Below are 72,089 nucleotides of genomic sequence, written 5' to 3'. Positions count from 1 at the left end.
AACCAGTAGTCAAAGCTTACCAGAGTAACCTTACCCTATGATTTCTCTCTGATCAATGATTGTAAAATGGCAGTTTGTGAGCAAGTCAATGATTTATTATTTCTTTAGATATACCTGTTGATGTATTGTTTGCCTTAGATAATGAACCCTTAAAACATCGAGCTTAAATCAGTTTAATTCACTTTATAGAGAACTTAACATAGCAATCAAGCACTTGCTACGTTAAGAAAACGGTCCTCAAATGAATTACAGAACCAGGATTTTAGATCTTAACAACAGGTGAGTATTTAGAAGCACTCTTCCCTCTAACTCAGTGTTAATGCTTTTTCATTGTCTTCTGCCTCTGAAATTTAAGAAAGATAATTTCTTTTTTCTCTTGTTTCTCCTATTTCTAACTCAAAAGAAAACTGAACCTGTTTCAGACATATTGAGCTGTAGAGCTAACCTGTAATAGCAAATTTAAATAGAATATATTACTCACTTTTTCATGTGATGAAATAGTCCTTAAGCTAGACAAATATTTCAATCAACAAAGATTAATTAGAAACTACATGCAAGACACTATACTTATTTATTGAGAAGCATGAGAAAGAAAAAACAACAAAAAAACCAACACAACATGACTAGATTCTTTAACATGCTCACTGAAAAGATGAAATGCCATTAATCTGCCATCATTATCATAAACTTTAGCTACTATTTAGATAGTGAGTTTTCATGCAGTGCTCTCGTAAGCATGGAACAGTTTGTTACTGGTATATGATACGTACAGAAATTGAGACTAAACATTCAGAAACTTTTATAGTGCCCTGGCTGGGTAGCTCAGTTGGTTAGAGTGGTGTCCTGATACACCAAGGTTGCGGGTTTGATCTCTGGTCAGGGCACATGCAAGAATCAGCCAATGAATGCAGAAATAAGGAGAACAACAAGTTGATGTTTCTCTCTCTCTCTCTTTCTTCTCTCTCTCTCTTTCTTCTTTCTCTCTCTTTCTCTTTCTCTCTCTCCCTTCCTCTCTCTCTCTCATATCAATAAATTTAAAAAATGTTTTAAAGAAACTTCTACAGCAATTTGACTTCTATAGCAACTTTTCACTTTGTTGAATCTAATAATTAAATTTTAAGCTTCAATTTTATATATGCTTAAATTTAATTTTTCCAGGAATTCATTTTTATTGTATTTTACAAAAGTATAACTCTCCTCTGGATTGGGAATAAGGAAACTCGTCATTACCAGAGATAGTTCTGGAAGCTCCATTTTAGTATAAGCATTATAAAGCCATCTATTATTACTCTTAAGTGGCTACAAGCACTATAATAGTTTGGTAGGATTATAGGTTGTTTCCTAAATATTCTAGATTTATTGACTGTCATGTGTATATTCAGAACCCAAGTATTTGAGGTGCCAGATGAAGCTAACCATTGACCCTTTACCCATGATCCCTTCTTGGAAATATTATGGGATCCTGTTCACCTCTTCCCCCCTCCCCCAGCCTCAGCTTGCCCTACCACAGTGGACTAATATTAGTTAGCCTAATAATATGTGAGTCTAATATTATGTCACCCAAAAATCTGGATTGGGACACTGAGAGGCTGAGTGGTGAAGTCACAGTGGGCACACAAACTGAAATGCCAACAGTTGTTACAACATCCAACCAAAGGCCACAGGTAAGCTGTTGTGATGAAGGGAACACAGAAGCCATGACTATGCAGAAGTTTTGAGAGAGAATAAGAGGAATGGAGCAGCTGACAAGCACACAACAAGCAGAGAAGAGAAGGAACTTGTTAAAGTTTAAATCAGGACACCTTACTCTTTGGCGCAAAATCCTCCCTTTTCAGTAAAAGTCAAAGTCTTTACAAGTGCCTACTAGGCCCTATAAAACCTTTCCTCTTTCTCTCTGACTTCATCTCCCTCAGCTCTCCCCCTTACTCCAGTTTAGCTGCACAAACCTTGGTCTTCCTTGAAGCCAGGCACATGATGGCCCCAGGGCCTTTGCACTTGCTATTCTGCTTGGCACCTCTTCCCTGATTACCTGTATGTCTTGCTCTCTTACCTCCTTCAGACCTTTGTTCAAATGTCATCTCTGCAAGGCCTTTCCTGATCATTCTATGTAAAATTGTGCACCCACATGCACACTCCTTATCTTTCCTGATTTATTTTTCTTCATAGCACTATCATCATATGGCATACTATACACTTTACTTATGTGTTTATCTCGTCTGTCAGCCATCACTAAAATGTAAGCTCTGTGAGATGAAGTCTTTTTTTCTCTGTTTGGTTTTTTGCTATATGCCCAATGCCGAGAATGGTTCCTGTACACAGTAAATGCTCCAAAAATATGTTGAAAAAAATAAATGAGTGAAACACTAAAGGAAATGGAGGACACTGCTTTGGTTTCTTACTTTGTAGTTCTAGTCCTCAAGTGTCCTGGCCATACTCTATTACTTATCATCAGATGTCATAATGCTGCCTTTCAATAGCTCCCTATTTTTTCTTTTTGTTTTTTAATCATGTAAATACTTACAGGGTTCCAAAGTCAAAACCATGTCACCAGATAAACTCAAGATAAGTTCTATTCCTATGCCCTTCACTCTGTTTCTTCCTTCCCCATTTGGTTACCATTTTTATTGAGTTTTGGTTTCTTCTTTCGTTGTTTCTTTTTGCAAATATAAGCACATATGTATAATTTTATATACCTCTCTGCTTCTTACATGCAGCACCATTCCAAACCAGTTACCCTGGAGACATATGGAGATAGCCCTCTTTCCTTTTTATAGACCCATAGTCCTCCACTGTGTGGAGGTATCAAACTTTTCTCAACTAGTCCTATACTGATAGCATTTTGGTTGCTCTCAGTCCTTTGCTATTACAAATAATGGCATAATAAATAACAAATAGCCTTGGGCATAGGTTTGTTTATGTTTTTGCCAGTTTACTTTTGGATTAGATTCTTAGAAGTGAGATAAGTAACTCGTCTTTTAATTGAGATGATTTAAACTGTTTTCTATTCATTACAACCAACACATAAAGATTAGGGAAGGCCCATATTAAATCACATTTCTTCTAGGAAAATATTATCCCAGGCAGAAGGAATCTATTTCTATTCCACTAATACTTTCCCTCTCTCTCTCAAAAATAATAAAATAAAATAAAATAGAGAGAAAACACGCACACACACAAAACCTTGCATTCTCTCTTGTCCATATCACTCACATGGCACTTTCACATGCTGCTTTGTATATATAGTTATCTGTGTACACCTCGTGTCCTCAAATGGACAGTTGTAAGCTATTGCAGAACAGGGAGCACATTCCTTATGACCTTTATCATTTCTGGCTCCTAACAGTGTACCTTGAACTAGTAACAATGACCAAATGAATAAATAATGTAGGTTAATCCAGCAAGTGACGGAGCCCCATATAAAAGTACCCATTTAGAGTTCTGCCTCACATAACGTATCAGAATAAATCCCAGGTAAACTAAAGGGTTGAATGTAAAAAATTATAAGAAAGTACTCAAAAAAGAAGTAATATTTATCATTTTTTTAGAGGTCAGTGAAAGGAATGTCTGTACTTTGTGACTTTAATTTGAGCCAATAAAAATGAGCCTGGAGCTCCCCAGCACATCATTTTGGCTCCTCTCTCATAGCTTCTGCCCAAATTCTCTGCTCATGATACTAATCCTGGCTGGTGTCACTGCTGGGCTGGCCCTTCAAGGGATGATAGAAAGTTCTTGCCCAAATCCCAGGCTCCAGAGTCAAGCCCATTGCCACAGCCATGTAAAAATCTGGAAACTATGTTATTGTTTGTGCTCAGGGAGCACATCAGCTTCCGTGTGGAGGTGGTGGCCTTTGCTAGCCTTTTGGCTAAGTGTAGGAGGAGTTTTATTTGCCTGGACTTTAATAGGCTTCGCCCACTCCTGGAGGGGACCTTGTGCAACATTATGATGTAGCTCTGAATGCATCCAACGTGGAGAAATAGAAAAGCACCTCTTTTATCCTGCCTGTTGGAGAGGCTGGAGAAATTCATTGCCTTCCACACAGCCTGCAATCCCATCTTTGAAAGCAATACACATTCCCCTGCTATCCCATAGGATACATACCCTCTCCCTGCCAGAGATGATCACAGTCAACGCCATGATCTGACCTGCTGCCAATGCCCAGCAAAATTTTGGTGGTTTTCTCAAAAGCTGTTTACAAATGATATCACACCATAATTTGGATCTAATATTCAAGGATTCAGACGATGCTTATACAGAGCAGCTGATAGCTGTTTATGATTGAAGGTTGCCTAAATACATGACCACACCTCCTGATCCACTGACCTGGGCTGCAGAAACAGATAATAGTGAAAGCTCAAACAATTTGGGAGAATTGTGATGGTAGAAAAGAGGAGACAAGTCCTCCAATAGTGCTAGTAAGCAACCATGCCAACAGACAGAGCAGCTCTGTTTGAACTGTGAGCCACCACTTCATGTGCAGGTGCCCAGCCTGAAGTAAACCATCCCCACTGATAACAGGAGAAACACCTGTGCCGTGCCCTGCTCTTCATCTCTTCCCTGCACTGCCCGACACCCTGCCTTCATTTCTCTAGACTACAGAGTACAGGTGTGAGATGAGAGCTATCTGGTTTCCAGGAACTTTGGGGAGGTGGAATCTGTTTACAGATCGACACAATGGTGAACTCCTGTGCATCGGGGAACTTTGCAGATTGGGCCCAAGCCCAGCATATCTGGTTACCAATTTGTCCCAAGGCTAGAAACTCACAACCCTGCCAGGCAACAGAATCACTGGCCCTTTAAATGCAACTGGTCCTCCTACACAGCCTGCAACAAAAGGCATAGAAAGGCAACAGCCTGCAACCACTTAGTTTTAGTATTTGCCAAAAATCATTCTCTAATCTACTATTTTTTTTTTAAATATGTTTTTATTGCTTTTTCAGAGAGAGAGGAAGGGAAAGGGGGAGAGAGAGGAACATCAATGAGAGAGACATCAATCAGCTGCCTCCTCCACACCCCCTACTGGGGACTGAGCCCCTGCCCTGGGCACGTGCCCTGACAGGGAATCAAACCTATGACCTCTTGGTGCATGGGACACACTCAGTCCGCTGAGCCACACCCTCCGGGCTTTCCACTGTTGAAGCCACTGCTCCCCTGGCTCTATGTTTTATCTTTTAATATCTGCTTCTAGTCTTCTTTGAGGAATTGTTCAAATTTTTTTTTCCTCTTGTGTAGAGGCTTATAACTTTTGCCACTATATTCTGACTTTTGTCTTTAAATCTTCACGCTTTGTTGATTTTGGTGGCACTACTGCCCTAAGAGACTCACTCTACTTACTCTTCTGCCCATAAACCCCCGACAGGCTGGACTAGCCTACCAGCCTTTCCAATGAGAAGTTCAGATGCTGCAGTTTCTCCTTAACAAAGTGCTCACTGGGGCGGGGGGTGGTGGTGGGGAGGGTGTCCTCAGGCCTCACCCACCCACCTCTCAAGTACCTAGAGTACCATCAAGTAAATGGCTACGAGGAAGTCTTTTAAGAAGGAGATAGAGGAATTGCCTCCCTCTCTAAGGAACATATTGTTTCAATATGTTGGGAACCAGATGTTCTGAAACTTCAAAACTGGAAAACTTGCTCTTAGAGCAAGAGGATTGTTCATTGTGTATCATAAAAGCCATAACCCTTGTCCCCTCAACCCCCATCCCAGATGGTAAGGGGCTGTATCCATAGTCTTTTAAGAAAAACAATGGAGAACTCCTCTTGGTCATGCACTATTGGGGATGAGCACAAATTCTGAAGTCAGACCTCAGATTCAAATCCAGCTCTCCTGCTTCCTGGCTATGGGATCTTGGAAATAATTTAACCTCTCTGTCTCAGTTTCCTCATTCATAGAATGGAGATGATGATACTAATAGAAGCTACCTCAAATGACTATTTTGAGTTTAATGTGAATTATTACATATCATTAAAGTGGTCACTAATTGTTAGCTACTATTATTATTGGGCCAATTCAGAGAGCCCTGGATATTTACAGAATTAAACTTCCAGATTACATATAACTATGTTTACATGAGGATGATGAATAAGAAAGTAACTTTCCAGGCATGTTTGGGCAAATTGAATAGCTGATGATAACTTTCAGTCTGTGTAGTGTTCTGGGAGTATCTCAAAGATCCCAGAATGGAATTCTCTGCAACTTCCTTGGTAGAAGAATGATTATACAAATATCTCAATGACAGCTTAACTTACTTTAGCCTAAAACAAGCCTGTATTATAGTCTACTGTCTGTATAGCATCTCTAATATTCAGATAATATATTTTAAATTGTAAATCAGATTGCTGGGACTTATCAATGTGGACATTTGGATGATTCTTAATAAGTTTTCTCCCATCATTGAATGGTAGTTTCTCTAGAACATCATGAATATTTGGAAGTGGTTCATATTTGGCTTTTTCAACTTCACTGTCCTGCTGATATACTACTTAAAGAAAGGAGGAAATAACATGTTATTAAACAATCTTATCTTCCCACTTGCTACCACAAAAAGTGTGAGAGATAAGGTATAGTTTCATTTGGGGCTGAGATAGCAGCCTCCTGAGTTCAAAAAACTGTTCACCTCTGCCCCAGTCATGGACCACCCCAACCCTGCATCAATATAATACATGCCCTCAACCATGTAATAAGGGGCCACCCTCTGGCCAGAGAACCTCTCTAAGGAGGTGATGCCTGCCATCCTGGGCACTTTTGAGACATGCCATAACTGTAAGATCTGTTCAATGATGACTGCAAAAATTCTAAGTCCAAATCCTTCACTTCTTCCTTACACCTCCCAAGATTTCAATTAAGAACCTCTTCTAGAGGGTGTGGAAAAAGCAGGTTTACAGTTGTGAGTACGAGGAACACAGTTTATTCTTGTATTATTATTTATTAAATGTCGATATAAGAAACTTCCAAACCTGTAAGATTTTTATGAGTTTATTTGAGCCAAACTTGATGACAACTGCCAGGAAGCAAAATCTCAATGGATTGAGAAAATGTTCCAGAGAATGGCAGTTTTGCACCTTATTTTATACGTTACAATCAAAGGAGGAGACATAAGCGTGTACATGAAATCCATTGGTGGTAGATTGGGAAGGCGGGATAAAGCAAAGCAGGGAAATCTCTGAGACTGGATAATAGTAAAATGGGGAGACAAATACTTCCTTTACATTGGCGGGTATAGGATAGTTAACAATTAACATTTACAGCACAGAGAAATGGCATGTGGGGAACAGGGGAACAATGAAGGATTGTGTTCTCTAGTGTTCTGGTGGGTGATTGTGCCCTGAGGGGTCCGGAAAAAAGGAAATTACCCCGGCTTTCCAAAGGTATGTCATCATAGACGCAAAAAGACTACAGAAAGGCTCATTTAAGGTAAAAATTGACCTTTGTCAAAGAAGATACCTGTGTAGGACATGACTACCTGCCGTGACTTGCTTATAGTTAGAAAGTTTTCATTTCAGACCATTCTATGAGGTTACTTTAGGTCTCTGAGTTTGTAAGTCTGCCATGCAGGCCTCCCATGAACTTGTCAGGTTTAGTATGTGCCCCCCTCTTTGTCACATAATCATTGTGAAAAAGTCACTTTTAGCATGACTTTTTTAAAAACATGCTCTAACATTTGAGTCACTAGAGAAGTCAGCATTGTAGTTAAACCTGAAAGAGAAGGATTCTCACAACTGTAAACCTATTTTTGCCCCACTTTGTATACCTAGCATTTAAAGTTCCTAGGATACCTTTTTAAAATTGTACATGCCATGGCAGTGAAGAAGAGGCCCTGTGCTAGACCAGAGGGAGGTACATCGGGGGGAAGGATGCTGGCTAGGAATAGGTGAGAGAGACACAGAGAAAATGACTAGTCAGGAGTGTGCCTGTGAAGATAAAATGGGTATTGGATAGTAGTTTTCTTCAAAGAATTTGATAATTTTTAAAATAAATGCAAATATTTCTGTAAGTGCCTAGCAATTTCTAAACTATTTTGTGTATACACACACACACAATCTTGATTTAACTTTATAAGATTACTATATACCTTTAAGTCATTGAGTAATAATTTTCACTCTAAATACTTTTAGTGGCTTGTAATATTTTCCACTTGCTCGGGAGTTTCAACCAAGAGCTAACACGCAAGTAGGAGCAAGTTATGGAAAGGGCCACACCTACCTACCTAGAAAAGAAGCAACTCCTTCATTCAGCAACAAGGCAAGCTTATCATAAAAGACACCACCTGACCAGCAAGTTGGGCTGTGTGCACACTGTAGACACCTCACCTACCAGCTTTATTCATCATATCTACATCAGAGAGTCACTTTTAGAGTGACTTTTTAAAAAACATGCTCTAACATTTGAGTCACTAGAGAAGACAGCATTGTACTTAAACCTGAAAGAGAAGGATTCTCACAGAGTTTGGGATAGAATGGAAATATTCTTGTCCTCATACTTTAGTGAGAACCCGAGGCTCTCTCTTCCCAGCAATTCGTAAGGGCTGTTGGCATTCAGAAGTGGAGAATGACCTAGTTTTGAGGATGACATATATGATGTGACATGTTGCTCTTCTGGAAAAGGAAAATACATTTTTTTAAAAATACAATCATTCAACATTACTGGGAATTTCCACTGTAATGATTTGAGATACAAAAACACACTCATCTGAAATTCTCTTTTAGTAGGCTTCACATGACCTAAATTCATCCACTCATTCAATATTTATTAAGCACCTGCCACATAGTAGGCACTATTCTAGGCACCAGGGATACGGCAGTAAGCTCTGTTCTCATGCAGTTAACATTCTACGGGGGAGAGATAGGAAATAAACAAAGGAAGAAACATATAATGTATCTGAGGGAAAATGAAACAGGTTAAAAGAATGGGGAATGACAGGGATGCTATTTTATGAAGATAATAATAATGAGAATAATGAATTTAGGTGATACTTGAGCTGAGACCAGAATGAAGAGCGTCAGTAATGGGACAACGTGAAGGATGAATGGACCCTAGACGGAGGGAACAGCAAGTGCAAAGTTCCCAAAGTAGAAACATGCTTGGCAGGTTTGAAAATTGTTAAGATGGCCAGTGTGGCTGAAGTAGAATGAGGAAGAGTCTAGTCCTAAAGGTCAAGGAAAGGACTTTGGATTTTAAGCATGTTGAGAAGTGGAAGATTCCTAGCAGGAAAGTGACCTGATCTGACACACACAAAGGATCACCTGTTTGCTGTGTGCATCACAAATTGTAAGCAGCAAAGTGGAAAAGCTCACTAAGAAATACTACAGTACTCTGCCCGGCTGATGTGGCTCAGCAGTTGAGCATCGACCTATGAACCTGGAGGTCGCAGTTTGATTACCAGTCAGGGCACATGCCTGGGTTTCGGGCTCCATCCCCAGTAGGAGGCGTGCAGGAAGCAGCTGATCGATGACTTTCTCATCGTTGATGTTTCTCTCTCTCCCTCTCCCTTCCTCTCTCTGAAATCAATAAAAACATTTTTTTAAAAAAAAAAAAAAAAAAGAGAGGGAGAATACCACAGTACTCTAAACAAGAAAAGGCTAATTGAACTAGAGTTGTAGTAGGGGCACTAGAGAGTATTCAGACATATTTTGAATATAGAGCCAGCATGACCTGCTTAAGGACCAGAGATTAGGTCAAGCACCATGTTTGTGGTACAGCTAGAATCTGCCACTCTGGTTCTCAATTCATCGCTCCATATCACACCAAACCCTCCTTACTCCATGGAATATCAGTGTTTAACTTCATAACGTCCTGTGAACTATTCCTTTCAAGGAATTATGTTTGAAGTGTTCTCAATACAAAAACAGCCTTCTTGGACTCTATTTCGCAAACCATGAAATGCAAATCATGTATGTGAAACAGTCATAATATTTAACACTCTGGCAACTAGTTCAGATGTGTCAGAGACAGCAATGATACCTGGATGTGCATTATACAGATGACACATTTTAATTCACAATTATTGTGTTAGCAGACAAAGACATCCTTTGACTTGGTTACACAGCTGGGAAATACTCTACTTATTTATGGTTAGGAAACTTTCAAAATACTAAATGTTTTGGGGTTTTTTTTTGCTACAAATAAACATCAATCTGGTCCTTGATCTGTCAGAATTTATATTCTACCTAACTTTCAATAACCTAGGGATTGAATATCCACTGTGTCAGACAATTCACTACGCATGGGAAGCAAAAATGAATGGTCCATTTCCATCAAGAACAGATCAAAGCAAATGAAAAAGATTTCTTTAAAAAAAAAAAAAGCAAATTTTTAAAAACTGCAGATATCTGTTGAAAACTAATGATCAGATAATGCTAACGTAAACAGAGCAACTAGATCTGGAATTGTCATGGAAAGGTTCCCTGGATGGATGGGCATGGGTTTTAAGGAATCAGATTTGGCAGCTAGAATATTCCAGGCAAGGAAAATATAACACAGAAAGGCTGAAGAGTAGAAGCAAGTAAGCAAGCCACGGCCTAGGAGCCCACACCCAGGTGTAATAGGACCCGGTTATTATTAGCAAAGGGTGGAGGAGGCAATTAAGAGGAAATCTGCAAACACAAGCCAAGTAGTACACAATTGACACATTAAGGAGAATAAGTGATTAAAACAAAGCATGTTAAGTGTTTTTTGTAGTTCTGCTGCATAGGCCACTGAAGGCAGGTTTTTCCGTTCATACATCTCTCAACATTCATCCGTATATGTCAACATGTTTATTAAATACTTTTAATATACAACTTTTTTAAAAAGTCAAGACACTATGTAAAAGCTTTTCCAGCTCCCAAGGGGTGGTTCAGTTGGTTGGAGTTCTCCATACCTAAGAAATGTTGCAGGTTCGATTCCAGGTCGGGGGAGGGTAGGGAAAGGCAACCGATAGATGTTTCTCTCTCTCTCTCTCCCCCTTCCTCTCTCTCTAAAATCAATAAACATCTCCTCGAGTGAGGATTTTTTTTTTTTTTAAAGAAAGTTTTTCCGGAGAAAACTGATCCAAATAAATTATGCATCTCACGGACAAAGGCAACGAGAGAGGAGCTGTTTTCCGTGCCCCGCTTTTAAGTCTGGAAAACTGTTTTAATCTACGAGATAATGCCTTTAGAGCGCTTAGGACAGTGTCTGGCCTGTCAACAATTTATGGTTATTGTTTTGACCTTAGATCTCTCTGAATCATTCGGGATTCTCTCTTCCCATTTGCAGAGATGGGTCACAGCTGGTCCCTGAGGCTCCTGCGAGCCCCGCCACCTCCTGTTTCAAGTAGGCCTGGAGTATATACTTGCCGAGCAAAGTGAACTGTCTCCTGGCGGCCCGGCCGAGCGCCCACCGAGTACCAGCCGGGAGGGAACACAGGGCCCGCCCACTGGCCCATCACCCGGTGTTTGGAGGCAGAGAACTCTACACGCTCCTCACCCGAGACCAGCAGCGAGGATGAGCCAGTCCGGGCTCGCGAGCTCAGCCCACGGGGCCAAGTGCACACTCCCCTCCGCGGAAGAGTCGATCCCCAAGGCTCGAGCCCCGCCTGCGGCGGGAACGCCTCTACCGAGCCAGCCCGCGGCGACCCACCCCCGCCCACGGCGCGGACACGCCCCTTCCGGCGTAGGGCCCGCCCACAGCCCCGCCCCGCCGCGAGCTCGGCGCCCGGCCCTCCTTGCGCCCGCCCCGGCCGAGTCCACCCTCGACGCTCTGAGGTCGGCGACGGGGCCGGGCCGCGGGGGGCGGAGGGACGGAGGGAAGATGGCGGCCGCAGCCGGATATTGGCGCCGCCTCCCCCAATCCTGGAGCCGGCGCAGATGAGGCGGGTCGGCTGGGGCGAGCGGCGCTTGGGAACCCGAGCTGGGGGGACGCTGGCGGTGGGGCCTGGCCCTGCTCTATGCCGGCGCCTCGGCTAGAGTGAGCGGCGAAGGCGGCGACGCCTCTCTGCTCAGGCTCTTTGCCTGTGGCTGCGAGTCCGAGCGGGTGGCGGGTGGCAGAGGCGGCGGGGCCGGGATGGAGGACGTTAACTCCAACGTGAACGCGGACCAGGAGGTGCGGAAGCTGCAGGAGCTGGTGAAGAAGCTGGAGAAGCAGAACGAACAGCTCAGGAGTCGCTCGGGGGCCGTGCAGGGCGCCGGCTCCCTCGGGCCCGGGAGCCCGGTTCGGGCCGGCGCGTCCACTCCCTCGTCCGGCTCGGCGTCCCCTCGGGGCTTCCCCTTGGGCCTCAACGTCAAGTCGAGCGGCGGGGCCGGGTCGGGCCCGAGGCGGACGAGTAGCGAGGAGCTGCGGGACGCCACCTCCTTGCTGGCGGCTGGCGAGGGCGGCTTGCTGGACGAGGTGGAGCCGCTGCGGCCGGAGGAGCTGGAGCGCCTGTCAGGCTGGGAGGAGGAGGAGGAGAGCTGGTGAGCGCCGGGCACCCGGCCGGGGCTGGGCGGGGACGCCCCGGGGGCGGGGAGCGTCTTCCGAGGGTCCCCCTGGTAGGGACACCTCGCTTTGTGTAGCTGGGTCCACTCCCTGGCGGGGACTCGGGGTGTTCTCGCTCTGGCTCGGGAAAGGTCAGCTGGAGTTGGGGATTCGAGGCGTGCGAGCGGAGAGGGCTGAGAAGCTAGTTCTCCTCTGGGTTGTGGACCCTCTGGGGTTCGGATCCCTTTGGGGTCCGTGGGTTGGCACAGCCAGTGGGAGGAGTCGGAGGTGGGAAACTGCTTTGTGTGAAATGAAATACTGCCTTTGGGATGGTAGCCTGGGCATTTTGTATGTTGGGGAGTGGTGTGCTTGATGAGAGATCACTGGGAGCGGGGAGCAGACAATAGTTGCCTCAGCCTGTGCAGTGGTCGGTGTTCTGGACGAGTGGGCGATGGGGTACCTTTCTCGTGGCGAGGGGGAGACCGTGTGAATCAGCACTCCCCTTTGAGTAGTGGGGTAAAGCTTGCTTTGTGTGGAGAGAGTAGAGGATGGTACTGCTTTGTGTGGAGAGTCAAGGGTGGAACTAGAGCCCTGGCTCTTATTTTTTATACAAGAATTGGGTCTGGCATTTTTTTGGAGCTGGACAGTTGTCACATCTATCTTTTCTTTCCATTTTTAAATAGGGCTCTTGGAAAGCCAAAGCTGTATTTTCACAAGCCAACTTCTTGATAAAATTGTGAGACCCACACCGTAATATCACTTCCATAAATAGAAAGGACGTGGGAGACGGTTTCCCTCATATGTTATTGCAACCGCATAAAGTTGTCTATGGGAAATTCTTTCTCTTAATTTACCAGGTTTTAATTTTTAGCTAAAATGTTTCTACTCTTTGTTGAAATGGAAACTTCTAAGTTAGTGAAATCGAAATCCTTCATGGACTCTGTTATTGCCTGGCTGCAACTTGACAGTGTACGGAGGTGGTTACTGGATTCAGGCCCTGGCTCTGCCACTTACTAGTTGTATGACCTTGGGCAAGTTACTCTGAGCCTTACTTTCTTTATTTGATGGAGAAAATAATAGTTCTTAACTCTACAGAGTTGTGAAGATTAAAATAATCCATGTTTGCTTTTAGCACTGTGTCAGACATGTAGTAAACTCTCCAGGACTAGCTGCTGTTACTCTTAAGCCTAGTTATTTAAATCAAGAAATATTTACAAGATCTTACAAGATCTTGGGGAGATTCTAAAGATTCTTAAAAGTCTATCACTGTTCATTAAAGCAGTTACAGGCTTGTTGGGAGCCAAGTTTTATGTAGTTAAATAACCTGGATATATGTATACAGTGAATTGCCAGAAAGAGTGATATGAACAAAAAGTACTAAGAGTGTTCAGAAATTGGGGGGAAAATAATAGTCCAAAGTAGCTGAGGCCAACTTGAAGGATGAGAGGTAGCTTTGGAGGGAGGGAGAGTGGGAAGGGAATTTTATGCTCTGACAACTGCTAGAGCAGAGATATTTGTAACTCCCAATTAGGAAGGTTTGAATTACAGAGGTACTCTTGAATATATATCAAGGCTTTATTTTATTAAGTGATAACAGATATTATTAGAACTATGATATTGACTGTTTCATATTAGTGTGAAATCACATCCTCCCAAAGGAATCTTGGGTATGTATACACTTTAAAAGAACCCAGAATCATCTGAATGTCATCACGTGCCTTTTCCAAGTGATGATAATAATGAGGATTAGGTGCACTCATCAGCCCATTTTAGATTATGTATTATTAGAACACATTGATTCCACTTTGAGAAGCTGATTAAATCTTGCAGCTTTGGTTTCTGAGTCCAGGGTTTGTTGAGGTAAAGCAAGTCTTAAATGCTATGCTAGAAGTTGCTTTTGACTATTGTAGATGTCTTAAACTTTTTATGAAAAAAATTGTGTGAATTGAAAGTTTGATAAATATCTTTAAAGTGCTTTGGGACATGTGTTTGGAGTATAAGTTGGAAGTGGTGGGTGTTAGTGGCGTGGGGAGGAAGATTCAAAGAGTCAAGAGTTTTTTCTTTCTTATTGAGCTAATAATCTACTTTCTGCAACTTATACCCATTATGCCTTCTTTTTCATCTAAAGGAATGTTTTTTCCCCCAAGTGTATACCATATAATGCCAGTCCAGAATGTGTTAGTAGATACTGTTTGACTAAGTAGTGGTGGGTTTGAGGTCAAATACATATGGGAAAATCGAGGTTCAACAAAAATAAACAGACTTTTTAAATGTTGGACTTTTTGATATGCTAATGTGTACTGAATATAGTAAATGTCTAAGTGTTATGGTTTCCTAAACTTGTTTCAGCTCCTAAGGAACTAGTATCTATAGAACATACTTGGAAAACAGTGCTCTAGAGCAGTGGCTTTCACAACTTCTTTTTTTTGTCTAGCTTCATGATAAATACATTTTACATCATAGATTAGTACACACATGTATATGAATAATTGAAACAAAAATTTCATACAACTCTAGTTACTTTTAATACATGTGGTACCCTCTGACATTTTCTTTTCTGTTTCTTTAGAAAAAATGCTGGTTACAACCAACTAAGCTGATTTTGTGACCCAGTAATGGATTGTAACTCTCAGTTTGAAAAACACTATTCCAGAACAACTAGGAAAAGTCTAAAGAAAGTAACTAGCATCATTGTGTATCACAGTGTGTCAGGCTATGCCAGGCAGCTTATAAACATTTTTGCACTTAACTGCATTTAATTTTTATCCATTTATGACGTAGGTATCATTATCTAGGTAAGGAAACATAATCTCTCAAGCTTCAAATGACACACAGTAAGTGATGGAGTTCAGATTTGAAACCAGGTCCTTATGATACCAAAGCCTCTGCTGTTCCCATTATTTTTTTGCTTTTTCCAAGTATATCTTTTCCACGTGATTGACTCCTTAAAGTATTTGAAGACTTGTTGGATTGTGATCCTCCAACACCTTCTCCCCAGAACTGTACTCAGCATTTTAGATGACACTTGATCAGACAATGTATATTGGATATAATTGCTTGAGTTAAATGCTATTATTTTGAAACCAGATATTTAAGTAACAGTTTTAAATTCTGTTACTTATGCTTAATATGAGCCTGGAGGGTCAGATACACTCTGTATCTTGTCATGATACTCCAGATTGACATATTTCAGATTGACAGTATTTTCGTTCTTTTCCATTATTTGGAGGGGTAGAGCTAAACCTTTTTCAGGCTTACTATCACATTGCCTCAACTCAACTTCAGTTTCCTTTGAAGAATGTTTATTCAGCCTGTCCATTTGAACAAACTATTGGCAGAAAAACAGGAGCTAAAGAAGAATATTTCTGCCTACTCTTTGGTATCTAGTATCATTGCATATTTTGCTACAGTATTTTTGTACTAACCCTCTCAACGCAATTTTTTAAAATATATTTATTGATTTTTAGAGAGAGAGGAAAGGAGAGGGAGAGAGAAACATCAACGTGAGAGTGAAACATCAGTGGGCTGCTTCCTTGCAAGCCCCCTTCTGGGGATCGAGCCCACAACCCGGGCATGTGCCCTGACCAGGATTTGAACCGGCATCCTTTCTGTGCCCTGGATGATGCCCAACCAACTGAGCCACACTGGCGAGGGCTCAATGTAATTTTTTTTCTCCTTAAGTATTTATTTGTTGAGATAAAATTCATACACAATAAAATTTAGATGTTTAAAGTATATAATTCACTGGTTTTTAGTATATTCACGAAGTTTGAAACTGTTTCCACTGTCCAATTCAGAACATTTTCATCATTCCCACAAAACATTCCAACTTGTTATCAGTCACTTCCCATTTCCCCCATACCCCAACTCCACTTATTTACTTTCTGTGTTCTATGGAAGCACAAATATTATATGATTCCACTTATATGAGTTACCTAAGGTAGTCAGATATGAGACAAAAAGTGGAATGGTAGTTGTCACAGGCTGTGAAAGGGGGATATTGTTTAATGGTTTGGAGTTGCAGTTTGAAAAGATAAAAAAGTTCTGGAGATGGATGGCTGTACAACAATGTGAATGTACTTAATGCCACTGAACTTATACACTTAAAAATAGTGAATGTGGTAAATTTGATATTATGTATATTTTGGCATGATAAATGGATCAAAGACCTAAATGTAAATGGATCAAAGACCTAAATGTAAGAGGTAAAGTTATAAACCTCTTAGAAGAAAACAGAGGAGTAAATCTCATGATCTTGGATTAGGCAGTGGTTTCTTAGATATGACACAAAGCACAAGCAACAAAAGAAAGAATAGATAAATTGGACTTCATAATATTAAAAACTTTATGCTTCAGAGGGCTCCATCAAGAAATTCGGAAAAAACACACATAGTAGGAGAAAATGTTTGTAAATCATCTCTCTCGCAAGGGATTAGTATCCAGAATATATAAAGAACTCTTACAACTTAACAAAATAAAGTCAGGTAAGCCAGGTAGAAAATGGGTAAATGGTTTCAACAGACATTTCTCCAGAGAAGACATACAAATGGCCAATAAATACATGAAAATATGCTGGACATCATTAGTCATTAGGCAAATGCAAATCAGAATCACAATAACAAAAAAGACAGACAATAACAAGTGTTGGTGAGGGTATGCAAAAACTGGAACCCTCATATGTTGCTGATGGGAATGTAAAATGGTATAGCCACTGTGGAAAACAGTTTGGCAGTTTCTCAGAAAGTTAAAAATGGAATTACCATTTTATCTAGTAATTCCACTTCTAGGTATATACCCAAGAAAAATGAAAACATATCCATATAAAATCTTATAAATATTCACAGCAGCATTTTTCATAATAGTCAAAAGGTGGAAACAACCCAAATCCTCATCAACTGATGAATGGATAGACAAAATGGGGTAATATTATTCAGACATAACAATATTTGTGCTTTTGTGACTAGCTTTTTTCACTTACCACAATGTCTTCAAGATTCATTATGTTGTAGCATGTCTCAGAATTCCCTTCCTTCTGGTTTTTGTTGTTGTTTGTTTTTTCTTAATTTTCAATGGGCAAGAGAAAATAGCACTTAAATCTTTCTGTTCCCAAATCTAAGCTTATATGTTATATATGAAGTTTATATTCAAATGTGGAATGTGTTTTTTTGTGGCAAAAATAACCTCCATAAATTCAGCCTTCCAAATATATAGTTTGGTGTTGTCAACCACATACACATTGTTGTACAACAGATCCCCAAAACCCTCCTGTCCTGCATGACTGAAATGTTGCACTCACAGAAAACCAACTCCTTACCTCCCCTCCCCACCCACCCCCACCCCCAGCTCCTGGCAACCACTATTCTACTTTGTCTCTAAATTTGAATCCTCTAGGTACCTCATAAGTAGAATCATGTAGTATTTGTATTTCTGTAACTCACTTATTTCACTTAGCATAATGTCCTGAAGGTTCAGCCATGTTGTAGCATATGATGTGGTTTCCCTTTTTAAGACTGAATAATATTCAGTTGTGTGTGTGTGTCTGTATCTATTCCATTTTCTTTATCCAGTCATTCATTGATGGATACTTGAATTGCTTCTGCCTCTTGTGAATAATGCCACAATGAACATGGACATACAAATATCTGTACAAGTCCTTGCTTTTATTTTGTGGTATATACCCAGAAGTGAAATTGCTGGATCAAATGGTAATGATATGTTTAAATTTTTGAGGAAACACCATACTGTTTTATGTAGCAACTACACCATTTTACATTTTGACCAGCATTAACACAAGGGTTCCAATTTTTCCAGATCCTTGCCAACATTTGCTTTGATCCATTTTGATTTTGTAACATAATATGAGGTAGGGGTTCAACTTCTTTCTTTTTGCATGTAGATAGTATCTGGTGGTTCTTTTACCATGTGTTGAAAATACTTTTCTGTCCCCATTAAATTGTCTTGGAATTCTTATAAAAAGTCAGTTGCCTAGGGAGGATCCAAGATGGCAGCAGATTAGGTGGAAGCTATACTCACGGTCTCGCAGGACCAAATTAGAATTACAACTAAAGTGTAGAAAAGTCATCCTTAATAACCAACTGAAGAGTAGCTGGAAAGAAGCCTTATAACTAGGGACTTACAGGGGAGGCCACATCAAAACTGATAGGAAGTGCAGAGGTGCAAGAGGGCTGGCCGTGCTCCCACGGGTGACAACTGAAGTTCTGGAGGGATAATTCGGCTGCACAGAATTCCCCCTGAGAAGTTTAGGGCCTAAACCCCAAGCTAGGCTCCCCATCCAAGAGCACTGGGAAAGGTGTCCACATAACATCTGGCTGTGAAAAGCAGTGGGGCTTCTCTCCATCAGAAGAGATGACTAGAAACACAGGCACCCTCTTAAAGGGCCAACACACACAATTTCATTTGCAGCCACTTACCCTGGGCTCTGGCAGAGGGAGGGCAGAGCAGAATAGAGCTGCATGAGTAGGGTCTGGGGTTGATGGTCCTGGGAAGAAGGTCCAGAGGTCACTGCCAGGGGCCCTGTCCTGAGTCATTCCCCCATATTGCAGAAGCCATCCTTCTTTGGCAGAGCATTCACCTTCATGCAGCATCAGCCTGAGGAGAAGCAATAGCCCACCCATTGGAACCCCTCTTGCCCCACCCTGTGGAGTTTAAGCACAGCTAAGGAGTACAGCCTAAGGCTCTAAGTGACTGAGCCTAACAGTCTGCAGGCAGAGGCAGATCTCTGGGTGCTTTGAGACTTCCGCTGACGTGCCCCTGAGCCTGTCCACTCAGGTCTTTCATTTCTTTCAACTGTGCTTTATAATTTCCAGTGTATATCTTGCATTTTTTTGTTAATTTTATTCCTAGTTATTGCATTCTTTTTTTTTTTTTTTTTTTAAATCCTCACCCGAGGATTAGAGAGAAACATCAATTTAAGAGAGAGGCAACATTTTGATTGCCTCCTACATGCACCCAGACTGGGACCGGGGATTGAACCCGCAACCAAGGTAAGTGCCTTTGACTGGATTCAAACCTGAGATCCTTCAGTCTGCAGGTTGGCGCTCTAACCACTGAGCAAAACCAGCTATGACTATTTTATTCTTTTTGATGCTATTGTAAATTGAACTGTTTTTCTTAATTTTTAAAAATTTTATTTTTTTTAACGTTCATTGCTGCTATATAGAAATGCAGTTGACTTTTGTATATCGATATCATTGTATCCTGCAACCTTGCTGGAGTCATTTTTTAGCTGTAGTAGGTTTTTTGTTTTGTTTTTTTGTTGTTGTTTTTTAAATATATCTTTATTGATTTCAGAGAGAGGAAAGGAGAGGGAGAGACAGAAACATCAATGATGAGAGAGTCATTGATTGAGCCCGCAACCCGGGCATGTGCCCTGACCAGGAATTGAACCCCGATCGCCTGGATCCTAGGTCAATGCTCAACTGCTGAGCCACACCCAGCCGGGCTGTAGTAGGTTTTTTGTGTGTGTGTGGATTCCTTAGGATTTTTTTATATATAAGAACATGTTATCTGGTAATAAAGATAATTTTACTACTGTTTCAATCTGGATGCCTTTTACTTTATCTACTTGCTGAATTGCCCTGGTTAGAACATCCAGTAAAATGTTGGGTACAAGTGGTGAGAGTGGACATCCTTCTATGTGATTTTTATTGCTCTTTTATTTTTAATAGTACCTAATAATTGTGTATTGCATTAACGTATTACAGATACTATGCTAAGCATCTTACATATAGTATTTTCCTAATAACTCAGTATTGTCAAACTTATTAACCCCCATTTTAAAGATAAGGAAATTAAAGCTTAGATTAAATAATTGCTATAGTTACTTAGATATATGGCTAAGCTAAAATGTGTATTTAAAAAATTTCACCCTGACCGGTTTTACTCAGTGGTTAGTGTGTCGGCCCATGGACTGAAGGGTCCCAGGTTCAGTTCTGGTCAAGGGCACGTACCTAATTAGTACATATTTTATCATTATAATGGGATTAGATTGTATGTCTTTATTAATAACTAGTAGATATAGAAAGGATACTTTAATTTAGTAATTTTAGAATGTGATTATCTTTTGAGTAGGCCTGCTAATTTCCCCTCTGAGAGGGAGATAATGGGTCTTGGGATGACTTGTCATAGTGAAATTTTTATTCTTAGCTAGGGCTAATCTGGAGAGGATTAAGAAACAAAATTTTCAAAACCTTATGTATCCTAGAAACCTGAATCTAGAAGTTTGAAACTTAATGAGCAGGCACTGTAGGTCTCGATGGTAGCCTATGAATGAGAAAGGCTAACAACCAACCCTATGTGAGGTATAATAATATAGTTTTGTCTTAATTCATTTTTGAGTCCCTGTCTAGAACCATGCCTGGCTACTGGTAGCTGCTACATAAATATTTGTTTAAATGACTGGAGCTTGATACTAAGCCTTCAAGGTGCTTCAAGTTCTGGTTGGAGACAGAGTGAACACAGTGTTCTCTGAAATCAACAGTGAGAATTCAGAGAAGAAAAGTTTATATGGACTTCAGTGTGAGAGCTGATACTTAAGATTTAGGTGCGGATGGAAGAGTATTTCTTGCTGTTCTGTCAGAATCAAAGAGCATAGGAAAAGCTGCATTTGAGTGGGATAAAGAGAAAGCCAATGAAGATACTTAAGTGAAGTTTGTTGGGGAGCAAGTGAGAAAGTTGAATCATTACATAGGAGACCATATTGTGAATGGCCTGTGAAAGCTCAGAGGAGATTTTTCGAGTGTTCAATATTCTTGAGTGTTCCAGTGTTCTTTTTTATTTTATTTTTTTTAGAGAGAGAGAAACATCAATCGGTTGCCTCCTGTACATGCCCCGAGCAGGAATCAAACCTACAACCTTTAGTGTATGGGACAATGCTCCAACCCAGCTGAGCCACCCAACCAGGGCGAGTGTTTCAGTATTCTTAACAATGGTATTTTGGAAAGGTTAGTGTGGCAATAGTATGTAGGTGGGAACAGAAGGCACAGTTATCTTTATGGGCTAGAAAACTGAGCTCCTGAGTTTTACCAACCTCTTGTGCCCTGAAGCGTGTGGCAAGACTGCAATTCATACCAAAGTATTGAGTTCATAGTGATACTCTTGACATTTCATCCCAACAGCTTATAATTGATTGTTTGAAAACCCTCATATCAAGCTAAATGATTAAGGATAAGATTTGTTTAATTCCTCTTAAAAACATTCACATTTTAAAAATATTATTTTGACTTTATTAACTTTCTTATATGAGGGTATTGACATTTTGGGGTAGATAATTCTGTGTTGTGAGGGCTGTTCTATCCATGGCGGGATGTCTAGCCGCATCCCTGGCCAAACAGAAATGTCTCCATACACTGCTAGATGTTCCCTGGGGCAAAATCATCCCAAGTATTGCCTTAAAGCATAGTAACAGTGTGGTGTCAAACTTTAAAACAGAAATACTTAGTGCTCTATTGCAGGAGTAAGTATTGTTGTATTCTAGTAACTTTGCTCCATATACATTTATAAGTCATAAAATAGTAAGGCCCTGAAAATTAGGAAAAATTAAAGTGGTTGTGTAATTTATTGTACTAACCTGGACACTATTTGAGAGTCAGAGGAGTGCTGGGATGCCAGAACAACAGGCTTAAATTAGGACTCCCTGGGCAAACTAGGGAGGATGGTCATCCTAGGAGTAATCAAACATTTATTAAATACCTGTTCTGAGTAGAGCACTATGTTAAGATGATAAAGAGCAGTCAAAACTGGCATTTGGAAAGCCTGGTGAGAAAGGTCAGTCCTGCATTGGTCTTAAAGTACAATTTGGGATTTTCTGTTTAAAATTCAGGGACTGGATGGAACACCTTGGTCTTGCTAAAGGAAGATCCTGTTACATCCTACAACCCAGCTCATGTGTCCTCTGGGAGGTTTAGAAGTACTTTGAAACCACAACCAAAGGTTCCCTGACTGAAAAATAGTGGTACCTCGGTTTTCGAATGTAATCCGTTCCAGAAGACTGTCCGAGGTCTGAAATGTTCGAAAACCGAGGGATCAACAGCTGACAGACAGCTAGGCCTCAGGATCTTGCCCTCAGCAGAAGCCGCGTGGCATGTTCAACTTCCAAGGCATGTTCAAAAACCGAAACATTTCCTTCCAGGTTTACGACATTCGTAAACCCAAATGTTTGTCAGCAGAGACGTTTGAAAACCAAGGTGCCACTGTAATTTTATGCCAATACCATATGGGCCAGAACCCTCCGACTTTATGTGGGGGTAGTGATGGGGCACTGAAATAAGAGGCTAGAGTGATAGAAGATGGTTGGCATATCCCAGGGATTATTGAATTAGTCTCCCCCTTTTCATCACTCTAGGAATGGAATGGTTGCCACATTAACTTAAGGAGCATTCTCTACTGCTAGTTAGGGGAGTAATTGTAGGGATCGTGGGGCAAAAGGTAGTTTATACATGTAGGGTCAGCAGGACTTATTTTCAGCTTTTTGGTGAGGATAGGAAATAAAAAAGATGGAGGAATGCAAAATTACTCTTAAGTTTTTAGCTTTTTTAACTGAAAGAATTACAGTGCCATTGACAAAAACAGGAAAGCTACAATTCATGGGATATATAGGGGAGATGATGCTATTTTAGTTTAATTGATTTTAATTATTGATGTTTAATTTATTTAGTTTATAATAATTTCTGTATTTTTAAAGATGCTAAAAGCACCTTACAGCTTTTTCGTAAACAGCTTTATCAAGATATAATTTACATACTATAAAATTCACCCATATCTGTGTAATTTATGTACCATAAAAGTCATTGTATAATTCAGTGAATTTGGTGTATTAACAGTCATGACACTTACCACAATTATTACTACCATGTAATTTTTAGAACATTCCTAAGAAGAAACCTCATCCCCATTCCTACCTCCAGCCCTAGGCAACAACTTTCTACTCCATGCCCTTTTCTAGATATTTCTTATAAATGGGTTCATGCAATATATGTTCTTTTGTGTCTGGCTTCTTTCACCGAGCATGTTTTTTGAGGCACACTCATGTTGTACTTTTTAGAATGAGTTTTATAGCTCATAGTAGAGGAACATACTAAGTACATGTGACTCATGTGGGTAAATTGTGTGAATCCAGTAGTGCAGGGAAAAGATACATACTGAAAGAGTGATGATAATATCATAGTGGTTTTATGAATGTGTCTCATTCGTCTGTAGACTCTGCTTGCTGAATAGTTGCTAACATAGAATATCAGTATGTGATAATTACCACAATGAAAGCCAGGATGCTGAGGTAGATATTTAAGACATTTGCAGTATTTAAGTTGGAAATAGAATGAACCCCATTGATTTCATTTTCATTTTGAATTGCTAATAAGTTACTTGATAAATCAGGATTCTATCTCATTATTTTTTTTCCAAGTGAATATGGATTGTGGACTAGAGAAATGATCATTTTCCCTGTTAGTCTTGATGGTCTTGTTTCTAGTTAAATAATTGAGGTGAGTGGCAGACCTAAGTTATAGAGAGTAAAGAAGAGCAAAGGGGTGGAAATGTACACACTGCCATTAGAAAGTATGTTGTCAATCCTGGTACTGTAGAGAGATGTTTATCCCAGAATACACTTCATTTTATTCCCCTGACTTCATTAATGTAAAATGTGAAATTATTAACTCCTTGCCTTATTTGAGACATTCAAAGATATAGATATATCAAAGCATAATTTTGTTTACTTCATAAATCCACTTAAAGTGTTATAATTTAAAAACCACTCTAGTTAAAATTCAAGTAACTTCGCATTTTTTACAAGGAGTCACATTTGAAATAAATATCAATTGACATAATAGGGACTAATCTGAGGAAAAATTATGAAGTAGGAAACTTAAGTACGCCCCACCCCTCTCTTCTGCTCTCCTTTCTTTTTGCAGACCTTACCCAGGGGCATATAAAATACCATCCCTTCTTTCCTTAGATTGGCATAATTTCATAAATTGATTCATACTAAGTTATTAAAGACTTAAAGGGTTGCTTTTCTCTGACATATTGTTAGAGAAAAGGGCTACAGACTGGATACTGCTTAACTAAAAGGAATGAATTACTAATGGTAGATTTCTGTGTGGTTTGTGGTAGGAAGGGAGCTGGGAAGTGGAAGGCAAGGTATTTCCTCCATTCTGCCTCCTAGACAAGACTTAATGATATGGTTATATTAGGGATTTAATTAAATACTAATGAAAACAGAATAAACTATTTTAAAGATAGATGTTTCCTCGTAGTTTTTGTAAAGAGAGTAAAAGAGAAAAATAAGACATTTTTGGACTGGACAGTTAGCCTCATTTGGATTCATTTAATAGTTGAGATTTGGGTTTATATTGATGGTTATAGTGTCGTTTTCTTCCTGCGCACAAAGTAAATGTGGATGATTTTAAACATAGTTCATTATTTTTACTCCCCTCCTCCATTTAAATCTATCCAAAAGGATCCCTGTGGTTTAACCTTGTGCTTAATAATGAATGTTACCCTTTTGTTTTGGTTTTGTTTCTCTTCTAGGCTGTATTCATCACCAAAGAAAAAACTTACACCAATGCAGAAATCAGTTAGCCCATTAGTTTGGTGCAGGCAAGTTTTGGATTACCCAAGTCCTGATGTTGAATGTGCTAAAAAATCTCTTATCCACAAACTTGATCAAACTATGTCAGGTATGTCTATAATTTTACTTGTAAATTCATCTCTTTGCTTTCTTTAATAAAAATAACCAAAAAAACAAAACATGCTCAGATATATGTTGAAGTATGTTCTTGGGAAGACAATTCTTTGTAGTGTTTTTCAAATCTTATTGTGTGTGTACGTCATCATGAGTTTCTGCCATATGCACATAACCTTGCTCTATTATTTATTTCACTTTTTTCAATCTCATTTTTATTTAGCACCATTCTAAAGAATAACATTCAAGAAATATTGGATTTTATATGGTAGGTTTTTTTCCTAATACAAGTTAAAGCAAATCATCATTTTAAAAATGTTTGTCTGGTATCATCTGAAATTACCTTACCACCTTTGCGGAAATTCTGATGGGATAGAAAGATGCAAGTTGAGAACAAAAAAGACCTTGTTTTCACTCTAGCACTTAGTTACTGTGTGACTCTGCATGTTATTTAACAGTTTTCTCATAAGGATAAAGAACCTTGTAAGGTTGTTTTGATGATTTCATGCATTCATATGATATTCAGTATCATCTATATTCAAATTAATCTTATTCCTTCATGCGTATATTCAATTAATATTTATTGAGAGCCTTTTATGTATCAGGCTTTGGGGAAAGGGTGGAGGATACATGATGAGGAAAAACTAACATTCTGTGTACATTCATAGAGCTTATCTAGCAGGGGAAATGTAAATAGAAATAATTATTTTAACTGGTGATCTGTAATAAAGGAGTGGTATATAGTGCTTTGAGAAATAGGAATTTTACCTCAGGAAGTGATATTTAACCTGAATCCTAAAGATTTGGAAAGATTTAAGTGTGCTGGGGGAAAGGGGAAAGAGGGTGTAGGGTGTTCCAGGTAGCGGAGGCCTGTGTGGGTATGTGGGAGGGAGCATGGCATACACGAGGAACTGGAACAAGCCGGGTGGCTGTAGGAAGGAAGCTATGTGAGATAAGGCCAGAAAGATATGTAGGAGCCAGACTCTGCAAGGCCTTATAGACAGACTACGTTAAAGATTTTGGACTTTATTCAGAAACAATGGGAAGGTATCATAGGGTTTTATTTAAGGGTGTGGTGTGTGTGGGTGAGAAAACAAGATTTACATTTTGATAGTCTTGTTTAGCTATACTATGGAGGGTAGACTAGACAAGGCCAAAAGTGAATGTAGGATGTTCTTGAGAGGGATTGATGATGATAGCTGGGTAGTGTGTGTGAAAGAGTGTTAGTGAAAGTGAAAAAATGTGGAAGTAAACAGGAATGAGCCAGATATGAGGAAATAGGGGAAAAGAAAGTATCAGCAGTGATTTTTGGGTTTCCATCCATGTGACAGGAGGAATGTTGTTATTATTTGGAGATAGGGGCCCCAGGAAGAGAATGAGATTTTAGTGGGAAAATTGTGAGTTTGGATTTGGACATACTGGCTCTGGGGCACATTTTCCATACCCACAGGGGAGACTGAATGGGCAGCGTACATGGGACTGAAGCTCAGGAAAACTTAGGACTGGATGTATAAATGATGAGGAGTTTGGGGTATATAATAATAACTAACATCATGAGTATGAACGAGATTTCCCAGGGGAAAGAACATGGTATAGAGTGAGAAGATAAGTGGGCTGAGGACATGAAATGCTGGTGATTAAATAAATAGTGAAGCAAAAGAAAATGAGCTTCAAAGGAGATTGAGGAGTAAAGAGATAGGAAGAAGTTAACAGCCTCATTTCTGCTCAGGGTGATATTTCAAAGATCATGCTACATACTACATACTAAATAGGTATAAAATGAGGTGTTTGTCTCAGTGAATTATGTGTAAAACTACTCTGTTCAACTTTTTACACTATCCAACAAAACAGAAAAACTAAACAGAAAACATGTTCCTCCCAAAAGCACTACTCTGCCAGTATTTAAACCAGTAACTTCAGTCATCTTATTTTTTTCCCTTTAGTAATCCTTTCCAATTTATAATGTCTTATTTTTTTTTTGGTCACCTATACTGCCTAATTCAGTCTAATCTATTCAACATCAAAATTTCCATTCATTCCCCCCCCCCCCCCCCCATCACCTTTACTCCAAAATCACTGATGGCATTATCATTGCTACTGAATAAAGTTCAGACTCCTGAGCATAGTGTTCCAGGCCTCCCATGACCTGGCCCCAGCTGGATTTTCCTATTTTGTCCCTCACCATGTGTTTTACCTTTCTAGATTACTCACTCTTACTCCCTGAACATACTGTGCATTTTCAAGACACTGCTTCTGTTCATGTCATAAACACAGATGAAAGCACATTCTTTCGCCACTTTCAGTAGCGTATCAGATTATTCATCTTCTCAATACTGCAGCAGTGTCCCTCCTTCCAAAAAGCCTTACAATTTTTAGTTTCTCACAATTGTGATAACTTACTCTTATCTCATAATTTCCACAAACCTTTGTACCTTTATGATAATACCCATTTCATTTTGTCTTAAAATCATTGTTTTTTTCTGCCTACACTACTTGTCTCTGTAAGCGTCTTGAGAAAGAGCGCCATGTCACATTTGCCTATTTCTACACTGCTTTGCTGATGGTCAGAAATATTGAATAAACTGTGGATTTTAGAATAGGGAAATAGGGTAGAAGAAAGTACTATTTTAAGTATTAATTTTTCTTGTATATAATTGCACTTGATAGCTTAGCCCTATTTTTATACTGTTTCTCTTTTATATGCATAGCACAATTTTCTCTCTTTTTTTGGCATAAATATTCTTGAATACTGAAAAAAGTGCAAGGGGGGGACTTTTTTTTTTTTTTAAGAGAATTCTCGAATGTTTGACCTTAACCTAGTTATTATTGCTTCCCCCCCCAATCCAAACTTTGAAAAGGCTATTTTTAAAGCTCATTATTGCATATTATTTTATAGTTGTTTTTAATGCAATACAGTTATCAAAAAATGAGAAAATACAAATATGCTTTTACATTCATTTTATTTTCAAAGGCCATTTGAGGTTGATACAGTTGGAATAAACTTTCCAATAAGATAAGAGTACATTCATTTAGTGGCTAGTGATTTGTTTAGGAGATATTCTTCCTATGATATTATTTTGTGGTTTGATGTGGCTCCTCATTTACTTGCATAACACAATTTAAGATAATGAAAATATTTTGTTGGGATTATTAATAGGATATATTTTCCCCTGCTACTATAAGAATGTTTCTGGCCCAGCTGGCGTGGCTCAGTGGTTGAATGTCAACCTATGAACCAGGAGATCACAATTCGATTCCCAGTCAGGCCTCATGCCTGGGTTTCGGGCTCGATCCCTAGTAGGAGGCATGCAGGAGAAGCCCATCAATGACTCTCATCATTGATGTTTCTATCTCTGGCCCTCTCCCTCTCCCTTTCTCTCTCTCTCAAATCAATTTTTAAAAAAAATTTTAAAAAGTATTTTTCTGTATTGAAATTGAGATAGATGATGATTTATTTCCAATAGGAGAAAATTTGTAATAAAATGTTAACTTTTTCTCAGCTATTAAATTTGATTTCCCCTTTCTCATTAATGCAGCTCTGAAGAGGCAGAATTTATATAATAATCCTTTCAACTCCATGAGTTACTCAAATCCTTATAGTCCAAATGCAAGTAGCCCGTACAGCAGTGGTTTCAATTCTCCATCCTCAACCCCAGTGCGACCTCCTGTAGTCAAACAGCTAGTACTTCCTGGAAATTCAGGTAAGGAGAAATGAAATGGAGTGCTTAAAGAATGGGTTTGACTTACTGCCCTACCTGAGAAAATACCTTATTCATCAGTAATTCAAGTTCTTTTATTTATGAAACTTTTAACTGACTAGAGAAAATATCATTGAGGAGCTACTTGGCACCAGATCTATACATAGGGATACAGATAAGCCAGTTTACATCCATGAAATTTTCTTTAGCATGTACTTAAAAGTTTTTAAATTGGGCTTCATTAAATAGGGTCCCAAGCTTGATTGCTTTAACCAATAGGTGCTTATTACATAGCCTGCTTATAAAAAGCTACCAAGTTAAAAATTTTGAATAGGATTTTAATATTGATATTACACTTAAATAATAGTATAAGGCTATATGTGAGTGTGCTGAAAGAGTGTTTGGAGCCCTAAATGACATGGGAGGGATAGGTTGCTGTAAATTGGGGAAAGAATGTTCCTTTCTGTGACTGAAGTGTTACTTTGTAGCTTACTGTTTGTTAAAATTCACTCATTCAGTTACTCTTATTGCCACTATTGTTACAGCTAATTATTATAACTTCCTTAAAAGTTAAAGTATTGTTAACCATCTCACATTTTTTACCTGAGTCCTCCCTAGTCTGATGACTTTATTGACCTTGCTATTTGCTTTGTACATAGGTTGTTACTTGCTACGTATTTCACCCATTACTAAAAAGTTTAATCTGCTATATTTGTTTAATAGAAAGGATTTTATTCAGGCACTATTTGAGCCTGGCCTTCCATATCCTATGCATAATGCTCTTCTTAATAATATAAACATTATTTCATGTTCCTGTTCTTGTGTGCCTTCATGTTGGAAGGCTTCCCTTATAGTGACGCCTTCTGGAAACATGCTCTTCAGATGAATTCGTATTAGAAATAGTAGTGGCATTGCCGTGACTTTGTTATTCCCCACAAGAAGGTGGCCTGATGAAAGCATCTCCTTAGGAACAAGTTATTAGGCTTTGGGACGTGTGTCCTTTATTCCTCTGCCCTGTCTCCTTCCCCCTTTTGGTTTAGAACGGCAAAATACTTGTTTTTAACTAGTTGTTTTCTTCATCCCATTTTTGTGCTTCACTACTAAATTTCAGAGAACTCCTCGGATCACCATTTCTAGTTTGGCAAAGAAATTTTGTAAACATGGCATAATGCAGGAGAAATGAGCTAGTGTTCTTTTTTTGGTTTGTTTCTAACTTTCTAAGGAATCCTAGTTTTCCTCAAATTATAGTATTCTGGTTTAGGAAAAATAGATGCTTTTATTCAGGGGAAAAGATGATAGTGTTTGCTAATGACTGTGAATTTGGGAGGAGAAAACACCGCATCATATTCATCTATTTATAGAGCAATATCATTGGCTATCTTGTAAAAGTTAAAGTCCTCTAACGGCAGTATTGAAAATGAACTACTTGTCAGGAACTGTGTTGAGAGCATTATCTGTTTTATAAGAGGATAACTAAGTTATAGTTAAATGAAAATGTGTTTATATGCTTATGCCATAATATATTTAGGATTTTTCATAGCCCTCTTTATTCATTTTTTTCCTTCTTTTATGAACTTTATTGGGGTGACATTGGTTAGTATGATCATATAGGTTTCAGGTGTGGTTTTCTGTGTTATAAGACCTGTCTATTGTACTGTGTGCCCACCATCCAAAGTCAGACCTTCCTCTTTATTCTTAATAAAGTCAATTTTTTATTTCAATATTTGGAGATTTTATAAACAAAAGGCAGAATAGTAATGAACTGAATCAAAAGATATAATATCAATTTAATTGCAACAGATGTTTAATTTTTGTTTCACCAGAGTTTGAATTTTTTTTTAAGGTAATTTGAAAAGTTCATCAGACAGAAATCCTCCACTCAGTCCTCAATCCTCAATAGACAGTGAACTAAGTGCTTCAGAATTAGATGAAGATTCAATTGGATCCAATTATAAGCTAAATGATGTAACTGATGTGCAGATTCTAGCTCGGATGCAGGAAGAAAGTAAGTATTTTAATTGTTAAAGTTGAGTTCTTTCATACAACATAATTTTGTTGTGCGTATTAAATGTGTCTTAAAGTGTTGTAGAATAGTAGTGTAGTAAGAGTAGAAATGTTGAAATTTTAGAGGCTTATTCAACATGTGGACTTGTTTGTTCTTTAACTTGTTTTCAGAGTCCATTTTATGTAGAGCAGTTTGCTGTGTGAGGGCAAAGACAGGCAGATTTTGCTCTGCTTTTATGACTGGTAATCGTATCCTGCATGTTACTCTGCACTGGAACTCACTGGTGTAGTTATTACTCCCTTACTCTGGGTTTTCTTAGTGTAGACCAGTGTTTCTCAACCTTTTCTTCATTGTTGCCCCTCTAAGGTGCCTTTTTAGATATTTTTTCTCCCCTCCCCCTCCATGAAATTTTAATATCACAGATATACTCTATGTCTCTTTATTTACTGTAAGGGACATGATCTATTACAGTAACTAAGATTTTTTTCACACCCACGAAGCAATTTTTACTCCCTTGGAACAAATACCACCTCCCTTAGAATGTATGGTATAGAACATAAAAAAAAGCTTCATGAGAACTTTGGAATTGTGACTTGAAATTAAATGACGCATGTGAAATTGCTTTGCAAAGTGGTCCCTGCAAAGGTCACAGACACCTTTGAAAATCCAATAAAAATTATGTCCCCTGTCATTCCAAAATGTATATAAGTAGAGTTTTTCATACTATTTCAAGGGTTCATAGAAGCTCTGAGTCTCATCTGAATGTAAGATGTAGTTGTAATATTATTCTTCCCTGTACATTTTATTGTAGATGCCATGGACTTAACTGTGCAATAAGCAGTCTCTCTAAAGTGATCCCTTTAGCCTTTATTATAAAAAGTTCCTTTGAAGCACAAATTTCACAGTGGCAGTGGGCCGAGGGTAATGGAACACTGCTGTAACTTAGTTCAAAAACTTGGTTTTAGACCCTTTTATGTAAATATGTAGTAAGTTTTATTAAGTTATAACATTTATTAGGAAACTAGAATGTTTCTTATTCTGATTCATTTCCCATTTTCACACAGCTTCCCTTAGAAAGATAGGAAGACTTGATGCTGCTTTATTTCTCTTTAGCACTAGAAACTAGTAACATGGCTCTCCCTTCTTCTGCAATTTTGTATAACACCTCACTGACACTATGGTATTGTCAGCTAGCGAGGGGCTAGTTATGGTCATGGACGTGAAAGGAGAGTAAGGAATGCTGCGTAACTGTAACTTACAGTAAACTCACCAATTCTTCTTTGAACCCTGACTTTTTAGACCCCAGGATTTTGTTAGAAACGCAACCAACTACTTGCTATAGCTTTCATATTGTGCTTTGGTAACAAATAATAGAAATTTTAGCCTTGCTTTTATAATCCTTTTTAAGCTGTCTGCATGTACAAATATTTATTTTTCTGCTAAATTAAAAAAGATACTAAATATGTGTGTTATTCCTCCTTGAAAACACCAGTGTATTTTTTAAGAGAATGATTTTCCTTTTCAGAATGATTGTCCTTTCCACAACATTGTTTCTCCAGGTTTTTGGCAGTAGAAATGTAGAATTACAGATTGCCTGGTTAAGCCCCCTCATTTTTACAATGAGAGACACACAGTCCTATAGTGATTGTGACTTCCTTAGGCTCCCGTTGTTAGTGGAGGGCCTGTGTTAGGATCTGGATTTTTCTTTTCTAAAACAGAGCTCTTTTCAGTGGTCTGTTGTCTTTTGTTAGGTAACTTTAGTGCCATGTTTGCTATTATAAGACACTAAGTAATTTGTTGGTTACTATAGTGGTCCCCAAACCTGACTGAAGGGCTAGGTGGACACTGGGAGTCTGTAGTCGTATAGATGCGCTGGTGTGCTTCTCACTCACCACTTTAGAGGACCATATTGATAGCACTGTCTTTGTGCAGTAGTCCCCCCCTTTTAGTGGGAGATACTTTTCAAGACTTCCAGTGGATGCCTGGTACCGTATATATGCTATGTTTTTGATTTATACATACCTATGATAAAGTTTAATTTATAAATTAGGCACAGTAAGAGATTAACAACAATAACTACTACTAAAATAGAACAATTATATCAATATACTGTAATAAAAGTTATGTGAATGTGGTCTCTCTCAAAGTATCTTATTGTACTGTATATACAACATATATACTGTATATGGTAACAAATACAGTGATTCACATCCCAGGCAGGACTGGTGTGGGATGGAGTGATATTTTATCACACTACTTTGAACTGCATGCAACTTAAAACTTGTGACTCGTTTATTTGTGGAATTTTCCATTTAATATTTTCAGGCCATGGTTGACCACAAATAACTGAAGCCTCAAAAAGTGAAACTGTGGATAAGGAGGGACTACTGTATGAATATATTACTTAAAAGTTTGAATACTACTCTAATATCTTTTAGACTAGACTGGTTAATAGTCAGCAGAACTTGCTCAAGATATTATCTAAATTCTTTTGAATTTGAATTTTTTCTCATTCAGTATGTATTGACAATTGTTTTTATTCTAGAAGTTTTTGTACTGTTTGAAGGGCTAAGTTTGCTTGGCTTTTTCTGGGGGTATCAAGATACAAAGGGGACTCCTTTGAAAATTTTTACTTCATGGCTTAGAATTTAAGCTTTTTTAATTGAAGTCTTTTAGGTTATGAAGCAATTGAAATTTCATTTATGCCCAAATACTGAATTCCTAAAGGTGTGGTAGAAGTTTCCTTTATCATCTTGAATAAGATTAACACAAAGATTTAGTGTTCACTAAAAACACTCACTGTGTTTTTGGGGTGGTTTTTTTTAAGATTTTTTTTATTGATTTTTAGAGAGACAGGAAGCGGGGAGGGGAGAGAGAATTTTCCCTTACTATTCCTTTAATGTTAATCTCAAGTTTGGGTTACTGTTTTTAGGAGTAGAAATATTTTTAAATTTGTGGTTCTACTTGTAATATACATTTCAGATTCAAGAAGAAATGTTGAAATTGGACAAAGGTTTATAAAACTTCACTCAGTTTAAAAATACCTTTTAGATGTGGTTTATGCATCCCTATATGGGAGGACGTCTAAGATGATTCAAGTGGAGTGTTTTCCTTTACACTTTATACCCTATTTAAATTTCTCAGTGATAATCTTTTGCTTTTAAACCTTAAAAATATTTGAATGTTTAAATATATAACTAAAGAAATAAAATTACACGTTCATTATCGTCAGGTCTCCGGCAAGAATATGCAGCCACCACATCTCGGCGCAGTTCTGGTTCATCTTGCAATTCTACAAGACGGGGTACTTTTAGTGATCAGGAACTTGATGCACAAAGTTTAGATGACGAAGATGACAGTATGCATCATGCAGTATACCCTGCTGTTAACAGGTTTTCACCATCACCACGCAATTCACCTCGACCATCACCTAAGCAGTCACCCAGAAATTCACCTCGTTCACGATCTCCTGCTCGGGGAATAGAATATAGTAGAGTGTCCCCACAGCCTATGATTAGCCGCTTACAGCAACCTCGCCTTTCACTCCAAGGCCATCCCACGGATTTACAGACAAGCAATGTGAAAAATGAAGGTAATCAGAATATTGTTAGAAAAAAAATTGTCCTTCATATTTCAGTGTGAATATAACAGTTTTTTCTAGGGTTTTGTATTTCAGATAAGCAGATCAAGAATTTAGTTTATCATTTTATTAATAGTGAATCAAGCCCAGCCGGGCGTGGCTCAGCAGTTGAGCGTCAACCTAGGATCCAGGTGATCAGGGTTCGATTCCCGGTCAGGGCACATGCCCGGGTTGTGGGCTCGATCTGTGACTTTCTCATCATTGATGTTTCTATCTCTCGCTCTCCTTTCCTCTCTCTGAAATCGATAAAGATATATTAAAAAAAAAAAAAAATAGTGAGTCAATACAAAAATAAAGGAGAAAGTGAATTTAATTTTATTTGTGTAGTTTTGCTTTGTTTTCATGAAATGATCTGTATGTAGCTTTTTATTTAAATGAATAATTTATAGTTCTTTTTAAAGTTTCTCATATTCTACTCATTTATAGGATCTGGGTTGAGTTGTGTATTATAAGATGTGTACTTCCTCTTAGCTCTTCTAAAATATACAGAATGCTTAAATAATTTGACTTATGAATGCTGGTTAATATTTTCTTTTTCCATCTGAAAAAATGGTTTTTATTTTTAATTAAAATTCTGTTGTCATAGAAAAACTAAGACGCAGTCTTCCAAACCTGTCCCGAACATCTAGTACACAAGTTGACTCAGTGAAAAGCAGCAGAAGTGACTCAAATTTTCAAGTGCCAAATGGAGGGATACCTCGTATGCAACCTCAGGCTTCAGCTAGTAAGTATCTTTAATGTTATAGATATTAATTTTGTGCTGAATAGTTGTACTAAACTATTTAGTAAAGTGTAGTGATTATTACTTGTTATAATCATAGCTATATTAAAGTTTAAAAGTTGTCCCTGTAAGACATCCAATTATATCAATACTCATATCTGTATGAAACTCTGGTCTCTCCAAATTTTAAAATAAGCAAAGTCTAGCTACTTAATGTAAATATATATATTTCTTAAAAACCTCACATTCTACAATACTGCACATTAAAAATGACAGGATTTGCGGGGAACAGTAGTCTTGGAACAGACCACTTAAAACCCAAGCAGCTTTCTTACTAAAGCATTAATAAAAACAGTAATGATCCTATAAAAATACTAGCACACTTAAAACCATTCAAATTCTTAATAAATACTCTACAAATAATAGAACTTCATTTTAAAAAATAGTTGTAGGTGACTTGTTGGAAAGGAAGGGTTGAGACTATTGAATTAAGGAGACATATGCAACATAAACAAAGATCAAAAAGAATCGTCCAGAAAGAACTAAGAAAGAGTAGCCACGCTGAACCAAGAAGTGATGAAGTAGATGGGCACCATGTACTTTACTGTACAGGTGATTAAAAAAGAATGAAACACTTTGCAAAAACTAGGATAGTAGTCAAGCCAATTTTAAACTATCACAATTATTTTTATGAAATGCTCAATATTTATGCCTTATATCCCACAGCTCATATCAGTCCTGACTCATTCAGTTCTTTTGTAGCTTATTATTGTCAGTGTTTGCTGTGATATGTTCCCTCATTTCCTCAAAGCCTTGAGGAATAAGATACAAACATGAGGTTATTGACTCTTATTTGCTTGTAACTTGCTTATTTAGTAATACAACTTAGAAAGCATTCAATTCTTTTTTAGTTCTCTTGCACTCTTCCTTTGTTCTGTCATGTTTAGCTGACTGTGTACTTTGTGTTAGCTGCTGTTGCTTGGTGGCTCAAAAATCAACAGTCCAGGAAAAAATACATTTGAACCCAAATGACTTTTGTGAAAATATTGATAAATTTTCTCTATTTACTAAGTGCATATGATATTACTTATATTATGGAATTTCTCATTGTATTGTACTCTACATGCATAATCCTATTTAATTCTCAGACTAGTTCTTTGAATTGGTTACAAGTATTAACACATTTGTACAAATTAGGAAGTTGAAGCTTAAATAATTTATGTATGATCTTACAGCTTATAGATGGCAACTTAGGATTCAAACCCATGTTTACCCTGATCAAGGGTCAACATAGAGAGTTGTTACATCCATGGTTTAGTGCTAAGGCATAAAAATTATCCAGAAATGTTTTTCTTTTTTTTTCTAAGATAAACTCTAAAATGTAAGGCACTGTGGAAAATTGTTATCCAGAGATTTGTATACTTCATTTATTTGGCTGGTTATATGCAAAAACATGTTTTTTGTACCAAATTAAATTCTAAACTTAGTATTCTAGATCTTGTGAACTGTGTAGGAATGCCATTATGACACTCATGAAATGGTAAAGAAAATAGGGACTCACAGAAACTTTAAAAATGAAAGTAAAGGTACAGTTTGAACTCTTTTTTTCCCTACACTGGTGATAGGCTTTGTGCCTCCAAAGCTGCAAGTTAAGTTAATTTGACACTTGAGAAATCCTGTTTCTGGGTTTTTCCCCCTCTTGGTATATACAAACAAAACGCAATCCAGTGTTAATACAACAGAAAAGAAAATTTTTTTATATTATTAAGAAGATTAAGTAGTAAAATTAATGTATATTGTAAGCTACACTTTTATACTGTAGGCACAAATAATCCAAAACGTCATGTGTACTTGGCTTTCAAAGGTGCTTTTATACTTTGAATTGTTAAGTTTGGAGTTTCTTAAAACTTTACACAATACATCTCCAAACAACTTCCCAGCTCTGTGGTAAATCCAGCTGCATCTACATCTTCTTTACCTTATTGCCCTGTCAGTACCAACTCTTTACTCACAGTTGTTCCGTTATCCTCATACATGCTCCTTGTTTGAACTACTCTAATGGCGCAAAGCTGTATAGAAATGAAAAATAATTCTTCACAAGAGTAGAAGAAAAAAGGAAAGGTTGATAACTAGGATAAAAATGTTAATAGAGAAATATGTTAACCGTATCTTAAACTTAATAATAATTATTCACCATCTCTAGTGATAGGATTACCACTGAATTTTCTGTAGGTGAATTAGTTTTCATTCTCTTCCCCAAAAGTTGATAATTAAGGAAAATATATAGGGATGCATAATAAGATTCTAATCACTAATTTACTTTTAAGTGTTTAAATATGTATGCAGTTTCATAATGGTGTGTTTCAATATTTGAATAATTTACAGGCAGAAGTAGGGTACCATCCTTTTTTTAAAATTGCATATACTTGTTTATATTTATAGCTGTAGTGAAGCTTATTTGTAACTGAAGTGTCACAAACATTTTAGTGTAGAATAGCACTATTCACAAAAATGTATTTGGAAAGTAGAAAATCTAGAATATTAGCAAATTTAAAACTTAAAGTTTATTTTATAAAAATATTTAAAGTTTCTTATTTAAAGTTAATATATTATTAAGCAAAATGTTATCTATATTTCTTAAAATTTTACATATATCCTTGACACCTAAAAATGTATATATATAAGTGTTCTTTCTATTAGTGTGTATGTGTTATATACTGTTTTTATAATAGTCTTTTTATTTTGATAAATAATTATATACAAATATAATAGCAAGTTTCATACACTTTATACATGAATTAGTATTTTTTAATTTTTGTATAGTTAGTGTAACAGATGTTGCATTTTGTTTTCTTTTAAGTATTTGTTTTTCAGCTCTTAAGTGGTAAAAGCTTTGGTTCTTACTTGCTGATCTGCATGAACCTAACTTTGCAAGGTTGCTGTTATTTCCACTTAAGGGACCACTTCTTTTGCCTTGTTACTCTGCCAATCACTAGTTTTATATGCTTATTTGCTGTGGCTGCATTATTGTGGGTACTGGCATTCAAATATGAATATTATGAGAGTTCTTACATATTTTCATTTTTATGGCTATTACTAATTTTTGACTTTTATATTTGGAAAATGTGAATAACTTAAAAAGTTTAAGAAAACCAGAGCATTGCAGAAGTCACGGTTACATGTCATTTTCTCAGTTTCTCCAGCTAAAGGAAGGAATGTTTGTCAGGGACAGAGTTTTTTCAAAAGACTAGTGCCCTGCTTTGTAAGACTGCTAGAGCATGAGTTAGTAGAAAGTTTAGTTTTCAGAAAAATGTAGGAATTATTTGTTCAGAAATAGGGGAAGAGAAGGGAGAAAAATCTAAGACAATCTGGTGATTTAAAAAAAGTAATAATACTCAAACTTTGGTTAGTATTTTAAAATGTTACTTCCACAAGTATTATCTTAGTTGAACATAACCCGTTTTTTATTTTTATAGAGAGGGAGCAGAGATCCATATAAATTATATGTATAACATCATATAACTAGAAAAGTGGCAAAACCAAGTCAAATTACTCCCTCCTCCCTGAGTCTCCTGATTTCCTCCTACTCATTGTTGGGATTACATCATGCTGACCTAACTGCAAATGAGTATGATTCTTTATAAATTGCTAAAAAAGAGCAAGCTCATTCAGTGTAATGCTTATCCATGGCTTACATGTAGCCAAATTGAAGAATATTTTTTCATAGAGTACAGAGTACACCCCCAGAGAAAAGGTAGATAGGATCAGTTGTCAGTCAGCTTTACCCTGTAGCCAGAGGCCCATGGGGAAGGAATTTTCATCCAGATTTCACTTGGAACCAAAACACTAGACAGTTATACTTGAATTTTATAAACTGTAAAACATAAATTGAAATAAATATGCTATGATAAATTTGTGTAACGGGTTAATATAAGAATGGATGAAATATTGTAGAACTTTTATTTAAGCATAAGTAGTGCAGTGATGTTGGGTCAATTGTCTAATCTCGAAGCAATTTTATAAATGTAGTTTTTCTGGCTCTTCAGGAAATTTTGATTGAATACATATGGAATGGGGACCAGAATCTCTATTTTTTCAGAAGTGTCTCTCAGCTGATTCTGGGGCATATTCAAGTTTGAGAACCACTGGATTAGACCTCGATTAGAGAGCATCTTGAATGCTTAGTTTATGTAGTTGTCAGTCACTTTTGTGTTTCTTAATTATTCATCAGATACTTATTTTGGGTGTATATTATGTTCTAAGCACTCAGAATATTAGATGTGAATGAGATGGCCAAGCCCTTCAATAGGGAGTGATAGGCAGGAACTTCTATGGGAACAGGGAGGCATGATTCTCAGCAATGTGAAGAGGTTTTCAGGAAAGATTTTGAAAGGTAATCTCAGCCAGTTTAAGAGGATTTTATGAGTCACCACATGAAGAAAAGAGGTGCAGTTTTCCCAACAGTGAGATCAGTAATGCCGCCTTAAGGATGAGAGATGTAGGTAAGGGACAGATTGTGGGAGTTTTTAAATTTCATATTAAGAAGTTTAGTTTTATCCTATAAGTGTGAGGAACAATGATAGGCTTTTAATCAAGTTTATTTCTTAGAAATCTCAGTTTGGTAGCAATGTAGAGATTGAATTAAAGTTGAAAGACTTTAGAAAGCTATTGCATAATCTGGGCAAAAAATGATTGGAATAAAGGCAGTGGTTCAGGTGGTAATAAGATCTGGATGAATTGTAAAAAATGAAATAATAAAGGCTAGGGCCCTGGCTGGTGTGGCTAAGTTGGTGGAGTGTCGTCTAGTACACTGAAAGGCCACCAGTTTGATTCCTGGTGGGGGCACATGCCCAGGTTCTGGGTTCGGTCTCTGGTTGAGGTGTGTAGGAGAGGCAGGCAACCAATTGATGTTTCTTTCTCTCTTTCTTTCTTTCTCCCTTCCTCTCTCTCTCTAAAATCAATAAAAACATTTTAATAATAATAAAGGCTAAGAAAAATGCAGACAATGAAAATATTATTCTATCACACTTTCTATTTTGTAACTCAATAAAATAGATAATAAAATCAACAAAATATTTTTTAAAAGGAAAAGTATGTTTACATATTGGTTGATCACAGTAATAAATATTACAGCTTTGGCTTCTAAAATTTGTCAGTAATTTCTTCAGAATTGATTTTCTTTGCATATTTAGGCTCAGTACACACTATACCAAGATTTATCAACTTATCTTCATTAATATTGATTGAAGAACAGTCTTCAGTTTTTAATTCTGAAAGATTCGTGTGTGTATGTGTTTATGAAGTAACTGCTATACAAATAGGGAAAATCTTCAACATAAGGATAAGTTTGGCAGAGATTCATAAAATCCCATTTTACACTAAATTCCAGAAATTGTGATACTTTTATGTCTTTGTTCCTTTGGAAATCAAGTCTAATGATTTTTAAATGTCTTCACAGTTAAAAAATTAAATACATATTCAAAGTCATATATAATGACAGAATTGGACTAACTTGCATTCTGTTTCATTGATTTTATAATCATTGTACCATCATTGTTTATTTCTAATCTGTTTAAATATAGGAATATATTATTGTACCACAGGGGTTAGACACCTACTCTTCTGAAGTAGGCATGATTTCAAATTGCTATGAGCTTACTCTTGAAAGAAAGGTGTAGCTGGCCCCACTTGTATCAGGGGAGACTGTATAACTGGGAGTTCTCCTAATTACCTTTCATATGAAATACATTGCTTATTAAAGGATAAATATTAAAATGTGCTAATTTAAAGCTACATATGTTGTTAAAACTGAAGCGTACTGTAGCAATTGTTTATAACTTAGGCCAACAAATTATTTTCTTTAGGGAGGAGCATTTTATCACTGACATTATTATTGCTGGGACATCATGGTAAAGAAAAAAAAAAAAAAAAAGCTGGTTTTATTTTTATTCTTGAATTTTCTTACAGACAGCATACCCACTTATTGCCTGCACTTGGGAGTGGTGTGGTGGAAGGCAGCATTTTTACCACCCTTCCTTTGATGTACATGAGTGAAGTGAAAGGATTGGATGTAGGGACGACCAAAAGAGACACTGTTCTAGTCCAAAAATAGGGTGATGACTGTCTGAATTAGGTATTTAGGAGACAATGGGGATATAAGGGAGGGGATGTAGAGAACTACAGGGGTGAATAAAAGGAATTTAAAGATAGTTTTGAGCTAGAATGACTTGGAAAATGGTGTTATATGCTTAACAGAAATACAGAGGTTTTTGGAGTTGGTTTGTAGAGGAAAACATTAGCCTACATAATATAGCATGAGAGAATAATGTGCCATCTTGCTTCTCACAGTGGGGTCTTGCTAATTTGAAATTACATAAATATTAAAAGAGGAAAAAGGGAAAACATAAGTATTTTAAAGCAACTAACACACTGAATTTTATTAGAAAGATTTGGAGACTTTCAGTTTAACTATTACATTTTGTCATTTAAAAATGATTTTGTGTTTAGAAAACTGATTGATAATTCAGATAAAAATTTAGTTTTTGTTCTTTTTTTGGATAACATGTGACTATGTGGTATTCTATGAAAGTTGTTCATTTTATTCCATCTTTATCAGGCAAATTTAGAGTATATTGCCTGATTCTATTTGCAGTCTGATTTTTCAAGTTACCATCGGACAGTTTTCACTTGTGTATAGATGCCATTGTGACATCACCCTAGAAACTTGAGGGATAAATAAGATGTTGGAACTTCGTAATTATTTATTTTAAATAGAACCTTTCCAAAACTGTGGATTAAAGATGTTTGATATTAAGCCCTCGTTTAAAATTTTTTAATAGTTAATAGATATTGTGGGTTGCCAGCATACATATAGTTGGTTACCTTTTCTCCTCATTTACTCCACCGCAGTCACAGTGGCCTAATTTCTATTCTTCCAGTATACTAAGGGCACTCCTACTCTCAGGTCCTTTACCATTGCTTTTCCTTCTGTCTGGAATGCTTTCCCCAGGTACCTATACGACTCACTTCCTCTCTTCCTTCAGATCTTTGCACAAATGTCATCTTAGGGAAATCTTTCCTGATCATCCTATTTGTAAATGCAACTTAAGTCTCCTACTTCCTGTCCCCCTTTCCTACTTAATTTTCTCCATAGCAACTATTTTACTTTTTGTTTATTATCTGTTTCTCCTTTCCTAGAATGTTAGTTCTGTGAAAGTAGGAACTTTTTCTGTAGTTAGCTACTGAATTCATTGTACCTAAAATAGTATCAGGAATAAAGTAGATAATTATTTGAAAGAATGAATAAATGAATGAAAATGTAAATGGTTGAAAGCATGTATGAATAAATATGTACATGAAGAATATTCAGTGATGATAGCATCCTGTATTTCTGTGGGATAGATGAGGTAATGTATTATGAAATTGATTTTGGGGGGTTATAGAATTTTTTTTAATCCTCACCCAAGGATATGTTTTTCATTTATTGTAGAGAGAGAGGGGGAGAGGGAAACAGAGAACCATCAGTGTGAGAGAGGAACATCAGTTGATTGCCTCTGGTTCATTCCCTGACCAGGGATCGAACCTGCAGCCTGAGTATGTGCCCTGACCAGAATGGAACCCAAGACCTTTCAGTGCACGGGACCATGCTCTGACACCAGCCAGGGCTGGGGTTGGAGAACTTTTTGCTACTCTGCCTGGCAATATTTAAGTTGGTGTAAAATACTATTTTGCTACAGTAATGTGGAGTGCTGTAAAATTTGAAATCAAATACATTTGTCCCATTTTAAAAATGTTTACTATCAGAAAGCGTTGATAGGGTTAAGCAATAGAGCAAAAGAGAAATTCTTAATTCTCTTTGATGATATATCAAGTTTCCCTTCCTCAACCCAATGATTATTTATACTCTGGCCAGATTTTTCTCTTTCTCTCTTTCCCCTTCCCTCCCTCCCTCCCTCTCTCTTTCTCCCTCCCCCTCTCTTTCTCCCTCCCCCCCTCCTCCCAAGATATATATTTAAAATTTCACTCAATCAACTTGAAAGTCGGACTCCATTGAGTGAAATTTTAAAGCCGCTTAAATAGGTGCCTGCACTGGTAGGTGTGGGACTCATCAGCTCAGTGGAACCATACTGAGCCTTAACTGTGGATGCCTCTGGCTGCTGCTTTCATGCCAATTTTGTGAGATTTATTGCAATTAGTAGATAAGGAGTTTTGAAGAAAGTTTAGACTCCTCATTGATCACTTTAAAAAGCAGATGCTCTGACTCCTCCAAACCCCTCAGTCATCACACACACACGCACATACACACACACACATATCCTTCCCACCCCATAAGCATATTGCACAGCCCAGATATTTTGCTACACAAAGTCTGAAGTACAAATTAGTTGTTTTCTACAGCAAGATGATGTTGAACATATGAAAGGCACTAGATTGTGACTCCCTTGAGGACCTGCCTGGTTCTGAGTTTTCTTCTCCTTTTTGAGTATGGGGGTTACTGTTTCGTGTTAGGTCAGTTCATCTAACAAGAACCGCTTTGCCAAAGTCTGCTTTTTTTTTTTTTGCCTTGAACAAATACTACATTTATTTTATTCTCTACTGTGTGCTTGTGTTCATCACTTTTACTTAATTAGCTTTCTATTCTTTGCATCTGTAGCATGTTTGCTGGTGGTTTGTTTTCTCTTTGATATTTTGATTGGTTTACATATCATAGATTTTCTCATCTATAAGAAACTATTTCTGAAAGTATGCACTTTGTACTAAGATTTTCATCCCTTTCCAATTTAATTCACTAAGCATCACTTTACAATTCCTTTGCTTTCAGGATTCTAACATATTTTCACCTTATGGTTTCTGTTTCTTGATAAATTTTCAAGTTTGTATTAAAATATTCAAGTTTACAGAAGCTATAGCCTTTATCTTGTTCTTCCAGGCAAATATTACAGTTCCTTATTTTTCAACAGCTTCGCAAAGGCTGAAAAATTTGCCTCGTACTTCCCTCAAAGCCAAACAGTTGCTTCAAACTTCATCTACAAAAAGAGGTAACTACAGCCTCTTACTAAGTTTTAAATTTCAGCAAATGGTCAGGTTAGTTAAATCTTATACCTTTTGGCATACTGAGTCATTGATGTCTATAGGACACATTTTAGGCTTCTTTTAATAATAAAATAGTGTTCGTTCATTCTCTGTTACTTGGATAAATTCAGAAGAAACTCATTTTCTACAGAGGTATGTATTGGGATGCTATTCTGAATGGGAATAAATGATACATAGCATTTAATATTAGAGAATTTATCTTCTTACAACCTAAAACTGAAGGTCATTGTTTTAACTTAATGTTAGATGAACTAATAAATGCTTTCAGATGAACCAAATGACTTATATTCCGTATGTAATGTTTTTTCTTCTGACTTTGATTTTTGGATTTACCTTTCTGTAGGATGAAATGGGAATGCTTTCACATTGTAAGTTTGATTGACATTAAACAACAAGTCGTTGTGGTTAACTGATAATGATTAGAATATTTATGGAGTGGTAGCTCCATATTTATAAAAACTGAGAGTTGAAGAAATATATGAAGATTGGACACCAAAACTATCGTATTGGTTCCAAGAGATTGGATATATGGGTGCTAGAAAGAAGCAGAATTGGGAGGAGGAGCATGGGATCAGATAAACCAGGAGTCATAAGAATGAACAGAAGCCTCAGAGGAGGTGGGACAGAACACATGTAAGCAATGAAAAAAAAAACATTTCCCCTGTGCAGGACATGCAGATTTCCTGATAGCCTCGGAACTCAGTAACAAGGGCGGGGAGGGGGGGAGATAAAGCACTAAAGGGCGCTATTTGGACAGAGGAGGTTTGAGATTTGCTTTGTTAAAAAAGATTTGGTTAATGTGGTTACAAAAGTACTGAAATAGGTGTTTTAGCAAGTTCATTGATGCAGAAGTGTTAGCAGTGATTTGGTGGATTAAGTATAATTTAGGGAAATAGTTTTAGATAATAGAATCTGAAGGAAAAGAGAATGGCCAAATAGAAAATTAGGATATGTGAATGTTTGTGTTTTGAATATTGGAAGTTGATCATCTTTTGGTATCATTGTCAGAAATTAGACTGGGTAGATTATGGTCTTTTGATGGAGAAGAAGGTGACATTATAGAAAAGGATCCTCAAATTATTTGAGGACTTTAGTCTCCCCCACCCCAGTATTTGTAGGTGTGGGAGGTGGGTGAAAACAGATGAGCATGAAAGGATTGTGGTGTCTAACCAGAGCAAGAGATTCCTATATAACTAAAAAAAGGTAGAGAATTTTAAGTTGATACAAATTTTATTTGTTATGTGCTTCTCTAAGCTGCTTCATAATGTGTTTTGGGATCAGGAAGGTTTAAGTAATTGTAAATTTTAACTTAAAGATTTATGTTACTGTTTATTAGGTTAAGAAGATCATAGCTTCTGGCTAAATTTTTTTTTTTAATTTGCCTATAGAGATTACATTATTTTTGTGACTCTGAGCCACCTAACTGCCCACATTCTTATGATAAGATGGCAGGAAGCCCAGTCTGCTAATTCCTGGCACTCTGGCTGTTTAGTTGATTTAGTAAATGGTTAGAAGTTTGTATGTATCTGTGTGGTTCCATTTTGTTTAATCTCTTATTTTCTGGTTGGTATTGTGGCTTGGGGATGACCACTTTATACTGTAAGTCCTGAATCAATTGAAAAACACACAGGTATGTGATAGGATTTAAAATGTTAGCTTAATTACTGAATTAGCTCAAAGCTGAATCAGAAAATAGCTCTTGGATCCAAACCCAGTGGTGGTTTATACTCTGGCCAGATTTCTTTCTCTCTCCCTCTCTCTCCCTCCTCTCCCCCCCCCCTTCTCTTTCTCATAACTGATCTGATAACCAAAAGAACGACTAACTAACAAGTGGGTGAGCATATACAGCATGGATACACTGGACAAAGGGATGATTCATGTCCTAGGCAGGACAGAGCGGGGACAGTTCAAGATTTCATCATACTGCCCAGAACAGCATGCAGCTTAAAACTTAAGAATTGTTTATTTCTGGAAGTTGTCATTTAATATTATTTCTGGAATTTGCCATTTAATATTTTAGGACCGCAGGTAACTGAAGCTTTGAAAATCAAAACCACAGAGGAGGCAGGAGCTACTGTATTGCAGAATTGGGTCATTCCAATTCTAGCATTCCTTTTTTTCTTATTTGTCAAAATATTTATTCTTTGGTCACTGAATGGCAAAGTTTCATTAGGAAATTCAGAATAAATACTTTTCTTTCCCTTTATTTACCAGTTTACAAAATGAAACATTGGCAAGCTGTCATCCTCCAAAGGTGACCAATATTTTTCTTAAATATGTATCATTATGAACGTATGGATTTAAACTTTTTGTGTGCTTCAGTCTATTCTGAATTTTTTTCAACTTTGGTGAAAGCTTCTTCAAGTTGGCTTTCCAACTTTTTTGACTCAACCCTAGTAGTTTTTGATAACTTCTTGCTAACTGGTATGACAAGATATGCTCATCTTGTGCATTTGTTGCCATAGACTTAGATTTAGTCATTTTTCCAAAAAGTCCTGGCTTTTTTGGTAATGGTATTTCATAACCATAATTTATGTTTTTAGCTATGCTCGTTGCTACTGGGTTGGTCATTATTTCTAGCTAGGTCTTTTTCAGTTACTAGAGCTAGTAAATATATGTGTAGATTTGTGTTTGTGTATTTTTTAAGATTGAATACCTTAATAAAGTACACACTGACAGTTCCTATTCAGATGCAAGGGCTTGAGGTAATTACTTAATCTTTTTAAATTTACATCTTGATCTCCTTTATCCTGTTCTGGGAATCCTGACTCAGCAACACAGAATTAGAATAACATTTAATAGTTTGCTTTATCCCATATTACATACAAAATTTTCTGGGGATAACATTAGTATGATAACCAGACAATATGATTACTGAAAATAGTTTATAAAACTTTCTGCATATGCTCTATCCTTCTTATTTACAGTTATACTATATCTACATTGTCAGATTAAATAGCTATTACGTACTTTTCTTTATATGACTCATCTTTTCTTAGCTTTGTATTTAAAAATATGTTTGATGCTGACCACCAGTCTGTATGTTATTGTCTCACTAATCATTTTCCGTGTTTGAAGCTCACTCCATAGTAGATTCCCCAAAACGGAGTTATGGGGACAGTATCCATTTTCTGAGGTTTTGCATGTTGATGACAGCTTGTCTGCTGTTTTTATTTTTGAAAATCATTATCTAGATGTGAAATATTTGGCTCACATTCTCTTTCCTTGACTATCTTAAATATATTACTCAGTCTTTGTCAGGAATAAAGAATTGTTTCTGTTACAGTCATTTGGTCTTTTTATCTGGATATCCAGAGGATATTTTCTTTCTCTTTAATGTTCAGTAATTTATGAGACTACGTCTTAGTGTTGTTGACCATTCTGAGTTGATTTCCCCAGATATGTGATGTGTTCTTTTAGTATGGAGGTACAGATGTTTTTAAGTTCCACACAGGTTCTTTTGAGTTATTGTTTTTACTATTCTTTTGCTTTGGTTTTCTTTTTTGTGGGGACTACTGTTGGACACAGGTTAGATGTTCTTTGCCTGTCTTCTGTATATGTTGTCTTCTCTTTAATCCTTTTCATCTTTCTTACTTTATTCCTGTTCTATAAAAGTTTCTTTTTATTGTTTGTTTCTCTTAAAGTATAATCTATGATGTATGTTGACTCGTGTTCCTTCTGCCTTTGACTTTATTTTGAAATGATTCATTTTATGCCTAATTCGTTTCTGTTCGTTCATCTCATTTTCTGTTGTTTTCCATCCTGATTTATGATGTTCTTTTTCTCTTGTATACTTTTGTTTTTGGGTTTTTAAAAATATATATATCTTTATTGATTTGAGAGAGAGGAAGGGAGAGGGGGCGAGAGATGGAAACATCAGTGATGAGAGAGTCATTGATCGAGCCCGCAACCCAGGCATGTGCCCTGACCAGGAATCAAACCATGATCTCCTGGATCCTAGGTCGATGCTCAACTGCTGAGCCACGCCCGGCCAGGCATTGTATACTTTCCTTAAATGTTTCTATAATTTGAAATGTTAGATTTGAATTTTTACCATTTTATGTGTGTGTGTGTACATTGGACACAACTTCTGACAAGGTTCCATCATTAATAAAAGTGTGTTGATTCACAACCTCCTCATGAGCTTTCCATATGTAATCTGAAATTGGACCCCTTATGTGGAGGGTAGAGAGAGACTGAAGAAGAGGCAGACCACTCCGGGTGGGTAGGTGACAGGTTTAATGAGCAAGGGAACTTCCTTATGAGGCTGGTCTCCAGATATTCACACACCCCCATCAGAACATTAAAAGTTTACAGAGTCCTTAACTGGGCGCAGTCACATACACAGGACGCCTTAACTGGGTTTAGTCTTGCACCCACATTTCTGTCTCAAGGCTGTACCTTTGGAGCAGGTTCTGGGAGGGGGGAAGGCCAGCGGGGAATGCATATTCCAAGGACCAGAGGTGGTGAGGAGCCTCCAGTTTCCCAGATCCAGCTCATGGGTCAACTCCCTCAACAAAGCGTTATTTTGTTTTCTTCTTTTTTCTCGTAATAACATCATGTGGGATTTGGCCTCCATCCTTTTCTGTTGCTTGTTTTCCTGTGAAATTTGTTTTTCTAAACATTTAGAGAACTTGATTTAAGATTTTCTAATTTTATGGCTCTAGAGCTCCCTCTTTTGTTGTTTTAGAGAACTGTTTAAAATATGCCTGCTTATTTTGAGATTTATTTCCCTCTCCTTTTATTTTTCAATTTCAGTTAACATTCAGTATTATTTTGTATTAGTTTCAGGTGTATGCATAGTGGTTAGACTATTATACATTACAAAGTGTTCCCCCTAAGATTTCTAGTACCCACCTGGCACCATACATAGTTACTATAATATTATTGACTACATTCCCTATGCTGTACTTTACCTTTGCTATATTTTACATTCCCGTGACTGTTTTGTAACTACCAGTTTGTTTTTTGTGTTTTTTTTAAAATCCTCACCCAAGGATGTTTTCTCAATTGATTTCTAGAGAGAGTAGAAGGGAAGGAGGAGGGGGGAGAGAGAAACATTGAACCATCAATGTGAGAGAGACACATCGACTGGTTGCCTCCTGTATGCACCCAGACCTGGGTGGGGAACCTGCCACTGAGGAACGTGCCCTTGACCGGGAATCAAACCCGTGATCCTTTGGTCTGTGGGTGGACACCCTTGCCACTGAGCCAAACCAGCCAGCGCCCAATTTGTACTTCTTAATCCCTTCACCTTTTCACCCATTCCCTCAACCACCCCTCACCCCCCAGCAGCTCTCAGTCTGTTTTCTGTAGCTATGAATCTGTTCCAGTTTTGTTTGTTCCTTTATTGTGTTCTTTAGATTCCACATATAAGTGAAATCATATGGTGTTTGTCTTTCTCTGACTGGTTTCAGTTAGCATATACCCTCTAGGTTCATCCATGCTGTCACAAATGGTAGTATTTCATTCTTTTTTATCCCACTCCACCCCCTACTTTTAAAATTCATCCTTTAAAAGTGTACAAGTCTGGTTTTTAGAATATTTACAAAGTTTAGCAACTATTACCACTGTCTGATGTTAGAGATTTTCATCACCCTCACCATACCCATTCACCGCCATTCCCCAACCCCCACTTATTCTGGCCCCTGGCAACCACTAATCTTTCCATCGCTATGTATTCGCCTATGCTGGGCATTTCATATAAATAGAATCATGCAATATATGATCTTTGTGATTGGCTTCTTTACCTTAGCATAATGTTTCCAAGGTTTATCATATTGTAACATATCTTTGTACTTTGCTCCTTTTTATTGCCAGATACTCCATTGTATGATATACTAAATTTTGCTTATCTTGTAATCAATTGGTGGACATTTGAGTTGTTTCCACTCTCTGCCTATTGTGAATAATGCTTCTGGTGGATTATTTATTCATATCTATCAGTCTTTTTACACATATGGAAAAAAAGCTAGTGACGCCCACTCCCAGGGTTTTCTTCTGCCTCTTTTGTCTACTAAATTTTCTCTTGATAACTGTATGCTTACAAACATAATGGTGAGTCATGTACACTGATGGAAGAAGAAATCAAAGGCTTCTGTGCCTTGCTAATTTTTTTTTATGATTACTTGTCAGCTATTACAGCTTTAATATGCCTTGGTGTCATATCTTATGAAACATGCTTAGAATAGTAGCCTCACAAATAAACTTTCTGAGTCTAATTGAAAATTAAAATGGGCCTGGCCAGGCATGGCTCAGCGGTTTAGCGTCAGTATGATTCCCAGTCAGGGCACATGCCTAGGTTGCAGGCTCCATCCGAGGTAGGGGGCGTGCAGGAGGCAGCTGATATAATTTATAGTTTGTTGGACATATCACTGTGAAGACAACCACTTGGAGTGTCTAGTTTTTATATTGTTAGATACATGTAGGATATATTTATAAAGCATTTTACATTTAGTGAATATCAAGCTAAAAATAGCATATAATTTATTCAGTTTCTCCATTTCAGAGTTGTTTTAAGTATCTGCTGAACAATCTAAACCTTAATTAGAAAACAAACATGATTTTTATTAAGTGCTTATTAAAAGACAAAAATGAATATTTAAAAAATATAAATCCTTATTTCACCCACTCTTGCATTTTAGAGATGACTAACTTAGAAACCAAGGTTAGCATTCTTAGTCATATGTCAGTATTCTAGATAGAGTTCTAATTCTTGCTCAGAGCAGATAACACTTTATTTTATGGCTTGATTCAAATATAATTCTATTTTTATTTTTATGGATTTGGGGGGGGGGGGGGAGAAACATTAATTTGTTGTTCCACTTATTTATGCATTCATTGGTTGTTTCTTGTAGTACCCTGACCAGCAACCTTAGCATATCAGTATGATGCTCTAACCAGTTGAGCTACCCAGCCAGGGCCTCAAGCGTAATTCTTGATAGGAGAAATTATAGTCTACTGTCATGATTAATTTGGGCAATAGAGCCTAATTTACTTAATCCTTTATTTTAGTCAATTTACAAGGCAGCCTAGGAGACTGTCCTGAATGATGCTGTTGCATATGTTTCCAGAGAGCTCCGCTGCAGCAGGCTGAGAGGCACCGTATTCCTTAGATAAGGAAGGCATGGGTGTGATATATCTTACAGTTTGTGTAATATTTTACATTTGCCAACAATTTACACACATATTACTAATTTTATTTTTGCACCTAACCTATGCTATTTGCTGAGGTTTGTTTTTGTTAAATCTGAATATTTCTTTTCTCTTTTGGGGGAGCAATACAAATGGTATTACACTTTTGGTTTTGATTTCTGTATTTATTGCTGGTATATAGAAATACAGTCAGTTTTTATATGTTACTCTTCCATCCTTTGACTTTATAGAACTGAATATTTCTAGAAGTTGTTTTTTGTAGATTCCTTGGGATTGTCTATGTAAATAATAATAGGGCCAGTTTCATCCTTTCGAATCTATATGCCTTTTATTTCCTTTTCTAGCTTATCTAGAACTTCCAGCAGTGTGCTGAATAAGAGTGGTGAGAGCATATATCATTGCCTTGTTCTAAATCTTAGAGGGGAATCATTTAGTCTTTCATCATTAAGTATAATGTTACTTGTAGATTTTTTATAGATGCTCTTTATCAAATTGAAGTTCCCCCATTCCTATTTTTCTGAGAATTTTTATCATGAATGTATTGAATATTGTCAGATGCTTTTTTTACATCAATAGATATGATCATGTGATTTTTAAGTTTTGTATCTATATTCATGAGGGATATTGGTCTGTAGTTTTCTTTTTTGATATTGTCTTTTTATGGTTTTGATGTCAGGGTAATACTAACTTTATGAAATGAACTGAAATGTGTTTCCTCCTATTTCCTGTGGCGAGTATGTAGAATTGGTGTTAATTCTCCTTTGAACATTTCACAGAATTTCCCAGTGAAACCATCTAGGCCTGGAGATTTCTTTTTTGGGGGGGTTTTGAATTACAAAATCAATTTCCTTAATAATTATTTGGCATTCCAACTTCTCTATTACATATCAGTTGAGTTGTAGTAGTTTGTGTGTTTTGAGGACTAGGTCCATTTCATCTAAGTTGTCAAATTAATGTCTGTAGGAATGTTCACAGTACTCCCTTATGATCCTTTTGATGTCTTCAACATCTACAGCGATATCCCACTTCATTACTGATATTGGTAATTTGTTTTTTTTCTCTTTTTTTCGTTGTCAGGTGTTTCAATTTTATTGTCCTTTTGAAAGAACCAGCTCTTTGTTTTGATTTTTTTTCTATATTTAATTTTATTGATTTCTGTTCTTTATTATTTCCTTCTGCTTGTTTAAGTTTATTTTTTGGTTTTTTTCTAAGTTTTTTAAGAAGGAACTTAACTAACTTAAACTTTTTGTCCCTTATTGTGACCCACAAATTTTTTAAAAATTTTTTATTATTATTATTGATTTCAGGGAGAGAGAGAGAGAAACATCAGTGATGAGAGAGAGCCATTGATTGGCTGGCTCCTACTAGGGATTGAGCCTACAACCCAGGCATGTGCCCTGACCTTGAATCGAACCATGACCTTCTAGTTCATAGGTTGATGATCAACTACTGTGCCACACTGGCTGAGCATGACCCACAAATTTTGATACTTTGTATTTTTTTTAATGTATCTTTATTGAGTTCAGAGAGAGGAAGGGAGAGGGAGAGAGACGGTTGAAACAGCAATGAGAGATTCATCATTGATCTGCTGCCTCCTGCACACACTGACTGGGGATCGAGCCTGCAACCCGGACATTGCACCGCGATCTCCTGGATCCTAGGTTGATGCTCAACCGCTGAGCCAGGACTGGCTGGGCGATACTTTGTATTTTAATTTTCATTCAGTTCCTGAAAATTTCCATCGAGAAGAGTATTGTTTATTTTTCAAGTGATTTTTCTGTTGTCTTTCAGTTACTGAGTTGTAGCTTGATTATATTATGATCAGAGAATGTATTCTTCATATTTTCAGTTCTTTTCAAATTGTCGAGATCTGCTCTATGGCCCTTGGTCATATGGTCTTTGTATATATTCTGTAGGCACTTGGAAAGAATGTGTATTCTGCTGCTGTTGAGTGGACTGTTACATAAATGTCAATTTTAGATCCTATGGTTGATGGTGATACTGACTTCTTCTATATCTCAGCTGATTTTTTTGTCCAGTTCTATCAGTTGATAGGGAGATGAAGTCTTAACTATAATTGTGGATTTGTTTATTTCTCCTTTCAGTTCTTTAAGTTTTTCCTTCACTCATTTTGCATACACATTTAGGATTGTCATCATGTCTTGTTCATAGTTTGGCCGTGTTATGATTATATATTTCACTTTGTCCCTGGTAATTTTCTTTTTAATTCTCTGATATTAATATACCTACTCATGCTTTCCTTTAGCATGGTTTGCATAACATTTTATTTCATCCTTTTACTTTCAACTTCCCTATATTGTTATATTTAAAGTAAGTTTCTTGTAGACAGCATAAAGTTAGGTCCTGTTTTTTAATGGACTCTGCCAAATATCTGTCCTTTAATTGGTGTAGGTAGACCATTTACATTTCACGTAATTATTGATATGCTTTGGTTTACCTTGTTATTTGTTTCCTTTTTTTGGCTTTTTGTTTTTTATGTCTCAATTTTTTTCTGCCTCCCTGTGGGTTTGAACATTCTTTAGAATTCATTTTGACTTATCTATAGTCTTTGAATATATATTTGCATAGTTATTGCAGTGGTTGCATTACATTATATTATGTATACATAACTTATCATATAGTACGTATATATAGATATCACGGTCTATGGGTGTCGTCATTTTACCAGTTCAAGTCAAGTATATAAACCTTACCTTCCTTCATGTCCCTTTACATTGCCCCACTTATAATTGTCTTTAATATTTTCTCTGTGTACATTTTCAACCTTATCAGTGTTATAATTTTTTCCTCAAACTTTTCATATAATTTTGAGAACTCAAGGAGAGGAAAAGCCTATTGTGTTTGCCCATATATTTGCTTACCCTGTTCTTTCTTCCTTTCATATATTTCAAGGTTCCTTTTAATCATTTTCTGTTTAGAGAACTTTAGCCATTCTTTTGAGGTAGGTCTACTGGCCACAAATTCCCTTGGTTTTCTTTTGTCTGAGAATGTCTTGACTTTCCCTTAATTCTTATAGAATATTTTCTCTGGGTTTAGAATTCTGGATTGACATTTCTTTTCTTTCAGGTCTTTTTTTTTTAATCCTCACCTGAGGATATTTTTTCCATTGTTTTTCGGAGAGAGTGGAAGGGAGGGAGACAGAGAGAGACAGGGAGACGATGATGTGAGAGAGACACATAGATCGGTTGCCTCCCACACGCGCCCCAACTGGGGCAGGGATCGAGTCTGCAACCAAGGTACCTGCCCTTGACCAGAATCAAACCCGAGGCCCTTCAGTCCTCGGGCCAACATTCTAACCACTGAGCCAAACTGGCTAGTGCTTCTTTCAGCTCTTGAAAAATATTGTGCCCACTTCTTCTCTCTATGTGGTATGATGAGAAATCTACTCTGGTTAGAATTCTTTTTCCCCTATAGATTAGATATTATTTCTCTCTCTGATTTCTTGTCTTTAGTTTCAGAAGTTTGATTATGATGTGCTTTGGCATGGATTTCTTTGGATTTACCTTTTTGGTATTTTCTAAGCTTCTTGAATCTATGGGTTTATGTCTTTGCCACATGTGGGAAACTTTTAGACATTTTTCAGCATACTTTCTGTCCTCTTTCTCTTCCTTCCAGCTCTCTGATGATAGGCAAATGTTAAGTGTTTTGTTATAAACCCACAGGTCCCTGAAGCTCTGTTTTTGTTGTTGTTTTACAGTTCATTTTCTTGCTCTTGTTCAGATTGGGTAATTTCTTTTTTTCTATCTTCCAGTTCACTGGTTCTTCCCTCTCTTCTCTCCATTTTGCTGTTGAGCCCATCCATTGAGGTTTTTTGTATTTTTTTAAATATATTTTTCCACTTTAGCATTTTCATTTCATTCTTCTTTACATCTATTTTTTGCTGAGACTTTCTATTTTCATTTCAAGTGTTCAGAGTTAGTCATTAAGCAGTTTTACTTTAAAGTCTTTGTCAGATAATTCTAACATCTCAGTCATGGTGGTGTTAACATATATTGATTGTCTTTTTTATTCCATTTTAGATCTTTCTGGTTCTTAGTTTGATGAGTTTTTTGTTACTGCAATCTGGACATTTTTGTATTGTGTTATATTCTGGATGTTATTTAAGCCTTCTTTTTTATATCTTTCTCTGATACTCTTCGGGCATTTATTGGCTGGGGGGCAAAGGTGTTTCATTACTGATGGGTGGTTATAGAAGCCCATGTTCTCTACTTAGTCTCTATTGACACTGAAGTGGGAGGGACCAGCTGGGCAAAGATTGGAGTTCTGCCTCCCTACAATGTCTTCACTCACACTGTGGTGGGGTGGTTTTGTTTCCACTAAGCACCAATCCAAGGGGAGGGGGAATATTACCTCATTACTTCCTTCTCTGACCCCTCTCTGGAGAGGATTTTTTGGTGCCTTGCTAAAAGCCTTATAAAGATAGAAGTCTAGGTTTTCCACTGGCCTTTGCTGGTGTGGGTGAGAGTAAGGCCACAGTGTTTTTCTGTGGTATTTGGCTGGAGTAGAGCAATTATTATCTGAAAGTTTTCTTTCCTTGTCCTTTGGTCAGAGGAGGAATGGAGAATGTCCAGCCCTCAATGTATACGGCCGGAGAAATCATTTGGTCTGGCATTGCCAAGGCAGGACTCAAAATTCAATAAATTTAATTAAATGTTTGACCAAATATAGCAGCCTAGTTTTTAAGTTGATAATTTTTATGACCCGCAAATGATGTTATAAATATCCAAATGGCCCTTGCAGAAAAAAGGTTCCCCAACCCTGGGTTAGAGAGAGCAGTCTTGATTGATCTATCATACCCAATGGCTTTTCCAGGTTGCCCTCTTCTTCACCCCCAATCTGGGATATAGGAGGCAAAAAGAAAACCTTGGGAACATATTGCCATGTCATCCCTCAGGTTGCAGTGTCCCTGGGTGGTCTTTCTTTTCTCTACCTTTCAGAGCCTTCTTAACGTCTGTTTTATACATAATGCCCAAGGTTTTAAATTACACTTAGAGGGACAAATAGGGAAACATACATCTATTCCCATTTTCCCAAGTGGAAGTCTGAGATTCACATTTTTAAAAAATTTCAGGAGGTAACCATTTTCCTGACATAACTATTAATAGTTAAAATGATGGTCAGAAGTTTTACCAGAGGGAAAAATGCTTTTTTTACAAAGCTTATTTTTAAGAAAAGATTTGAGTAAGATATTCAGAACATTACAGATATATTCCAGTACTTATAAGGCTGTCATGTAGAAATGAAATATACTCAGCCTCATCAATATAATCTGCCTAATATCACCATACACTTTACATCAGTCACCATGAGAAGGAAGCCTAGGACTCCTCAGTCATCCCTTATTTACCAGATTGTCATTCACAATGTCTTAGTGCATCTCTTAACGAGACCTCATTTCCATCTATCTCCCAACTCCCCATACTTTTGCAAATTACTCTTTGGAACTCATGACCCTCTTCTGAACATTACTATTTAAAACCTGTGTCCCCACCAAAACAAAATCCTGGTTGAAAGGCTCCCAATTATGGTAAAAGCTAGGACTGAAGATGGCTTTTCTGGAGTTGGTACTAGAAGGAGCGGGTCCAGGCTCCACCCTTAGGTGCTGACTAAAGGAGTTAGAGACATGGAGCCTCAGTTATCCAGTAAGCCTCCAGCAAATGGTGAAATAACTTGGGTAGAGACTGGTCTGGCAAGGGAGACACAGATGGAACTATAGAGAATGGGATTGAGAGTTGAGAAGATATTTTTATAGTCACCTATAGAAAGGAGAAGATGGATTGTATAAGGTAAAAAAAAACAAAAAACAAAAAAAAAACCTTTCTGTGAAGATCATGAAATTTGCAATTCAGGGGTACTTGGACCATGTGACCGCCTTCAGTTTTCTACCAAAGGAAACTGTGTAACAGTTATTGGCAACCAGGACATGATTGTTTCAAGATCCATCATTCCCAGCTGTGACTCTGTTGTATCTTCATTTCTCTGTTGTTGTTTTTTTTCTGTTTTTTTAAGTAAAAGGTCTTTTAAGATGTTTAAAAGATGATTTGACTTTGGGTGGTAGGAACACAGTGCATTATATAGATCATATATCATAAAAATGTACATTTTTAAAAATTTATCTTTATTGAGAGTATTACAGGTGTCCCATTTTTCCCCCAACTGACCCCCTACACTTCGCTTTCACCCCCTCAACAGACCTTCACCCCATTATTGATTGTGTCCATGGGTTATGCATATATGCATATAGCTTCTTTGATTAATCTCTTCCCACCCTCCACCCCCCTTCCCTCTTTCCTCTGAAATATGACCATCTGTTGCATGCGTCAATATCTATGGATCTATTTGGTTTGTCAGATTCTTTTTGTTCATTAATTTCTTCTTAAAGAAGACCCTTCAACTTTTCCTGTAGTGCTGGTCTGGTGGTGGTGAACTCCTTTAGCTTTTTCTTATCTGTGAAGCTCTTTATTTGACCTTCAATTCTAAATGATAGCTTTGCTGGGTAGAGCAATCCTGGTTGTAGTTCAATGTTTTTCATCACTTTGAATGTTTCTTGCCACTCCCTTGTGGCCTGCAAAATTTCTGTTGAGAAATCAGCTGACAGTCGTACGGGTGCTCCCCTGTAGGTAACTAACTGCTTTTGTCTTGCTGCTTTTAAGATTCTCTCTTTGTCTTTAACCTTTGGCATTTTAATGATGCTGTCTTGCTGTGGGCCTCTTTGGGTTCCTCTTGTTTGGGACCCTCTGTGCTTCCTGGACTTGTAAGTCTATTTCTTTCCTCAGGTAGGGGAAGTTTTCTGTAATTATTTTTTCAAATAGGTTTTCAATTTCTTGCTCTCTTTCTTCCCCTTCTAGCATCCCAATAATACGAATGTTGGGCTTCTTGAAGTTGTCCCACAGGCTCTTTATACTATCTTCGTATTTCTGGGTTCCTTTTTTTCTTTTTGCTCTTCTGGTTGGGTGCTTTTTGTTTCCTCATGTTCCAAATTGCTAATTTGATTCTCAGCGTCCTCTACTGTTGATTCCCTGTGAATTATTTTTCATTTCAGTTTGCGTAGCCTTCATTTCAAATTGGTACTTTATTATGTTATTGATTTTCTCAGTTATTTCCCTAATAGTCAGCTTAAACATCCTTATAAACAAAATTCTGAACTCTGTGTCTGTTAGCTTGCTTTGATCTATTTCATTTAGTTCCTCTTCTAGAGATTTCTTCTGTTCTTTCCTTTGTGACATGTTTCTTTGCCTCCACATTTTGGCTGCTTGCAGGTGTTTGTTTCTATGTATTAGGTAGAGCTGCTATGCCTCCTGGAATTTGTAGAGAGGCTTTGTGTAGTAGGTGTCCTATAGAGTCCAGTGGTTCAGCCTTCCCGTTCCCCTCATCTGGGCCTTCTAGGTTTTCCCCTGTGTGGGCTGTGTGCACTGTCCTGTTGTAGTTGAGCCTTGGTTGCTGTTGGCATCCCTGGGAGGAATTGACCCCCCAGCCAATCAGCTGTGACAACCAGCTGCAACTACAGCCAAAGAGCTGCTGTGCTGGAGACACCCCTGTGGAGCAGGATTTACTTGAGTGGAGCTTTGGTGTTCACCAAGTGCGCCCCCTGAGTGTGTCACTTGTGGATGTGGTAGGGTTGTAATCCAGCATGGTCGAGTCTGACCACCAGGTGCACTGTCTCTGGGGCCTCCTGGGAGGTGCAAAGTCAGCCTGTTCCAGTGCCTTGCCCAGGGCCACCCAGCATGAGCTACACAGCAAACCGTAGTTGTCTGCTACTTGTGCAGGGCTTGGCGTTGTCCAGGAGAGGCAAAGCTATGAGCCAGTGTAGGCTGCCGCTAGTGCCAGGCTGGGTCCCCTATCAAGCCGTATGGGGCCCTCTGCTGCTTGTTTGAGAGATTTTGGGAAAGTCCTAACTAAGCATGAGGCTTGAGAGGCCACTTGCATAGAAAAGCTCCTGGAAATGGCCTGGATGAGCCTGCAGGTGGGGAGGGGCGGGGCCAAAGGTGTGAGTCAGGTGCTGGAGATTCAAATATGGCGCCTGCCTGCCGGCTTTGTGCCGGGAGGACTTGCCAAAGGAGCAATGGCCTCTGCCAGCTCTTCTGCCTGGGAGGAAGCTGCCCCTCCACCTCTCGCCCCGATTTCAGGCAGGTTGGTTCCTCCCCAAGTGTCCCAGTTTCCTTTTAAGCTGCTGCCCGGCGCTGGGCTCACAGGGAGAGCATCCGAGTGAGTCCATGTGTGGGCCCTTTAAGAGGAGCTGCCGGGGGCTCCCGCAGCCTCGGAGACTCTCAGCGACGGACCCCGCTTGTTTTCACAGCCTGAAGGTGTGGGGACTTCTCTTCCCAGCCCTGGCCCCTTGGGCTGGGGGCCTGCTGTGAGGCTGGGACCCCTCACTCCTCCGGGAAACCTCCACCACTGAGATTCCCTCCCAGGTTTACCCGCGGCACCAGGTGTGGGCCCATGGCCGCTTCTCCCGGATCCAGCCCCGATCCTCCTGTGTCTCCACCCCTTCTACCAGTCTCAGTGCTTCTTCAGTTCCCTGGTTGTAGGGCTTCTGTTCAGCCAGATTTCAGGAGGCTCTGAGTGATGGTGGTTCTGTATTTCAGTTGTAATGTTGATGTGGTTGCGGGAGGCTGCAGGTGCAGCTGCTACCTACATGCCATCTTGTTTTTCCTCGCTGTACATATTTTAATTTTGTATTTATTAGTTTTAGGAAATTAATCATGATGTCCCTTGGGTGTGGTGTTCCCTGATTTTTTTGCCCTGATTCACCATTTTTTTAACTACTTAGATTATGTGAGTTTATACTTTTCATCAAATTTGGGAGAAAATTATTCCTTCAAATATTGTCAGTCCTACTCATACCCTTTCTCTAGAGAAGAACTGTGTGATATTGACCTATAGGTCACTGAGGCTTTATCATTTTTTTTTACTCTTTTTATTCTCTATATGCTTTAATTTGGATAATTCTTGTTATGTCTTCAGGTTCCTCTCTTTTCTTCAGTACCTAATGATTCCTATCCAGTGAACTTATTATTTTGTATATATTGAAAATTTTTTGTCTTTAAAAGTTCTACTTCTTTTAAAAACTTTTTTCTCACCTCATTATGTTTATATTTTTCATTATATCCTTAAGCATATGTGTATTAGTTAACTTAAAGTTCTTGCCTGCTGATTTAATCATCCTGTAACTTCTTAGTCTTTTTCTCTTGACTAATTTTTATCTTGGTTTGGTTATCACTTTTCTATTTCTTTATATGTATACTGATTTTTTATTGGATAGTGGACATTATGAAGTTTCACATTCTGTGCTGGATTTTATCTTTTTTCAAATAGTGTTGGACTTTGTTTTGACAAGCAGTTATTTATGGATCGGTTTGATCCTTTATTGTAGGGATCAGCAAATATTTTCTTAAAGGGCCCGATAGTAAATGTTTAGGATTATGAATAATCTGGTCTTTGTTCTAACTGCTCAACTGTGCTCTTGTAGCTGGAAAGCAGCCGTAGACAATATATAAACACATGGGTGTTGCCATGTTCTAATAAAAATTCACTTACAAAAACAGTTGGTTTTCTCATGGCTGGTAATTTGCTAACCCTTGCTTTAGAGGCTTGTTTTTAAGTTTTGTTAGAGTTTTATTCTATGGCTAGTTTATTTCTTTTGAAGCGTCTCCTGATTGCCCTGGATGTTCAGCAAGGATTCTCTAACTGGTTGAAATTCACATGTTCTCTAGTCCTCTATGAGCTTTGGAATCTGTTCAGTTTGCAGTGCTCCAGTCCTTCTTTGCCCAGTTTCATGGCGCTTCACTCAGTGCATGCACCATTCAACATTTAGCCAAGGACGCAAGCAGACCCCTAAGCTGAGTTACGATGGTCTTCGGGAGCAGCTCCTCCTCTGAAGTACCCTGCCCCTCCAATTCCAATTTTTGTCTTCCAGTCTCAACAAGATAATTTTGATCTGCTCAGGGTCCTCCTCCTTGCTCTGAAGTCCAAAAAGTTCTCCAGACCTCCTTGCCCCCTAAAAAACACACACACACACACAAAAAAAAACACACAAAAAACACACAAGGCATACTACATTTATTTTCCTTCTCTCAGGGATTACAGTTCTGTGCTGCCTATTGTCCAATATATAAAAACTGTTTATATACCTTGTTCAGTTTTATAGGTGTTTACAGCAGAGGGTTAAGCCCCTTCCCAGTTCTGTCATCATGGCAGAAAGCTTCTATGATACTTTTAAAATAAATACTTAAGTTCCATTCCAAACCAGATTCTCTGGGGGTGCTGCCTGGGCTTCCATACTTTTTTTAAAAGTCCCTCAGAATTCTGACACATAGTCAAGTTCAAATTTGAGTTTTTGGTGCTAAGTAGAGGTAATTTGAGCACATCAAGTACTGGGGCCTAGTATATCTTAAGTACAGAGGTGCTGACATTTTGGACTGTAATCAGACAGAAGGCAGGGAAGGTCAGCTAGGAAGGAAGGAGGCTATGTACAAAAAACCTTATTGAAAGGATGGTAGGAGATGAATTTCCCCTGTTTTAGAGTTTTGAAGCCAAGGTTTCTTTCCTTTCTTCCTCCCAGACACCCAGTGAAAATAGTGGCCAAACTCATTCATTCTTTCCGCTCCTACTCACTACTGTGGTAGACCTTTTAGTTATTTGTATCCTTTAGATGGATTAGAAGTGAGAAGGATGGAGTTTTAATCTATTTCTACGGTTTTAGGACCACATTCCTGGCCCAATCTTTCCCTTTAGTCTTATCTTCCCCAAACGAGTGGAGGTTGAGAGAGAATAGGGTGACCTCTGTCTGCCTGTGATTTCTTCCCCTCCCCCCATTCTCTCTGAACCCCACTTCAGAGTTTTTTGTTAGGTAAAGCATGTTAAGGTAATATTTTTTACTTATGTTATTTATGTGCAGCCATCCTTGAGCATTCTAAGAAACTAAAACCGATGCCCTTTTAGAGGTCAGTTATCCACAAAGAATAAACAGGGAAGGATGAGTGTCCTCAGAAGATCAGGACTTACAATGCTAAGGGACTACCACAATAATAAAATTTATTTGAACTTATTTTGGCTTAAAAACTAATGCAAATTATACATTTTATTATTTCATGTATCAATATTTGTTTTAATATAAGTGTTCTAACCCTTAATAGAATTGACATTCCAAAAAATATACCATCTTTATCATGTGACTTTATATACCTCTTGATATGCCCGTAGATTTATAACTTTCCTATTTGGTGAAACACAACAATAGAAGCAGTTTTTCGTTTTTTAATAATGTTTAGTTTCTGAATTTTAAGTTACATTGTAGGTATATCGGACTTGGAGATACACCCACCAGATGTTAATACAAGTTTACATGAATGGCCCTGGCCAGTGTGGCTCAGTTGGTTGAGTGTTGTGCCATGCAACAAGACGTCACTGGTGCACTGGTTAAAAACATTTAAAAAAAAAAAAATTTGCATGAGTGTTTCTTTGAGGGGAAAGTGTATTTCGAATTCTAGTCAACATTCTCGTAGTCGACCTTTTTTGAGTAAGGATTTGATTATTTAGGGTTTACCAGTTATCTTTATTTTATTAGCCCAGAAATATTCTTTATTCTTTGCATTTCTATAGAGTGAGTTTTCGTGTATATAGGTGTACTAGTGCCCAGTCATCAAGTATTATAGAAAGCAGTGGTTTCACTTACACTTGGTTTCCACTGAAAACATTGATTTTTCTTTGCCATTCTGCAGTACCTTCTCCAGGGAAATTCCGCTCCCCTGCAGCACCATCTCCTTTGGCTCTTCGGCAACCAGTAAAAGCATTTAGTAACCATGGCTCTGGTTCTCCTGGTAGTCAAGAAACAACACAACTCGCACAGACCACCTCTTCACCTGGGCCTCCCATGGTTCAGAACACAGTCCCAGCAAATCCTTCCAGCAATATCAACAGCACTACTCTGACCAGACCTGCAGGGACAACCGTGATGAGAAGTGGCTTGCCCAGACCCAGTGCCCCTTCTGCTGGGGGTATACCAGTGCCTCGCAGCAAACTTGCACAGCCTGTTCGCAGGTAAGTGTCAGATGCACTGTTTCAGCATTTTTGAGCCTAGGAAGTGGGTAGACTGGAATTACACTCATTTTTGCATTTGATAGTGAACATAGAGAGTCCTGATTGGGTTCTCACTAGCCTTAGTACAATTTGAATAAAACATTTCTTTATTGTTTTAAAGAAAACCTTACTTGGGACATTAGAATATTTTACCACTTTGGTTCAGATTAAATTTGCCCAGATACCTAACATGATTAAGCATCTCAGACACCTCCTAGAAAAAATTGTTAGAACCACTCAATTTGGTTGTGATATTTGTTTATTTTGAGTATAATAATGTTCAATAAAGATAGTAAAGCATATAATCCTTAGAGTGAGATTTTTATTTTATTTATTTATTTTTTTAATATATTTTTATTGATTTCAGAGAGAGGAAAGGAGAGGGGGAGAGAGAGAGAGAAACATCAATGATGAGAGAGTCATTGATCGAGCCCACAACCCGGGCATGTGCCCTGACCGGGAATTGAACCCTGATCGCCTGAATCCTAGGTTGACGTTCAACCACTGAGCCACACCTGGCCGGGCAGAGTGAGATTTTTAAAAAATTTATCTTTATTGTTGAAAGTATTACAGATATCCTCCCTTTTTTTCCTCATCGATCCCCTCCACCCCGCATCCATCCACCTCCCCACCCCCCAAGGCCTTCACCACACTATTGCCTGTGTCAACGGGTTATGCATATATGCATATAAGTTCTTTGACTAATCTCTCCCCACCCACTCCCTCACCCCCACCTTCCTACTGAGATTCATCAGTCTGTTCCATGCCTCTATGTCTCTGGGTCTATTTTGTTCCTCAGTCTATTTTATTTATTAGATTCCACATATGAGTGAGATCATGTAAAACTGAATCAGGAAGAATCAGAAAACCTGAATAGGATAATGATAACTGATGAAATTGAAGCAGTAATCAAAAAACTCCCATCAAACAAAAGCCTTGGTTTGGACTGCTTCACAGGGGGAGCTTTCTAATTCTTTAAGTTGTAGGGTTAGATAATTTATTAAAAATTTTTCTTGCTTTTTGAGGTAGGCCTGTAGTGCTATGAACTTCCCTCTCAGGACTGCTTTTGCTGTATCCTGAACAAATAATACTTATTGATAAATACTTATCTCTTGCCATTTTAATTCTTTATGCCTATCTTTTTCTCTCTCTCTTTTTACTTCTAATTACAGCAGTTCCTTTAACATTTCCTGCAGTGCTGGTTTGGTGGTGACAAACTGCTTTAGCCTTTTTTGTCTGGGAAGCTCTTTATTTCACCATCTATCTTGAATGATAGTCTTGCTGGATAGAGTAGTTTGGTTTCAGATTCTTGTTTTGCATTACCTTGAATACTTCATGCCATTTCCTTCTGGCCTGTAGAGTTTCTGATGAGAAGTCAGCTGACAGCCTTATGGGGAGCTCCTTTGTAGGTAACAGATTGCTTTTCTCTAGCTGCCTTTAAGATTCTCTCTTTGTCATGAATTTTTGGCATTTTAGTTATGTGTCTGGGCATGGGCCTCTTTGGGGTCTTCTTGCTTGGGACTCTCTGAGCCTCCTGAATTTGTGTGACTTTTTCCTTCACCAGGTTAGGGAAGTTTTCTAGCATTATTTCTTCAAACAGGTTCTCTAACCCTTGCTTATTTTTGACCTCTTCTGGCATTCCTCCAATACGAATATTGTTATGTTTCATGTTGTCCCACAGCTCCCTTAGACTGTCCTCCTGTTTTTTAATTGTGTTTTCTTTTTGGATCCCTGATTGAGTGATTTTTTTTCTACGCTGTCTTCTGATTTGCTGATCCAGTCTTCAGCTTCCTCTAATCTGCTGTTTATTCCTTCCAGTGTATTCTTTCTTTTTTAATATATCTTTTATTGATTTCAGAGAGAGGAAGGGAGAGGGAGAGGGAGAGAGAGACAGAGAGATAGAAACATCAATGATGAGAGGGTGTCATTGATCAGCTGCCACCCACACACCCCCAACTGGGGATCGAGCCTGCAACCTGGGCATATGCCCTGACTGGGAATCGAACTGTGATCTCCTGGATCCTAGGTCAGTGCTCAACCACTGAGCCACATCCGGCCAGGCTCCAATGTATTCTTTATTTCTGCTATGTCATTCTTAATTTCCTTCATAGTTTCCATATCTTTTTTCATGCTGTTGAGCATCCTTACAATCAGTATTCTGAACTCTATATCTGATAGATTGCTTATCTTCATTTCATTTAGCTCTTTTTCTGGAGACTTCTCTTGTTCTTTCATTTGGGGCTTGTTTTTTTGTCTCCCCATTTTGGCTGCCTGTTTGGGTTTGTTTCTATGTATTAAGTAGATCTGCTAGGACTCTCACTCTTTTTGGAGGGTCTCTGGTGCAGGCCGATGTCGGATGCAGTTTGTGACTGACCCTGAGTACCCTGTTTGGAGCTATCAACAACCCTTGGCTTGAGGTATCCTCTGCTGGAACTGGGTGCGGTTTGATAGGACCAAGATGCACACCAGAGTCTGCTTTTCCAAGGCCCGGGTCCAGAAGCAGATCAGGCAGACTCAAAGCCCTCTGAGGTTTGCCTCTGCCTGCAGACTGATTAATCTGATTCCCTTAATGAGCCTCAGGCTGTAGAAACTCCTTAGGGTAGGGCCAGAGGTTTTCCAGCAGGGTGGGGTGATTGCTTCCCGACCCCAGGCAAAAACAGCAAAATGTCTGCCTGAGAGAGATACCCTCTGCAGCATGGGGGAAAGACCCGGCACAAGAATCCAGAGGGGTGCCCTCTGAGCTCTATCTCCAGATCTACACAAACTTAGATTCTCCTCACCCAGCTCCAATCCACTCTGCCCTCCCTCTGCTGGAGCCCAAGGTGAGTGGCTGCACATGAAACTTTGTGCCTTGGCTCTTTAAGAGGGTGCCTGCATTTCCAGCCATCTCTCCCTGGCCGACAGAAAGCCGGCTGCTTTTCACAGCCAGATATTGTGTGGACACCTTTCTCAGTTCTGGTGCTCTTGGCTGGGAAGCCCAGACTGGGGTTTAGGCCCCAGAGTCCTCAGTGGGACCCCCACAGCTGAGATCTCCTTCTAGACCTTAAGGTACTGCCTGTGGGACCCCAGCCAGCCCTCTAACATCAGCACTTCCTACCAGTGTCTATGTGGTCTCCTCTTTCCTCCTTGGTTATGAGGTTTGCTCTCCAGCTCGTCTGCAGTTGCAGTTGATTATTCAAAATGGTTTTTCTATGTTTTAGTTGTAAATCCAGATTGGTCCCGGAAGAGTGTCTGTGTAGCTTCCACTCAGTCCACCACCATCTTTAATCTCCTAGAGTGAGGTTTAGGATAAAATTTCTAGCCACCATGTCCAAGTATAATCTGAGTGGGTGATTTTCAAACTTGCTACAATTCAGAATCTTCTGTGGAATTTGTATAAACATAGAGGCCTAAAATTTACTGCCAAAGAGTGGATCTGGTATGAAGCCCAAAATCTCTGGGTATGCTGGGTTTTGTTTGTTTAATCTGGTGATTCTGAGCTCAGCTGGGTTGGGAATTGTGCACCTGTACTTTTTGTCTATCTTTCAGTAATGTGATTACCACCATGAGTAAATTTAGGTGTCAAACAAAACTAAATGTTAAATATTTATTTGCATGTAAAAAAATGCATTTATTTCCATAAGCATTAAATTGCCCATACTTTTTATTTTAAGATAAACATATTACATTTCTGAATTCAGTAGTAGAGTACAACAGCTTTTTGCTATGTACTGTGCTAAATAACTTACATGTATCTTATATTTTTTACATAACATGAGATGTGTAGGTACTGTTGTTACTCCTATTTTCAGAGAAGAATATTGAAATTTAATGAGGTAAATAAGGATGGTAATCCATGGTTGGAAAAGATGAGACAATTTTTTCCTTTCTCTTACTACTCTAGCTATGTTAGCAAAAAGAGGTTAGCGAAGTCACCTGATGTCCAGTAAAACTTGAAGGTTGTGGAAATACTGAGTGTGGGATAGTTGTGCTAATAGCTGTTTAGAGCTTTGATTTCAGTAGTCCCCTGGAACAGCCTTCATTGGATTGTGATGCCACCTGCAAAGTAATTACCCTGTGTGTGAGATGGTATGGTGATGTTTTATTTAAGCCCTGCAAATCACTTTATAAAATTGCTTTATTTCAGATCCTTGCCAGCTCCTAAAACTTACGGTAGCATGAAAGATGACAGTTGGAAAGATGGCTGTTATTGACCAGCAAAGAGAAGAAAGCAGAAGTCCACAGCTTCATGGATACCCCTTCACCAGGCGGAAAGACAACTCTTATATGCAGACTGTTCACATAAGACTCTTGGGATTTGTCAAGTCCCAGCCCTCTCTGTCTTAATTAGCACAAACTGACAGAGATGACCAAGCAGCACTTTAATGACATTTAACATCAGATGTGTTTGGTAATCATACAATCACTCTCCATGGAATCACTTTTAGTTTTGTTTAACAGAAACTAAGTTGATTTTTTACTATTTGACAGAGGCCAATATCTGGGCAAAAAAACTAATGGATGCCAAAGAGAAAATGCCCATTTGTAAATGAGAGAGTACCTTTGTGCACAAGCAAATGGTGATTTCAAGCTATCCAAAACTTCACGTTCAACCTAATTTACTGTATAAATGGTATCAATAAATACTGTGTTAATGAGAACTAACATTCTGATTAATTATCTAAAATGTTTCACTAGTGTTTCACTGGTACTCCAAGAAACTAGACTGAAATGCAGAAGGATGGGGGTGGGGAAAAACCTGGGCTAGAGATTTCAAATGTGATACCTAAATTTGGGAGAATTCTATAAATTATTTTTGCAGATTCATTAGGAAAAAAAGTCATTTTGTTTAATGTTAAGTTTTGGATGTAGCTCACGTGTCACCGCTGGATAGTGTTGCAGCGTGCATCCATCGCGTCGCGTTGTCACTTCAGGCTCCTGTGTTTGGTGTGATTGCCAAAAGGGCTCAGTGTCAGTGTACAATCTTTCTACACTTTATAGCTCCTGGCTCAGGAACGATAGCCTTTGCTGTTGAAGCCAACTTCTTCACATGCTGTTATCTGTTACAGAACTAAGAGATCTTGTTTCTATTAGCAGGCTTCCATGATGGGAAGAGCAAGTAGTGTGCGTGTCTTTATTCTTTATACAAAAACACCACCTCGGTGCTTACAACCTGCAGCAAACCATACAGTGAGAGGGGAAATCTATGCACTTATAAAATCTCTGGTAATGACAGTTGTATTGTTGCTATTAAATGGCACAACGGTCTGTTATGTGGTAGGAGAGTAGCCTGCTGAATCCTGCCTACATTGATCCACTTTAAACTGAGTAACTGTATAAAACATCCTTTGAAAATACTGTCTCTTTTGACTTTGATTCTGCCTTACGTCAATTTTTTATAACAAATGAAACCCAGTACATGTGACTCTTAAATACTTGCTCTCTGATGGCCCATATGTATACCCTGGGAATCACTTATTTTGGGTTTTTTTATACTTTAACCAGACTAAAATGTCCTCCTACAGCACCTTTCTCATTTTTCATACTGAGAGGTCTGTTTTTAAATATTTAATTTGAACAGCTCTAAAATATTGGCAGTTGAAGTCACCTCTAAAGGATTTTAGGTATTTGAACATAAGTTTATTTTCTGTTAGTCAAAGACATTCTGTAAGTTGGCAAAAGAAACTGAGAAATGGGAAGCTTGATATTCAGGATAGCATTGAGGTTGACATGCTGAGAGACCCCTGTCCTGCCCTGACTGACACTGTGGTAGTCTGTTAGCTTGGCCATAGGGAGTCATTCCGTTAGCACCAGCAGTTGGAGATTTAACTTGCCAGTGCTAATGCATTTCGGTATATAATGCAAGGAACTTTATCCTTGAATTTGAGGGTGATGGGGGTGGGTCAGGAAAGGATGGCACCAGAATTCCACATGATGATGAATTTAAAATGTTGCTTTTTAGAGAACATCTGCTTCAGGTGTGTGTGGGGGAGAATCCCACGTAAAAATCTAAAAGAAAGAACTAGCCACTCTCTTTAAAACCACATATACGCAAAACAAAATAGGTCTCAGTTTTCAATGCAACATTGCAAAAAGTATATATACATGCTGCAATCTAGTAATTAAAGGAATTTTAACTCTATTATGAAACACCCATTACATTTATAAGTTAGATTATCGGTTTCTAAAGGAGTATTCAGGTTATTTAACTTTGTTTTTAAAAGGCTGCATCAGAAAAAAATGTCTATTTTTTTGAATTAAAATATTTCATCACTTGTTAAAAATGTATTTGGATCTAAGTTGGGTAAAGTATTATTTTACCTGCTGTTATACTACCACAGACTATTGGCTTTTGGTCTCCTAAAGAGAAAAATTGCCTTTTTACTAGAAAGCCTTTGTGTATTGCCAATTTTTCTATTTGGGAAAATCCAAGGATTACTGTGGTTAGTCTTACAGGAGAAATGTGGATTTGATAAACTAGTGCCTATGATTTTAACTTATGTTTGATATACAGTAGTAAGGGTTTTATGAATGTTGATTATTTTTTTGTGCCAACAACCCAGATTTGTCACTTCTATGTAAGCAGAAAGAGATGAGCTCTGCTTCTGAAGTTATTTAATTTTCTCGGTGTTTGAATGTTATTTTTTTGTGTGTTAATAAAAGTGTAAAGAATTGGAAAAAATATAAATATTCTTAACTCAAGCATTTGCTGGATCATTTTTCTACAGAACTTGTTTGTAATATGAAACACTCTCTGAAGAGTTGACTTTTTTCAGTTTTCATACCCTGGAAATCACATTTTGTAAAACTGGGGACCATTCATAATTGTCAGATACTTTTTAAAATTGTTTATCTCAATACATCACTTTTATAAAAAAGTTTTTTTGGAAGGAAATTAGATACATGTGTCCCCAGATGTTTGTATAACTCTAGAATGATCTAGACTGTGTATGTTTAAATTAACTTTTTATTGACTGTACAGACATCAGTTTTTGACATTATGCATGGTCCTTTGAGATCACATGAACTTTGATTTGCAAACATTTTATAGCCGAATTTGTATCTGTGGTTGCCTCCTTAATAAACAGCCTGACCATAATGTTTATTATTAAATTTATATTTGTTTTTCAAGTGTTTTATTAATTTCTGGGTGTGGTGAGATTCCCCCTCGCTCCTTTCCCCCCTGCCACTCGCCGCCAGTTGCTTACAATCAGTTTTAATAAATTTCTCAGTTGATTTCTTTAAACACACAAGCCCAAATCACATTTGATCTTTATGAGGTTGGAATGTATCATGTTATATTTTCTCTGTCCTGGTGATTTCATATGTAGATTACTTGGAGTAAATGTATAGTTTATTCAAAATTGGTATGTTCCTGGAACTTTTTCACCTGCTGTAAATTGATAGCTAGTTTAAAAAAAAAAAAAAATTTAGCATATATGAAACAAGCAAATGCCAATTTTATAAGAGTTTCCAACAGAGCAAATATGGATATTTTGTTGATCGTGCACATCTTTTCTCTCGTGGATGAATGGGGAAAAATCAAGTACACTGTTTAATTAGTTCCCTGCCTTCCTTTTAGAAGTTTTTACTGACCTTTATGTTACAAGAATGTTAAGAGAAATGAGCCTTCATGTTTGAATTTTTCTCCCAATCCAACACAAAAACTTTTAAGAACCATTTAAAGTTGTCAAAATACTTGTCAATCAGTGAATGAGAAGTTTACTTAAACTTGTCCTCTGCCAGTGCAACAGTTGGAAACCCACGTGGGGGTCCTTGTGGAGCATTTGCTGCATCAGAATCCAGCAATGAGTCACAAACAGAAAAAACACTGGAGAAACTAACTTGGAGGGAGGTAGTGAGCAGGATGTTCACATGCGCATGAAGCCAGAGTTAGCAACCCCGAGTGCGTTGTGTATTTTGAACGATCCTAAATACAAGTCTGAGGAGACTGAAATGGCCCTCTGGTTACTGGTCTGAGGGTAGGACAGACATCACTTAATCCAACCCGGTTAGAACTATGCTGAGAGATGCCAGTTTCAAACCAGTTCCTTATCTGCACTGGGTAACTTTAACGCTTTCTCTTTAAAAAGAAGCAAAAAATAAAGTTTTATTTCTTATGATTTTGGAAGTAAGAGGGATGCATTGCTTCAAGAAAACAACCACCTGAAAATATTAAGGAATATAAAAGTGAAAATGATCCTGCATCTCACCTGGGGATCCTGCAATCTAGAAATAAATCTCTAAGTGCTGGCCTGGCATGGTTATAAAATATTAGGTGGAAGGGTGAAGAGTCTTCTGTTTAAGATGAGTACTATTTTTCACTTACAGTGCTGACCTGAGTTTGCTTTGGACAGAGGTGTGCATTAGCTGCTAATGAAAGCTTGGCACATATTTCTCATTCCCGATTGCAGATACTCCTTAGTTTAAAAAACCGTCATATATAGTTTGTATCTTTATAACATTAATTGATTTCTCCTATAAAAATTATGTTTATTACAGAAAACTAGAGAAATATGGTACATTTTAATGAAGGAAAAGCACTTAACCATGGGTAATCAATCACTTAAATTTGAGATTTTTTTTTTTATGAAG

The 72,089-nt window shown here is 37.9% G+C and overlaps 1 protein-coding gene across 2 annotated transcripts; it reads left to right on the top strand.

Moving 5' to 3' along the window:
* Nucleotides 1–11,756: 11,756 nt before the first annotated feature.
* Nucleotides 11,757–70,625, top strand: SLAIN2 (SLAIN family member 2). 2 transcript variants are annotated; one of them, XM_016207718.2, is made up of 9 exons: nucleotides 11,757–12,403; nucleotides 24,951–25,099; nucleotides 28,641–28,805; nucleotides 30,646–30,807; nucleotides 34,040–34,399; nucleotides 35,034–35,171; nucleotides 44,129–44,206; nucleotides 63,158–63,476; nucleotides 67,642–70,625. In XM_016207718.2, exons 1-9 carry the CDS (start codon nucleotides 12,015–12,017, stop codon nucleotides 67,706–67,708), a joined length of 1,827 nt encoding a protein of 608 aa, XP_016063204.2. In that variant the 5' UTR covers nucleotides 11,757–12,014; the 3' UTR covers nucleotides 67,709–70,625. The 2 variants fall into 2 exon arrangements, with proteins under 2 accessions (XP_016063204.2, XP_087683702.1); XM_087827576.1 differs by lacking the exon at nucleotides 44,129–44,206.
* Nucleotides 70,626–72,089: the final 1,464 nt, after the last annotated feature.

Source organism: Miniopterus natalensis, chromosome 1 (assembly GCF_054644295.1).
Source record: "Miniopterus natalensis isolate mMinNat1 chromosome 1, mMinNat1.hap1, whole genome shotgun sequence".
NCBI lineage: Eukaryota > Metazoa > Chordata > Mammalia > Chiroptera > Miniopteridae > Miniopterus > Miniopterus natalensis.
Note: the sequence above shows the minus strand (reverse complement) of the source record. Positions and strands in the feature narration are given on the sequence as shown.

Bases quoted from the DNA above. Each gene is read 5' to 3' on its own strand.
- SLAIN2 (XM_016207718.2), top strand. From the start codon at position 12,015: ATGGAGGACGTTAACTCCAACGTGAACGCGGACCAGGAGGTGCGGAAG. The intron at 28,806-30,645 runs GTAAGGAGAAAT...TTTTTTTTTAAG, and splicing joins AGTACTTCCTGGAAATTCAG to GTAATTTGAAAAGTTCATCA. The intron at 44,207-63,157 runs GTAACTACAGCC...GCCATTCTGCAG, and splicing joins AACTTCATCTACAAAAAGAG to TACCTTCTCCAGGGAAATTC.